The sequence below is a fragment of the Xyrauchen texanus genome, chromosome 5 (genome assembly GCF_025860055.1).
Source record: "Xyrauchen texanus isolate HMW12.3.18 chromosome 5, RBS_HiC_50CHRs, whole genome shotgun sequence".
Taxonomy (NCBI): domain Eukaryota; kingdom Metazoa; phylum Chordata; class Actinopteri; order Cypriniformes; family Catostomidae; genus Xyrauchen; species Xyrauchen texanus.
Genome location: NC_068280.1, coordinates 12,110,323 through 12,179,173, shown reverse-complemented (window position 1 = coordinate 12,179,173; position 68,851 = coordinate 12,110,323). Strand labels below are relative to the sequence as shown.

The following is a 68,851-nucleotide window of genomic DNA, read 5'->3' as shown; positions in this document are numbered from 1 at the left end:
CAAAGACAGTCAGGATGGGAGTTTGAGGACCCAATTGCTTAACAGGTGAGTCAGGGTAGGGCTGGACCATTTTTACTCTCTTTTTTTTGTTACTTTAGATATAGGTTTAGGTCACTCCCTTGGCCCCAGGGCACACAAAAGCACTGCAGACTGCAGCTATAATGTAGGGAACTCCATGGTTGTCCATGTAGTTTTGCTAATCAGTGTTAGTGAAAGGTCACCTGGCAGATTGCAAATTATAACTAGCCTCAGCAAGTTAGGGAGTAGTTTCATTGTTCGGTCAGTAGCAGGCCAAAATACACATAATTAGCAGGCCAAAATTCACATAAACACAGCATTAAATTAATCCATAAGACTGGTTAAATCCATGTCTTAAGAAGTGATATAAGTGTGGGTGAAAAACAGATCAATATTTAGGTCAGTTTTTGCTATAAATTATCTTCCCTGTCCAGTAGGTGGTGATATGAACAAAGAATGCAAATCTCCAAAGACAAAAGAAGAAGAATGTGAAAGCGTAGACTGACAGTAAAAAGGACTTATATATTTATCTGTTTCTCACCAACACCTATTATATCACTTCTGAAAATATAAATTTAACCACTGGAGTTGTATGGATACCGTCTTTGCCGCTTTTGTCTTTTTGGAGCTTAATAATGTTGGTACCCAATCACTTGCATTGTAAGGTCCTACAGAGCTGAGAAATTCTTATAAAAATCTTAATTTGTGTTCAGCAGAAGAAAGAAAGTCATACACATCTGGGATGGCATAAGGTTGAGTAAATGATTAGAGAACATACATTTTTGGGGGAACTATCCCTTTAACTAGGATCTTGCGTTGTAGTAAGTTTCCTTTTGGTTGGAATGTATTATTACATTTTGCATTTTTGAAACGCTTCATAATCTGAAACAACCAAATTTCTCTAATAATCACCAGCACATCCTATGTGTGAAACCTATAATTGGCTACATCAAATCAGATGGACAAACCAAAATTCCAATATAATTTCTAATAATGGCAAACATTTACACTGATACTGCCAATTGCTCACATTATTTATACTATGTGCATTTCCGTTTTGGGTCCCCAAGTGGTCAGAGGCCTGTTTAGAGGTCTAGTTTGGTCTGTTGTTTATTTTCTGTACCTGTTCATAGGGGCACCCACTGGAAACAAGGAAACTGATCAAATAGACAAAGGGACCTGCGGAAGCCTTCATCTAGCATTATTCATCATGCCCTCATATTAAATGCACAAGGAAAACATACAAGGAAGACCTCAATCAACATGGTGGGATCAACAGCCAGCAAAGCCCACCACAGAATTATAGATAAAATATTTTTGTTGGTGACTTATCCCTCACAAGCAGTCCAAACATGATATCTGGATGCTAGCTCATCCTTTACCCCTTTAGAGTGGTAGGTAACAGTTTTGGCTTCTGAATTCCAGCTCTTAAGTACACTAAGATGAACTCAAATTATACAGAACTCATGGCTCCATCTAGTGTCTACCACAGGAAATTACAGTGGGATTTTTCACAATCCTTTTACAGTTTTTAGCTGGTCAGTTCCTCCCAAGCTAAACTAATGTGAGCTAAACAAGGAATGCGTCGAGTGTGTCAGCTTCTTGTCATACATCAGAATGTCAGAAGTCTAAATTATAAAAAATGTATAACCGAGTTGTTTAGGCTGACGGCATGTTCTGATCATGCATAGACTTTTCGGTTGATAATATTAAATTATAATTGGTTGCCAAATGTGTGGAGCATTTCTCTTTAGACTATATATGTAAGGGAACTTTCCCAGTTTTAGTGTGTCTTGCTTTTATACTTAGAAAAAAACGGTATATAATACAACCATTATATAATATTTGTATTTTAGTATAGCATTGTTTTCCCTCATTGTTTTGCATGCACACACAAATACATTCTAGTGTCAACCTGTATATATATAAAAAAGCGCAAAGTTATTTAAAAGAAGTGCAAATGCTCAATGTGAATCCACAAGAGGGAGCAAGATGGTCACACGGTTTAATTAGCGACTCAACCAGAGGCGGCAGCAGACGATTTTGCCGGGGCTTCAGCCCCGAATGTTTTGAGTGTAGCCCCGAATGTATTTTGAAAAGTTGACTGACAAATATGAAACCGGACAAAAGCCTATGTAAACCTCCGAAATCATAAGTTGCTTTATTTCATTGTGATTTGGCTTTGCACATACTGCATACAGCCTGTAAAAATAGACATAGGCATAATCTAGCCTATAGAATAAGTTCCTTTGCTGTCGGTAGCCTATGGGCGACTCCGTTTCTTCCTCTCTGTTGAATATGCAGCAGGTAGGGGAGGAGCTTGCACAGTCGTTGACATCAACTAACGTTACTTAGTGGCGAGTTAACAGCAGTTAGCAGGAAAGACAGCAAAAATTAAGCAAATGAGGCTTTGGGGATTTTTCCAAAAGAAGTCAGTGGGTAAGAATTCATATTTGTTTTTGTCCTTAAAGTCTGAAGATCATCATCTAGCTGGCTTTCACCCACAGTAGGCTAAACTTCAAGAGGTCCACTACCGACTGTCATCACATGTTGTAGCCTCCAGCCTCTTTGACCTGATTGACTTAACTTGTTAGCTCCTTGTTAGCGCATTTGCCTCTCACACCGGAGACTGCGGTTTGAAACCCGTTCGGAGTGTACTTTTCTTGTTTATCAGGTGTTGTTTTCGCTAAGGATAACCAATAAGCATTAGCATAAAATGTATGTGTGACTTGTTTTGTGATATTAGTTTGTAGTAAATATACATTTTGATTTGATTAAATGGTTTTGTAGAGGGTAGCAAAGATGAGCAACAGACTGAGGAGCAGCAGCAGCAGCTGTGCCAGAATCAGGCATGGAAACTGGTAACAATTAATCAGTCACTTTACTTTAGAGAAAGTTAAAAGTGAAACATTGTTTATCCCAATGATCCTAATGAAAGGATTTTGACAGATGAATTATTCTCATAGAGATGATGAGAATTATATACAGTTCGATGCCATGGTGTGTCAATGAACTTTGACTAAAGTTATTCATGTATTGCTTTAACTTAGGATCTTATACATCATTTTTACTATTTATGTCAAAAAATAAAAATTATTTATATTCAATATTTTTTTACCTCACTTTACTCACTATAATATAACTCTTTTGTGATGACTTTATTGTAATGTACATGAAAATTCAAGAATCATGATAGATATTAGGGCAATCCCACTGATCTGATCTTCTTCAATGGTATTGGTCTACACTTTGACATATGTAGCACTTGATGAATTAGTTGTTTGAAGCTGATTTGCAATAAGTTATGTGCTGTATCTGTTCTTTTGCATACAGATGATTCGGGGAGGAGAGAGGATGAGTTAGTCGAGGATAGTACTAGAGTAGAAGATTTAGGAACTGTAGAAACAGGCCCAGCCAGAGCAAAACTCAAAGAATACCCTCTCACCAGCTTTGGACTGCAGAGAAGTGGTTGCTAGTGTGAAAATAAAATTGTCTGGGTTAAGCCCCGGATGTCCTTCAATGTTGGAAACTCCTCTGGACTCAACTAAGAGACAGATGTAGGTCTAGAATACTAAGGGGATTACATATTTTACCTTATGAGAACTCCCAAGAATGAAATCTATCAGACACCTGAAGTGCTGTAAGTGATGTTCCAAACACAATTTCAAAATAGCCTCTTTAAAGCACACATGAAACAGAATTTACAGTGTGAGAACAATAAAACAGCAAAGGACCTTGTGAAGATGCTGGAGGAATCAGGTAGACAAGTATCTATATCCACAGTAAAATGAGTCCTATATCAACATAACCTGAAAGGCTACTCAGCGAGGAAGAAGCCACTGCTACAAAATTGCCATAAAAAGACAGACAGTTTCTAGTGAACATGGGAACAAAGATCTTACTTTTTGTAGAAATATCCTCTGGTCTGATGAAACAAAAATGTAACTTTTTGGCCATAATGAGCATTGTTATGTTTGGAGGAAAAAGGGTGAGGCTTGCAAGCTGAAGAACACCACCCCAACCGTGAAGTATGGGGGTGGCAGCGTCATGTTGTGGGGGTGCTTTGCTGCAGGAGGGACCATTTCCCAAAATAGATGGCATCATGAAGAAGGAAAATTATGTGGATATATTGAAGCAACATCTTAAGACATCAGCCAGGAAGTTAAAGCTTGGTCACAAATGGGTCTTCCAAATGGACAATGACCCCAAACATACCTCCAAAGTTGTGGAAAAATGGCTTGAGGACAACAATGTCAAGGTATTGGAGTGGCCATTACAAACCCCGGACCTCAATCTGCAAGAACATTTTTGGGCAGAACTGAACAAGCATGTGCGAGCAAGGAGGCCTTCAAACCTGACTCAGGAATGGGCCAGAATTCCAGCAAATTATTGTGAGAAGCTTGTGGAAGGTTACCAAAAATGTTGACCCAAGTTAAACCATTTAAAAACAATGCAACCAAATACTAACAAAATGTATGTAAACTTCTGACTTCAACTGTGTATATATATATATATGAATGATAATACAATATAATATTAAAGAATTGTTAAAGAAAGACAATATTTAATGGAATAATAAGATAATTATCATTGCACTGTGAAAGCAAGGTCAAATGAAACAATGAGGACATGGTTTTGATTTATTTCATCTAGGCTAAACACAGGCACACACACACACACACACACACACATATATATATATATATATATATATATATGGTATGAAATATACAATTACAATTGAAAGAGACTAAAAATCAGAAATATAATAGGCTACATATATATTTTAGAAATTTAAATAATTCTAATCATGCATTAGCTTAATAACTTCTGTACTGTGGTTGATAAATGTTAGCATACATTTACTTGTGTTTAGCTTTTGATTCAACCGCATTCTACTGGAAGTTACAACGCTTCCGAAATTCAGTCATTCGCGTCAATTTAAACTGAAGATTGAGTTGTGAATAGCTACATGTCCTTGCAAACACACTTTGTCACTTCGTACGGAGAACCAAATGATTTTACGGACATTTTTAATTAGATTTTTTTGACTGAGTTGACAATTGTGGCTCGAGCGTGGAATAGAAGTGTCTACATATTTTTCTTTTACGATTTGACGCACTATCAAGGCTATATCGGAGGTTGTCTGTATGTAGGCCTATTTGTTATATTATAATTTATGTTATCCAAAGTAACGCTGGACAAGGAAATATATTGTTCTTGTTAGAGAGATAATTATTCTTTTTAATTATTTTATTAATAATAAATCAGACGACACACAGGTGGTTACTGAACTGACATGCTTTTATCCGGTCCCCTTTTCACGTGACTCCTTTTTATACTCAATTCAGGACCTTCACATTTGTCTAACAACAGTCAACAATGTAATCCCCAAACATTAGATCTAGAATTAAGAACTATTACTTAATTATATAATTTAGCATTTACTTTGAGGCCTTTAAATCAATAACTATTCTAGCACAATTTATATTCTTTGAATCTTGATGGCATTTTAACTTCTCTTCCAAATCTTGTGGTGGTAAATGTGTTGCTATGTCTTTCATGGGGAAACATTTTGATGTGTGTGCTTCACTACAACAGGTAGGATTAATTTATTCTTGTAGCTTTGCATTTGTGTTTGACTCAGTGTATAAGTCAGTTTGTTCATGTGTTGATGTAAACTCCTGGTTCTTTTGTCTTTAACAGATGCTTTCTGTTTCTTCTGTAAACCTTTCCATCAGGTGTGTGAAGAACATATGATCTTGGCAACTCATATGAGAACTGTTGCAGGATTCCAGATTTGTCCTTGCTGTATCCTCACTTTGTCCCCTGGTGATATGTCTGGCAATTGTTTGGTGTTTCTGTCATAATAACATTTCTGCTTTGACTGCCTGTTTTTGAGCTTTTCTTGAATTTGTCTACTTCCTTTTGGAGTCAACAATCACTTTGACTGCCTGTTTTTGAGCTTTTCTTGAATTTGTCCACTTCCTTTTGGAGTCAACAATGCAGTGGAAGAAACATTCTGAACAATTGTGGTGAAACAAATAAGTACCGACCTATACCCATGGTCTTCCTGGCAATGTGTGAGGTATTAGTGGTGGGGGTGATTATATATAATAAGTGATTATAATCACTTGTTTGTGTTGAGCATTTCAAATATTGATTTAACATAATACACCAAGAGGATCTGAGGAAATAATTGCATGCGTTATTTATTTACATCACATGTTGGAATCTTTTTGACACTCCTAGATCGACTATAATTACTGTCTATAATGGTGCCTTTGACTCTTCGTCAGTCATCTTTCTGATTATTAAGGTAAGAGGAGTTTTTAGTGAGTTATGCACTACTATTTTAATTTTGAGCATTAGAAGTATAGTGGTTTTTCTGATACAAGCATGAAAAACACAGCATTCTAAATCTTCACAGTATTTTTGAACAGTGTTTATCACCTAAAATGCAAGATACATAACCATTTTTAAAGGTGCTTAATGAGAGAGGAGTCTCTCTCTGCTCCTGATGTAGAGCCACTGGTGACAGCAGACTCACTACAGCGCCCAGACAACACTGAGAAAGGTACTGCTTGCTTTACGAAATTACGATGAAGGATGATACTGAAACTTTTCCTTTAAAATGGATTACTTAGAAATTAAAGTGCTGATTAAAGGGGCAGTTCACTCAAAAATGAAAATTCTCTCATCATTTACTCACCCTCATTTCATCCCAGATGTGTATAACTTTCTTTCTTCTGCTGAACCCAAACAAAAAATATCTCCGCTCTGTAGGTCCACACAATGCAAGTGAATGGTGGCCAACTGCGATATAATAGGTGTGGGTGAGAAACAGATAACTATTTACATCCTTTTTTACCAATTTCACATTCTTCTTTTGATTTTGCCAATTCTCATTCTTAGTGCATATTGCCATCTACTGGGCAAGGAGTTGAATTTATAGTAACATATTGCTTTTGAAGATATGGATTTAACCACTTCTATCTTATGGATTACTTTTATGCTGCTTTTGTGTCCTTTTTTGAGCTTAACATTTTTGGCCACCATTCACTTTCATTGTATGGACCTACAGAGCTGAGATAGTCTTCGAACAAGCTTATTTTGTGTTATGCAGAGGAAAGAAAGTCATACACATCTGGGATGGCATGAGGGTGAGTAAATGTTGAGAGAATTTAAATTGTTGGGTGAACTAACATCAATTTCTCATGTGTCTGTAGCCAGTTCTAAGAGCTGTGTTTTGTCCTGGTTCTTCCTATGGCACCTGATATGGCTGTCAGTCATGCAGCTGCGTCATTATTTCTTCACTGGAACTCTGAATCCAGTGCTCAACAGACTGGCCATCCAAGACCCAGCCATTGGTAAACACAGTAATACACAGGAACAATGTTAATGAGGTAATTTCAATAAAACAATATTAGACCAGATAGCATTTATGGTTTAAACATTCTCATATTTACACCAATGAAATTCAAGGGATTTCAAGGAATGATTATGTATAACTATCTAAGATTCGCTTTTTTACGTTTCAACTAGCAAAGGGAACTCACAAACTTTCTTTTACCTCTGTGATTTAGAGATAAACTCAGTTCCTAGTGAGCAATTTAATTTAATTATTTATTGATTATTTACACGTTATGAATGAAATACAATAAAAATATATTAGGAGTTCACTGTAGTTGGAATAAACATATTGATATTTAGAAAAACAAAACAAAAAAACAATTGGTTTACACATACAAATCAAGAAAGATATGTTATGGGGAGATTACATACTGTAAGTGTCAAAGACACAGGTCCTTACAAGGAATCTTGCAGGCAATTGTGTTCAATATTTCCAGACTCTTCCGGAGATTAGCTACATCTGGATTTGCATGAGGATGAATACTTAAATCCCTGCCTCCACAAGGAAACAGTCCTAACAACATCATAGTCCCATAAGTCAATGGTCTACTGTCCAAAACACATATAATACTGATAAATTATATCCATTGGATTGTCAGTCCACAATGACCATGCACATCTCAGACACAATTTTTGGTAGTGAAAGTCCAATCAGTGTGTTTAGACACTGATTGAGAAGTATTTATCAAGTAGGTTATAGCATGTATAAACAATTTTATTGAATTTTTTTACTTTTGGCTATGGTTTGCACCATTCAAACTCTGAACACATGTGTAAACATGGAAAATTATTTAACACCACAAAAGTTAAAGATTGGTTTTGTTTGATTTAATCTCTTTTCAGGACATCATATAGCTTGTAGTTTCAGAACAAAAAATTATAAATGATGTATAGAACACAGTTTCCCTCTTTGTCATGAAACCAAGTAAATATGTGAAATAAAGGTGTTTGGATGAAGAAACAGCATGGTAGTTATGTAACGTATTGTGCTACACTTCACATTAGGAGACAAACCGATTGTTCTTTTACTTTTTCGTATATTCTCAAAGTCAGCGAGACATCATTCGCACAAACTCTGTGAAGAGAAATTTGAAAAAATAGATTAAGCTTTTCATGTTTATAAATGACATATACAGAAGCAGAATTCTTTACACTTCATGTTAATGGAAATAATAGAGACTCAATCCAAAATGTAGATTTTATTTTATATGACTACTAAAAAAAATGATTGACTGTTTTTACACACATATAAAAAAGCAATTAATATGCAATAACTATTAGGGGTAGAATGTATATTTCCATCTTCTGTTAGCTTTACAAAAGTAGATTATGACTTTGACAGAACATACTCTTATAGCTTTTGTTATGTAGAGTGTGGATCTATTGCATGGTCCTGTGGGCAATACAATATATGTTTAAAAAGCTCTAGTAAGGGCATTTTATATATATATATATATATATATATATATATATATATATATATATATATATATATATATATATATATATATATATATATATATATATATATATATATATATATATATATATATATATATATATATATATATATATATATATATATATATATATATATATATATACTCACACAAAACAGATTACCCATCCATAAGCATCTGATTAATTTAAGGCTATAATAAAAACATTATCATAATTATTATCTTTTTATTATTATTATTACGTTTCCCCGAATGCAAAGTATTTATTAAAAAAACAAAACAGGCAAGCATTAAAGAAAATCATTTCAGATTATCAGTCTCACATTAAAAGCTTTCTCAGTTTTAGCTCAATATTGATTGCATTATGCTGAGAAACAAAAGATACAAAGCCCTACAAAGATATCTGTGGGAATCATATAACTGATTATTAACCCTAGAAAGCACCTCACCGTCTACTTTTGAACTATAATTTTTTTTACATGAAGTGGTCTTTTGATCCACCACTGAATATGTGGGTCGTATATGACCCATGTGTGTCCTATGGTATTCAATGCATTTAACACTGGTATTATTAAGTTTCCATTTATTATGTAATTAAATATATGCTAGCTACCATATTCATATTTATGTGTTGTATGCAGGTAAAGCAAGCTGATGCTTTTATCCAAAGTGCATGACATTACACCCAGTCATGGAGCAACCTGAGATTAGGACACACAATTGTAATGGCTCCTGGACCAAATCTTAGTGTGTTTGAACACCACTTCGAACAACATATATTGCTACATAGAGTAATATAGCAATGTAGGATCAAACAGCAATAGAGTATTTAAGGTTGTCTTTTTTCAAATTTATAACAATGTTTTTTGAAAAAAAATAAATAAATAGTTTATGTTTCCCCCTTGTTCACTGTACTTAAATGTATGTGTTTGTGTAGGTAGAATTGTAAAGACATTTTACCACCAAACATGGAAATTGCCCATATATGTGTAATATAGCCTTTTTTACACTGTCACCCAAAACTCAATGTGTGTGAAACTCTTCAGAATTAAATTAAAAATATGACAACCATTTAGAAATGTAAATTATTAATTTAATAGTAGTTTAATGAAGAATGAGCATCAAGATTTTACCTGGGGCTTTTTCAGGGTTAAGGTTGCATATGCGTTGTAGGGTTAAGTACTATGCAACTCTCCACAAACCTTCCTGTGTTCAATAAAGAGGGAAATTCTCACCTTCAAAGTCAACCTGCCCATCTCCATTGAGGTCAACATCCCTGAGTATCTCATCAATTTCTCTGTGGTTGAGCTGCTCTCCCATCAGCTTCTTCAAGGCTTCCCTCAGTTCAGCCAGACTGATCTGACCATCACCATTAGAGTCAAACTGAGAGAGAGAGAGAGAGAGAGAGAGAGAGAGAGAGAGAGAGAGAAGGAATTCAGTTAAAACATTTAAATAAAACATGTGACATGTGAATAAGTATTAAATAGGTATATCAATAAATAACAGGATCAATATATGTATATATTTATCAATCCAAATATGCCAATGCATCCATAAATTAAAGGACAAGCAACATTTTATTGTGCATGACACATTTATGGGACATAAATGATACAATAGATAATTTACAACTATAGATAAACATTTACTATAGGTCAGCCTGAGTGTACCTTTAAAGGAACAGTTCACCCAAAATTGAAGCTTACACTGATGCCATCCCAGATGTGTATGACTTTATTCTTCAGCAGAACACAAATTAAGATTTTTAGAAGAAGATAGGGCACTGTCAGGTCCTTCTGATGGAAATACACAGGTGCCAGCAGTTTGACGGTCCAAAAGTCATATTTAGGCAGCATAAAAGTAATCCACATGACTCCAGTCAATCAATTAATGTCTTCTAAAGCAAATACATACATTTGTGTGAAAAATACTTGGATAATTAATACTTTATTAACTTTTAAAAAGTGCTACCTTCCAGCAGCTGATGCGAGAGTTCGGCCGTTTCAAACCGCATCAGAGCCCAGTATGGAAGCGCCGTTAAAAAAAAAAGTTAAAAACGTTTACATAAACGTATCGATTCGCTTCGGAATATATTAATTGATTTTCTGGTGTTGCTTGAATGACTTTTATGCTGCATATATATGACTTTCAGACCGTCAAAGTGTTGGCACCCGTGTGCTTCCTTTACAAGGTCCTGGTAGAGCTCTATCTTCTAAAAATCTCCATTTGTGTTCTGCTGAAGAAAGACAGCCAAACACATCTGGGATGGCATCAGGTAAGTGAATAATGAGAGAATTTTCATTTTTGGGTGAATTATTCCTTTAAGACATAAAACACACAATAATGCCTGACTTAAAAAAAGTGTTTATTTATTATAAAGTGGTTAATGAGTTCTGTATACCATTATTGTTTTAGTAGCATGCAACACAAACCTCTCTAAAAGCATCTCTTAGTTCCTTAACTCCAATCATGTCTGCTGTTTCAGCCAGCATCTTTGGGCCCATCAGGTCTACAAAGTCTTCAAAGTCCACTCTACCTCCACCTAGCGGGCAAACATTATTGACTGACTATCACATCAATGTAGGAATTATCATGCATACACTTTGGATGTGTGGTTTATGTGCCTGTCCTGTTCAAATACAGGTCTCCAGTCTGCGACTAAACTTTTTAAGAGGTTGCACTGGTGTGACAAAGTTGCCAGACTCTCTGATTGTGCTCTGTCGTTTTTTGTTGCGCATGAGAAATATCAAATGGCAAACGTTTAAAAAGAGAAAAGAAACAGCTCTACCTGGATCAGTCAGCGCGGCTCAATTCTCAATGGTCAGATCAGCGCAGAGACATGCATTTTACTCGTGGACCAGCCTCGAGTGCCCAGCCGTGCAGACTATCGTAAACAGCGCTGTGAGATGCCTGGTCTTGTTCGTGGATTCGGCATTTATTATTTGCTCAAAACCTCTATGAAATCCCAGAATTTATGGATGATTAAACTAGATTAAAATCGTATTAAATGGCCCAAAAACATTCTAAACTGCACTGAAAAGGAATAAAGCATATGTAAACCTGTACCATGAACAGACAGAAATTTTAGCCAAGGCTTTTCAATACACACATCACAGATATGTAAGGTAGGCCTATAATTGACTACGGACCATTTAATAGTCTAAAAATAATGCACACCCGATATGGTAATGCGGTCGCGACACGCAGCGGAGTGACGTTAAACCTCTGGTGAACATTATTTTTAAACAATTTAATGGGCCGGAGTCAATTATTCCGCTTATACCACGGTTATCACACCTTAAGACATCGTTCAGGGTTTTATCTTCAAGACATTTTCTGTTTTTCATCCCTAAAATGCTCTTATGAGAGGAACTACTTTCTTTTACCACATATTCAGCATCTTGCTTTAATACAGTCCGAGCCTTCGTTGCTAATTCGAAAACGTCACTTCAGAACTAGCAAGGGAGGATTGGAGGCTTGCGCAGCTTTACTCGAAGACCTACTGGAGTAATAAGGATGTGTGTTTGTGCGTGTGTGTGAGTTTGTATTTGAGAGATTGAAAGAGCGAAAATGAGATATCTCGCTTCTGGGATTATCTTTGTTGTTGCAGCGCTCATCAGAATTAACATCGCTTCAAAATCGCCAAGGTACGTGTCGCAATATTCCCGTTGTAAACCTTAACTTTTTTCATCGCCACTGAGATGCAGGAGTGCGATGACATGAGGACTCTGTTTTTCTCTCACTAGTATGTTTGGGCCTTAAGTTTGTGTGTTACTCGTATAATGTCTGTGTGTCCACAGGATATGTGTGTGTGTGAGGGGGCACAAGGGTGTTTCTCACAGATAGTTCAGATAATATAGAAACTGCTGTAGTGATCAAGTGTATCTAGCTTTGATATACTTCAAGCCTTCGAATACTTCACATTAGAACTAGCAGCGGAGAGAGCATGTGTGTGTGTGAGCGTGTATGTGTGTGCATGCACGTACGCATGAATGTGTGTGAGCACGTGTGTGTGTGTGTGTTTGAGCGTGTGTGTGTATGAGAGAGTGTGAGCATGTGAGACAGGCCCGGCTCCAACTCTAAAATGTAAGGTGGGCCATCGGACTCGCTGGGTGAGCCAAACAGTTGGAGGAGTGGGTTCATGAGCCAAGTTCATGATTGGGTGGGCCAGGCCCACCCAGGCCCCACTGTGGAGCCAGGCCTGATGTGTGACGAGGGAACACCGAAATTGAAACAAATGCAGGATATTTTAGACATTTTGATGTTCTTAACCAATTTACTTTAATCAATGACTTTGTTTTAATTTGTTATTTTGTTGTGGTAGCCTGTAGGGTTCTTTGAAATAACTGAAATAATTTGGCAAAGTGATATGGAACCGTTATGAGAAGACTTGGAACTAATTTATAGCCGTGAGTTTACTTGAAAAATAATTGCACGCCTTAGAACACCTGCCTACCAATCAGAATCAAGCATTCAACAGACTCGTTGTTTAATAAATAATATTTACCATAAACTTATATCAGTATAGTGGGGTAGTGAGAGAATACAGTTTAATTTCGGGATGTGTTTTCTTGTGAAAAATTGCATAATTTGTTTTATGGTTACTGTCCATTTTATCGTTTTACTTTTACCTTTGGTAAAAAGTATTGTAGTATATGTTGGTGAAGCTATCATTATGAGGACTCTCCATAGACATAATGATTTTTATACTGTACAAACTATAGATTCTATCCCCTAACCCTCACAAAAAACATTGTGCATTTTTACATTTTCATTTACTTACAGTTTAGTATGTTTTTTAAGCGATTTAAATTATGGGGACACTAGAAATGTCCTCATAAAGCACATTTATAGCATAATACCCTTGTAATTACCAGTTTGTAACCTAAAAAATGTCCTCGTAACTTAAACCTGCCCACAAACACACACACACACACATACAAATTGGCGGCTCATGACTTTCTCTCCATTTCCCTGTCACATGGAGATCAATGAAATAACAATGAAGTACAGCATGAGTGTATTAACATAAAAAATTTCAATAGACTGAATTTTGATGTGATTCATAAAATACTGTGTATGTGTGTGTGATCATGTTCTTATACTATGGAGATAGAATTGTTGCATATTAACATACAAATGGAAAGAGATTCACAAATAGAAAGTTGGTTCACAAATAAAGTGAATGAATTCACAACTAAAAAGAATGAGATTTATAAATATATGTTAGGAGTTTCACAAAAACAAAGTGAATTCACAAATTAATAAAATGAGATTTGCAAATAAAAAAATTATTTACAAAAATAGTTTTTAACTCACAAACACAACTCAGTCCAGCATTCATTTGTGAATCATGCGCATTTATTTGCTGATCGCTTTCTGTGCATTTGCGGATCGCTACATGCATTTGTCAATTCTGAAACAAATCTAGCGCCAAAACGTGCACACAAATCTAAAAGGGAGGTGGAGTCCACCCATCGTCTACTCAAGCTAATCAGAAAACAGCCACATTACTCAGACCAATCGGAGCATGTTCTATCTTCAACCAATCACGCTTCATTTTACCAGAGTCACAGCGCTCTCATGAGCATGGAATCAAGCACTTACAAATAATCCAAGGCTGCAAACTTTTAAAGAGGAATACTGTGATTTAAGGTTTGTATAATTTTCTCTTGGTTATATTCGTGTAGTGCCCATTTGTAGAGTGTCCTGATCATTAGCTTTATAGCTAACATGGCTGACATGGCTAAAGTTCCTTGACTGAAACGTGTCATCAAAACATTTACTCTTTATGTTACATGACAGATCCAAACAGACACTATAAAAGATCAGTTGTACAGAGAGTGTATTTATAAAACATGAATCATATTAGATGATCTTAGGAGCACAGACCATAAATTAATATCCTATATTACACAGTGTACAAGATCTGCTATGCCAATAATTTGGTTTCACATTATGTTAATATTTAAAATAATTATGCTAACCCTGTAAAAGGATGTGTGTTTCACTTATTTACTCAGGAATGGTAAACGTATGGGATGTGAAATACAGGAGCACAACAATAATTATAATAATTATAATAAAAGAGTTGCAAGGATACTGGAGAATTGGTGCTCTCTGCTACACATCACAAAAAGATGAACAGTTGTGGGACTTTTGTGCTACTGGTGGTAAGACATCACAAAGCTCCATGGCCTTTCTATACATTAATGGACTAGTTTTTAATGTGTAACTGTAATTTTTTCCAATCATTTGTGCAGAATGCTCTTACCCTGACTAGGAGTATCCGTCCCACACAACGGATACAATACCATGCTGTGGCAATGAGGATGCTCATGCACAACGAACTCGAGCAAAATGGAAGCACTCAAATTTATTGTCTGTTGTAGTTACATTCATGACAACATGTAATTTGTAACCAAAAAAATAAATACAAATCATACATTTTAGCCAACAGACTTGCTTTAGAGTATTACAAAGAGTGTGGCAGAGAGAAAATGTGACCTGTCACTTTAAGGATCCGCCACAATCCCAAACCTGAGAGTACAAAATGGCTGCTCATTTGAGTGCACCAGGTGTGTGAGACAGAAGTGTGAGACAACATGTGAAATAAGTGTGGGGTGAACAGAGTTAGTGCTAGTGCTTGCCCAGTGTACGTGTGAAATCAGGAATGCCACTGGAGTGAGAAAAGAACAAAGAGGACTGCAAAAAGGTACTAACTAGTGCTTAACATTGTTTTCCTGGATACAAAGAATGGACCAAACCATCTAACCATTGACTCAATGTTTAAAACGGAGAAGTATGAGTAGCAGAGGATTGCTGACTGGGTGAAGTGCTCTGCAGCAGAGTTAAGTTGGATAGAAATGTCTGAGGTGCCAGGTGCAGGGGCGAAAATTTCATCAAAATGTTGGGGGGACAATAAACATAACAATTCTCAAGAGGGGACACCAAGGTTTTTTTTGTTCACATCATTTGTTCACGTGACTTTCGAATTGTAAAAAGAAATGGCTGTGTGCAAAACCATGCCGTGGTCAATAAACGAGGTGCAGACGTTCCTCTCGTTAGTGACAAACGAACAAGTCTTTCAGGAAGTGTCTCAGCCGTTGGCCGCACAGCTGAGACACAGCTACCACCTGACCTACCAACAGTGTAGGGAAAAGTAAAAAAAAATTTCAAGTGACTACAGAACACTCAAGGAAAAGTGGAAGTGGTTTGACCAAATGGATGCTATCTAGACCAATGATCAATGGGAGGGAGAGTGCCCTGGACTCAGCCACGGCTGGAGTCCACGATGGAGGATGGTACGTTAACTCTATATTCTGCTTGAAAGCTTCACTTTATTTAGTTGAACATCTTCTGGAAAACTTACGTCTGAAACAACCAGGCCAATTTAACGGTTACACTTATGTAAAATCACCATGCAACAACTGCTTTATGCAGCACAATGAGCTAGTAGCTAACCGCTAGTGGTCGTGTTATTGTTTAATATTTTGTGTCGAATTTAAGATGATGTCATGGCAGTAGAGGCGGTGCAACTATTATGATCAGCCTATAATCCCACCCACGAGTAGAGTTGAGATGAACAATGCCATAAGTTTGCTGACATACTCCATACCCTCGTTTGTGACTCCCTCTGTGTTCTTGAAGCCTCAAACCACACCAAGGTAGATGTGAACTTCAGTGTTTAAATCCATATCTTCAGCAGTGATGTTATAAATGTGGGTGAGAAATGGATCAATGTTTAAAATATATATACTGCCACCTACTGGGCAGGGAGGAGAATTTATTGTAAAAAGGATTTAAATATTGATCTGTTTCACACTCACACCTATCATATCACTTTTGAAGATATGGATTTAACCATAACCATAAGAGTCATATGGATTAATTTTATATTGCCTTTATATGCTTTTTGGACCTTCAAAGTAACCATTCATTTGGACCAACAGAGTGGAGATTTTCTTCTAAAAAAAATTGTGTTCAGCAGAAGAAAGAAAACCATACACTTCTGGGATGGCATAAAGGTGAGTAAATTATGAGAGAATTAAATTTTTTGGGCGAACTATCACTTTAATTTCAATGATATGATAAGGGTGTAACTCACAAATCTGCTGACTGAGTTCAATCAGCTCCATCTCTGTGGGCATGTAGCCCATCGTCCTCATACACTCGCCTAGATCCTTACAGCTAATGAAGCCATCCTTATCTTTGTCAAACTCTTTGAAGGCTTCTTTCAGCTCTGAAAGCAGAGAAAGAGAGAGAGTATTAAAGAGTGTGTGAACGAGAGTTTGTTGCTGTCTGTCAGCAAAGTGCAGCGAGAGGATACTGAAGGATAAGGGTACAGTAACCACTTTCAGGTATTCAAGGGACTTGGATAAGATTATACATAGACAGGGGCTTCTAAAAGCATCTGGATGTTTTAGCCACACTTCAAAATGTGAAAACGTAATTGCATTAGATAACAACATTTCTTAACAATGACATACATACGTTTTAAGTGTCCAATTACTATTTGGGGCACTGTATAGAGACATTTATAGAGAGAGGTAATAGGAAAAATCCATGAGAATGGAGGGAAAGGGCTAACAGACTCCATATGGGAATCATTGTTTTGGTTTATGGGTTGATTCATCACTGAAAACATTTAGTGTAAAGATATAAAGCATATCAGTGATGTTGGACATCTCTGTACCTTCAATTTCCTCTGGCCGTAGATCTCGGTCCTGTTGTGAGTACAGATTTTAAAGAGACAGTCAAATTATTAGGATGAACATATGCAGACTACCACAAATGCAAAAACACACATACCTTATGCGAAAATACATGATATTAGGCATGGAACATACAGATAGAGTCATGCAAAAACGTTTGCAAATACCATGCTGTTACAAATAAACAAATAAAACACAAAAATCAACCTTTTAACTTAACTTTAACATGTTCTATATGAATAAAAAGGGATAGTTCAATCAAAAAGGAAAATTCTCCAATCATTTACTCACTGTCACGAACACAGAGAGCGCCACCCTCTCCAGTCATCGGAGATCTGATTCACCGGAGTATTGATCGCTAGAACTACATTTCCCATAAACCCGCATACCTAGGTCTGATTACTCTACAGCTGTTCCCTGTTTCCCACGCTCTATTTATAGCCGCTCAGTTCATTCATTCATTGCGAAGTCTTGTTTGCTCCGGCTATGTTACCAAGCAAGTTACCCTCTGTTTACCATTCCAGCTATTCTGTGTACCGTTCCAGCCTGTTGTTTAGACCTTGCTAGTTTGCCGCCTGCCTTGTTTATCTCTTGCCTGTTCCGTTCTACCATTGTTTGCTGCCTGCCCAGACCTCTGCCTGTTCTAGTTACTCTTCTGCCTGCCTACTATATTCTCTGTTTGCCTGCCTTTGACCCTGCCTGTACAACTTGTGTTCTGTTGATAATAAATCACCGCAGATGGATCCCAACTTGCTTCATTACACTCACCCTTATGCCATCCCAGATGTTAATGATTTTATTTATTCTGCTGAACATTTTTAGAATAATATTTCAGAACTGTAGATCCATACAATGCTAGTAAATGATGACCAAAACTTTGAAGTTGCAAAAAGCATGAAGGCAACATAAAAGTAATCTGAACTCCAGTGGATCTTCAGAAATGAAATAAGTGTGGGTGAGAAACGGATCAATATTCAAGTCCTTTCTGTACTATAAATCTCCACTTTCACTTCCACATTCTTTAGTTTTTGGTGATTAGCGTTGTCAATGCATATCACCACCCACTGGGAAGGGAGGAGAATTTATAGTAATAAAGGACTTAAATATTGATCTGTTTCTCACCCACAACTATTACATTGCTTCTGAAGACATGGATTTACTGGAGTCTGCCCTTTATGTGCTTTTTTAGCTTGAAAGTTTTGGTCACCATTAACTTGCATTGTATGGACCAGCAGAAGAAAGTCACACACATCTGGGATGGCATAAGGGTGTCAATGATGAGAGAATTTTTCATTTGTGTGTCAAATATCAATTTAAGACATTAAGACTCTACAGATCTTTTATTGTGATATTTGTTAAACCTGCTGTAAGCAATTTCTGAACTGCAAATATAATTGGATGGTTTCAAAAAAGTTCCCCAACACTGTCCACTTTTTCCATGGTACTGAGATGTTTTCACTTCAGAAAAACTATTATGATTTAACTATATTTATGGGTGTGTATATATGCAGTATATTGTGTCCATGACTGCATATTCTAAACATAAACTATGCAAACAAGAGTGTAATCAGCTCTGCATTTTGATCTGTGCTGTTTGAACTCGCAAGCTCAAATGGTACGTTTACATCACAGTACATTGTAACAGTGAGACCTCACGCAGAGACCTGTCAGTGTCGCCTGGGGCAACAATATGTATGTACACTGTTGCATTAACTTGCAGGGCAGAAGAACACACCAGACTCTGATTACTGGTCATCATGGGTGAAAACAAACGGAGTGCCCTTGAAAGATGTGTTTTGTATCACACACACACACTATTAATGTGTGTATCTTTTCCCTTTTCTGAGTATTATTAATCTGAGCCACAGAGTGACTCAGGACTGTCCTGCTTGGTAATTATACCAGAAAGCATTTGTACTCTGCATGTGGATCCAGTGATACTTTGAGTGCACAAAATCAGGCATTTATATAAAAGCCCTATTGGGATAAACCAACTTTTGCTGTGTAACCTAAACTGGTGGGTCTCAGGTCTGTTCTGATAGGGCCACAGACAATAGGGGAAACAATGCTAAATGCAAATAATAAAATGCAACTAGCCATTTAGGATCACAAAATACATAGGGTTATGAACTTTGGTGCAAATCTAGATTAGACAAATTCCAACATGGACAGTCTGAACTGCTCTCATCATCAAACACCTAGAGGAAACTATGCAAGGTAAAAACAATATGACCCAGACGATGTTAAATACGGGATCACTTGCAACAAGGATCAACATGTCAACCTCAATGTGTTTTGTGTGATGAATTGGCTATATGAGCATGAAAACAAATTGAAAAGACATTTAGAAACCAAATGCTTAAAACTTAAAGACAATCCTGTTGAGTTTCTCAAAGGAAAGCAATGGAATTTTCACAAACATTTTCCTACTAAGCCTTTGCCAAATTGGCAGTTTTGCATTATTGTTGGGGCTATGCAGTTCATAGTAATATTAATGAATATCTATGCTTTATTTTAAGGACATTTTTGTTCCCTTTGTATGCAAAACAATTATTGTACTTCTGCCACTTGATATCAACCCTTACAAAAATCTGGAGTTCTGGCAAACTAGCCGCAAACTTGCCACAAATGTGCCACACATTATTTTCAAATGAGATTGTGGTTCAACGTAAATGTTTGCCAACAGTTTGCAGCTCTTCACCAGTAGTGGTAAACCTGCAGAAAACCTTTGGCAACAATTGACAATTTTGCAAATTTACATATATAAATAATCAGTCAGGAATTTGTGGCAATTTTGCAGCAAATTTGCCATGAACTCTTGATTTCTTACAAGCCCTATACCCCATCTCCCGAATTACTGACAAACGGCATCCCAATCAGACATTTTGCCATTAATTAAAATGTGCTTACCTTTCACCGTGGCGCTGCTAAAAAACGTGTTGTGCTCGGAATCTCTTTGACATGAGTGCTGGTTCCATGAAAACCAGATAGTAATTGTGTTCACAAACAATGGTGAGCGCAATTTGGAAGTTGGATTTTTGCTCTAAAAGTACATTTTTACTCCTGACAGTTGGGTTTAGGATTGGGTTAAGGATTAGGGTTAATAAAATTTTCTTTCTTGTTGAATTGTGTCATTTACAACTAAAAGTGGAACTATCTTTTGCTGTCACTTTTCACCAAAACACTTCCAGCTTTGGCCACTGGGGGCAGTGGAATACATTTGGGTATGCACAGATTGATTTCTGCAGCAGAACTTTCAACCTACTGTTGTCGAATTCACAGTGTGATCAGTCTGCTGTATCTTTAAGTTATCTAATGACAGGATAGCAAAACATGGATTTGCATGCGGTCATACATTTTTGTTCATGGAAATTCAGTCATTAAAGCATCATTATACGAGAAAACAACTTCTCTGAACCAACACTGACACATTACTGTGGCAGCGGGGGCGTGGTCAAGTGCCCGTCAGGGAGAGGAAAGCGGTAAGGGCGCTTACACCTGAGCTAAATTATGCCTAACACCTGTCTCTAATTCCAGTGAGCACGAGGAGAGCGGCATAAAAGCAGACACAGAGCCTCCAGTCGGAGAGAGACGACAAGCCAACTCAGTGCGCTTGTATTATATTGTGTGTATTGTGTTATAAAAACAAAGGGAATTAAAAGCTTACCTTGTACTGAAGACCTGCTTCCTGTCCTCCTTCCTGTGAGAAGCCTTACACTGGTGCCGAAACCCGGGACTTTAAAGGAAGCATGGAAAGTGGTCGCCCCATAGAGTCCTCCCAGCTGGCAGAAGTCCTCCAGTCCCTCGCGACGCTGCATCAAGGCCATCAGCAATCCCTGCTTGAGCTCCGGCAGGACCAGGATCGCCGGTTTTTTTAAATCATGCGGGCTCAGGCAGAGGACCGGCTCGCCATCCGGAGCCTCCTCAGCCAGGAGGAGGCATCGCCCACAACCGCGACCCCGGACACCCGCGCTACGCTGCCCCCCCATGCTACAGAAGATGGGGACAGCAGATGATCCTGAGGCCTTCCTCGATTTGTTCGAGCGCTCAGCAGAAATCTGGGGCTGGCCCCGTGAACAGTGGGTAGCCCGCCTGATTCCCCTCCTGTCCGGGGAAGCTCAACTTGCGGCACAGCAGCTGCCGGCGTCGAACCTCCTGGCCTACACCGATCTGAAGCGGTCTATTCTGCAGCGGGTCGGTCGGAGCCCAGAAGAGAATCGCCAGCTCTCAGTGCCATCGCCCGGCGTCGCTGGAGGAAGCTGTTCGGCTGGCGGAGGACCACTTGGCTGCGATCCCGAGGGCGGACGAGCCCTCTTCTTCTTCGTCTCTCTCTCTCTTTCCCCTTCCCTTGTGTCTGCCCCTGCCCTCGCCCCCTCCCCTATGTTCTCTCCTTCTGTTTTCTCCCCAGGGCCCGTTTCTGCCCCGAGGGGGACTTCCCTCTAGAGCAGTCGCGGGACGAAACCCTTAAACATGCTCTTGACCAACTGAGAGTAATTGATGGTCAACAGCTTCGGCCGGGCATCGCCATTTCATACCCGTATTTTGCCGTGATTAAAGATCGTCTATATAGAGTGACGCAGGACGCTCAAACAAAAGAGGAAGTGACACAACTGTTGATTCCACGGAGCCGCCGGGAAATGATTTTCCAGGCGGCTCACTATAATCCTATGGCCGGTCACCTAGGGGAACGAAAAACACTTCTCCGTCTAATAGCCCGTTTCTATTGGCCAGGCATTGGCGGTGACGTCCGCAGGTGGTGTGCGGCATGCCGTGAATGTCAGCTGGTAAACCCACCGGCCACCCCAAAAGCGCCATTGCGCCCTCTAACATTGATCGGGGTCCCCTTCGAAAGAATTGGGATGGACCTCGTCGGGCCATTAGAACGGACGGGACGCGGACATTGCTTCGTGTTAGTCATAGTGGATTACGCGACGCGATATCCGGAAGCAGTGCCTCTGAGCAACATCTCCGCACGTAGTGTTGCAGGGGCACTCTTCAAGATAATCTCCCGGGTGGGGATTCCAAAAGAAATCCTCACTGATCAAGGCACGACTTTTATGTCACGAACACTCCACGAACTTTACGAGCTCTTGGGCATTAAGTCGATTTGCACTAGCGTGTACCATCTGCAGACGGATGGCTTAGTGGAACGATTTAATAAGACGCTCAAGAACATGATTCGTAAATTCGTACACGATGACGCTAGAAATTGGGATAAGTGGCTGGACCCCCTGTTGTTTGCAGTACGAGAGGTCCCACAAGCCTCCACAGGGTTCTTCCCGTTTGAGCTGCTGTACGGGCGACGCCCACACGGGGTCCTCAACGCCATCCGCGAAGCTTGGGAGGAGGGACCTTCTAATAGCAAAAATGAAATTCAGTACGTTCTTGATCTTAGAGCAAAACTCCACACACTGGGGCAATTAACACAGGAGAATTTACTCCAGGCTCAAGAACGCCAACGCCGGCTCTATGACAGGGGTGCTCGGCTACGGGAATTTGCACCGGGAGATAAGGTACTTGTATTACTCCCAACATCGAGCTCTAAATTACTCGCCAAGTGGCAAGGACCCTTTGAGGTCACACGACGAGTGGGGGATCTCGATTATGAAGTTAAACGTACCGATAGAGTACGTTTCGATGGTACCGAATATACCATCTCAACCACCTGAAATTGTGGAGAGAAGAGGCGGCCTCTGTGACGTTGGCCACACTAGTTCCGGAGAGGGCGGAGCTCGGACCGGAGGTAAACAAAGCTCGCAATCTCAACACCCCAGTTACTTGTGGAGATCACCTCTCACCGCGTCAACTCACAGAGGTTTCCGATCTACAAATGGAATTTGCAGATGTGTTTTCCCCTCTACCGGGCCGTACAAACATCATACAGCACCACATCGAGACCGAACCGGGCATGGTGGTACGTAGCCACCCCTATCGCTTACCCGAACATAAAAAGAGAATAGTTCAGGAGGAATTAGATGCGATGCTTGATATGGGCGTAATAGAGGAATCCCACAGTGATTGGTCCAGCCCGGTTGTTCTTGTTCCGAAGAGCGACGGGTCTGTTCGATTCTGTGTGGATTACAGAAAAGTCAACGCGGTGTCTAAATTTGACGCGTACCCAATGCCCCGTGTTGATGAACTGCTCGATCGGTTAGGTACTGCTCGATTTTATTCGACCTTGGATTTAACAAAGGGTTATTGGCAGATCCCCTTGACACCAATGTCCCGTGAGAAAACAGCCTTCACGACGCCGTTTGGATTACACCAATTTGTGACGCTTCCTTTCAGTTTGTTTGGGGCTCCGGCCACGTTTCAGCGACTCATGGATCGGATCCTCAGACCGCATACTGCTTACGCCACTGCCTATTTAGATGATATTATCATTTATAGCAATGATTGGCAGCGGCACATGCAACATCTGAGGGCCGTCCTGAGATCGCTGCGGCGGGCGGGGCTCACAGCAAACCCTAAGAAGTGTGCGATTGGGCGTGCGGAGGTACGGTATCTGGGGTTCCACTTGGGTCATGGCCAGGTGCGTCCCCAAATTGATAAGACCGCGGCGATTGCGACTTGCCCTAGACCTAAGACCAAAAAGGGGGTGAGGCAGTTCCTGGGGCTGGCTGGCTATTATAGAAGGTTTGTGCCTAATTATTCGGACGTCACCAGCCCGCTGACTGACCTCACTAAAAAGGGGGCTCCAGATCCGGTTCAATGGTCGGAGCAGTGTCAACAGGCGTTTATGTAGATTAAAGCCGCACTTTGTGGGGGGCCGCTTCTTCATGCACCTGACTTCTCTCTCTCTTTTATTTTGCAGACGGACGCTTCAGACAGAGGACTGGGGGCCGTACTCTCGCAGGTGGTTGAGGGGGAGGAGCGCCCAGTGCTGTACATTAGCCGGAAGCTCTCTTTGAGGGAGACTAAGTACAGCACCGTGGAGAAGGAGTGTTTGGCCATCAAGTGGGCGGTCCTCACCCTCCGGTATTACCTGCTGGGGCAGGCCTTCACCCTCTGCTCGGATCACGCCCCGCTCCAGTGGCTCCACCGCATGAAAGATACTAACGCCCGGATCACCTGTTGGTACCTGACTCTCCAGCCCTTTAAATTCAAGGTGGTCCACAGACCGGGGGTGCAGATGGCTGTCGCTGACTTTCTCTCCAGAAATGGGGGGGAGTGGTAGACAGGCCGGATGGTGCCCCGGCCTGAGTTGGGCAGTGGGGGTATGTGGCAGCGGGGGCGTGGTCAAGCACCCGTCCGGGAGAGGAAAGCGGTAAGGGCGCTTACACCTGAGCTAAATTATGCCTAACACCTGTCTCTAATTCCAGTGAGCACGAGGAGAGCGGCATAAAAGCAGACACAGAGCCTCCAGTCGGAGAGAGACGACAAGCCAACTCAGTGCGCTTGTATTATATTGTGTGTATTGTGTTATAAAAACAAAGGGAATTAAAAGCTTACCTTGTACTGAAGACCTGCTTCCTGTCCTCCTTCCTGTGAGAAGCCTTACAATTACATAAATAAGATAATAAAAATGGAAGGGTTTAGATTTTGATCTGATTGACTGAGCCTGTGTTTTGGCAGTGGCCAACCTGAACATATTCACAAAGCTGGAGAGTATTTAGGCTGATTACTGCCATGAATTGGCAAGCATGATGCAAGCAGCAGGAAAAGGTCACTACGGTGAACAGATTACAAGAGTCTGCTTGCCAGGCAACAAATGGAGTCGAATGGAGTTCACTTATGTTTTTAGTGAAGAACATCTATTTTAGTAAGAATCACCATTCAAAGACACATGGTGCGCTGATGTGACATGCAATACTCTAACTAAAACAATTTAAACTACATTTTGCTAGTTTGTTAATTATTATACATGCAGATTTTAGGACCTTGCATTAAACAAGAGATTACATGGAATATTTGTCATTTAAAAAATGTATTTCTTACACCACAGGGCCTTTAGAAACAAACTAGTGAAAGCGAAACGGTGATTCAAATGTCGAAAACTTAAATGAAAATATGTACTTACTCTTTCATTGTAAATTTTTTACCTAAAATGTGAAAAAAAAACCAAGGTATGGACATGTTATGCGTAAGCTACCCATATATAGTATTACATAGTTCAACACACACACACACACACAAAACATTTGCATCTTTACCATCCTGTACTATTACTATGTGCATATTATGATTTACCAGTCATAATGAATAATAGCAAATGAAAATAATTCGCCTGAAAAAAGACACAATTGTCAGACAAAGTCAACAGAGAAAAGAAGAACAACTTTCAGAGAGATCAAATGAAAATATAATTTATTGTGGCAGGATTCTCAATATGATAAAAGGGAGAGTAATTCCCTATCCATGAAAATGGATTCTGGAATAATGACAAAGCTGATACTGATGTGAAACATTAAGCTACAAAACATGCAGTTTTTCCTCCTTGTATGTATGTCTACCATTGGAATCCCGCACAAATCAAAATGTCACCTTTCATCTTTGAAATGAAATGCCTTACCGAACTCTTCCCTACACAATGACTGTCAGTTTCCAGTCCCACAAGGACTATGAGTTTTAACAAGATCCTTTCATGAATAATAAAAACACCCAATAGATCTATAGGATATTAAACTTAAAGTGGTCTCAGGCACTATTGCACTGCTTCATGGAGCCATATTTTCAAATCATCAATCCACACTTTAGAATCTAAATTACAATCTTAAAAACCCTACTTTGCTATTTCTTCATTCAGACCCATACTCCTCTCAGGTATTATTTTAATATAATGGCTATATTATAGATATAAAGATTCCCACCTTTGTTGCACACCTACAGAAATTGCGTTTGGGTTGCATTCCATGTTAGTGTCTATGTGAGAGTGTAACTACGTATGGATTGACTAATAGTGATATAGTAATGAACAATATATGTATGCACTTAATATTTAAGAAGGTTGTGCTTTGCAATTATTAATATTTTTTTTTTAAAGATTAAAAGATTATTCATCTTTAAATGTGCAAGTGTTCATTGTAAGTAGATGCCGGTTCATTATGCATGAACTAACGTTAACATATACAGCTTTTAATTAAAACATTTATTGGTATAGATTGAAATTCATGTTAACCAAGATTAATAAGTGATGAATAAGTGCTGTTCATTGTAAGTTCATGTAAACTAATGTAGTTAACTAATGTTAACAAATACAAACTTATTGTAAAGTGTTACACAATTGTGTTTAATATGGAATTATGAAAACTTTGAAAACGTTAATGTACTTTACCTTAAAGATGCTCCATAAATGAACATCTATATGTAATCTGAACCACATTTGTTTGTTTTCCACTACTCTGCAAAAATGCAATAGACCTAACTTTGACTTTCAAAAAGTATTGTACTACACACGGTATAATTTATGATGGAAACTCACTTTGGATGGGGATTAGTGGACAATGACTCGGTATCCTCCAGTACCATGACAGTGTGGTAGGTATTAGGTCATTATGGAGTTGAAGGAAAAGAATGAGTGGCTTGACTCAACACAGATAAATAAAACATGGATGCAGGGGCATAGCAGTCATGTTAAAAGTGGGGGGACACAGCTGTCAGTAGGTGGCTCATATAGACCCAACACTTGCAGTGCAAAATTTGGCTAAATTAGCTGCAAAAAAGAGGGTATCTTGTGGAGCACTTGCTTCTGACATGACAATAAAATACAGAGCTGGTCCTGAATTCATATTGAGCTTCAATAACATCCATACATATTCATGTATATGTTTACATATTCACTGCAGTAAAAAGTGTTCTAAGAACAGCAGATCTATCTTTTTTCCTACAGCTTATAGACAGAACACCAACAACAGGAGCTTATATTAAAAATAGCTTTAAATATATAACAGATCTAGTAATCTGCTTAAATTGGCAAAAAGAACTGATCAAACTATTACCACACAAACATAATGTAAAAAGCGTAACTTAATGAAGACTCTGATGAAGGCGCTGATATAAACTCCACTTACAATGTGCGCTTAAAGAAGGATTGTCCTTTTGTTTTATTTATTTTTTTGCAGTGCATTTCACATAATGCTGCCAATCAAGAACAATATGCTGATAAATAACTCATTTGTGTGTTCCTCATCTATAGATTAATAATTTAGATCAACATCAATGGTGATAAAATTGTAGAAATGAACAGAACCACGCTGATTAAACAATCTGACTGATGGCCTATTACGTAAGGGTTGTTTTGGCTCATGAAACCCCCCCTGTGATTGGCTGGATGGTCGCTCAATCAAGCCAAAAGTAACAAAATGCAAAGAATAATGTTTACAAATCCACCATTTGGACTTGGTATGGGTTTAGCTTGGAAAAGTGCAGGGGACAAATATCACCTTTTAAAGAGTGCAGGGGACATGTCCCCCATGGCTGCTACGCCCTTGAATGGATGGATGAATGAATGGATGAATAAGAGACACAGTGATGACAAGATTCACTGATCGAGATGTATTTATTTGAAGGGGGAATTTGTGTACATACAAGTTGAGACTGAGCGAAGCTCTGTCGGAGAAAGATGCAGGCGGGACCCACGATGTTGTGCAGCATGGTACAGTTCTGAACCAGAGCACATATCGGCTCCTCAAACTGTCGATCGACCCCCAACTCTTCATCATCTTCATCCTCATATGCCGTACCTCCACTGCCCACTAACAAGGTGGCAGCCAATGGCACTCCACTGCCCTCAAGGGTCGGTAGCCCCTTTGCAAGGAACCATTTCATTATGGACTAAACAAACTCCAGACTGACAAGTAAAGTCTGATTCTCAAATGTGCTACATTTAAGCAAAATGGATCTCCATGGTTGAATGTCTTCACAAATCATCAGAAATATCAGGACGTCTGTTATAAATTATATTTGTTGGGTTTGATCAAATACTCCAGATGAAATAGTCTCACTGGACATACTTTACATGTAACTGAAGCTTTTATGTTTAAAATAAGGTCTTCATGCAAATCAAGGTAATTATTGTCCATTAAACATCAATACAATTTTTACAGTGTAACGAGCTTAAATTAAATAACAAACTTTATTTTGATGTTTTAAAAGGACAGACATCAAAAATGAAAATTCTACATTCTTTGTAATTTTCAGAAATGTAACTTTCAAAATCAGTTTCACTCATACATACAGTCTACAGCTTCTCAAAAAAGTAATATTGGACTATATAATCTACAAATATTTATAAAAAAATGGTAACATTACCTTCTTCATACTGCTTCTTTTAGATTGCTTCACTCCCATCATTTGTATTTCTCTCCTATTTGCTCCAACTCTCTCTGGTCTTCTCTGTCCCTCCCCCCTGCCAGTATATCTCACTTATGGTCCCTGTGCTCAAATATTATATAAATTTTAGGATCCCGTCATCAGCACAGTCACATATCCAAAGGGAGGGTGGATCTGCTTAAACAAGAGGTGACTTAGTGTGTTAATACCTCTAAAAACAGTCAAATGCACAGGATTGGCAGCAGAGAGACCTGTTTCTTCACTCAGCATTATTTCAAGTTTTTTTTCTGAACAAACTAATCCTGAAGCTATCATCTTACATCTGTGCCCATTTTCTCTCTCTCTCTGCACCCATTCCTCCTTTCCACATTCTATTTTCCATCCTCATTTTGCCTTGTGGTGGCAGCAGGTGTCTAATCACACATCTTGTTGAACTGGACTGCAAGCAAATGCTCTGACACGGTACAAAATGAAAAAAGGAGGTAGGCAGGAGTGGGATAGGCCTTAATAATTTTTAACATTTCAGATTACATGGAGAGTGAAAGGCAGCTGGCAGGGCTGATAACAGACTGTAGGATTGTAGAAAAATGGAGAGCAGGTAGCGATCCAACAGATGATCTTTAGAAGGCAGATGAGCCCCAGAGGTTAGAGGGGCAAAAGAGGATGAATAGATGAGGCTAAATCAGCACATATTGTACTGATTGTTAGCGTAGACAGGACAGAAAACATATGGAGAATATAATGGTACACAATACGAATCACTGTGAAGACTGTGAATTTTGCAACAGGAGGTCGAAAGTTCTGCTGCTGAAATCTTACCGAATTCTTACCCCCAGTGGCTGAAATGGGAAGTATTTTTGAGATAAAACGTCCACAGGGTGGTGCCAAAAGTGAGTTGTATTGATGAAATGATGAAATTGTCAACAGGAATGCATTTCTTTTCACCATACACCCAAACCCCAACAGTAAAAGTGGAGTCCTGTTTCATGATATACGTACACTGACGTACAAATGAAATCTTGGTTTATTAAAATAAAGTTACATTAGGATTGCCACGAGACCAATCAGTCACCATGTATAACAAATGGTTGATGTGCTCCGACCCAAATCCCTACCGTCTGGAGAGTAAAAGTTTTATTTTAGAGTGAAAATGCAACCTCTGTATTGCGCTGACCATTGTTTATGTAAACGCAATTAATTCCTGGTTCAAATGGGACAAGAACCCATGATTCAGAGATTTTTATTATGCAATATGCTATCAGTTGCACCACTAGCATGGGGTCGAATTCAGGGCACATGAAAAATCGGAAGCAGCATGTGATCCCATGCTGGTAACATAGCAGCAATTCTAAAGAGAATAGGGGAGACCGGGCCAAGTCATCACACTTTTCACTCTAGTGAATGTTTGTAAATGTAAAATATTTTTTATGTAAAAAATTGTTTTGGTAGTCTTGGCTACAAAAGCTATTAAACATTCACACTGTAATTGCACAGGAAAAAAGACAGAAGTTGGCCTTTTGGGACAACATGCCTCAATAACAGGGAATGTTATCAAACTTTATGGGTAAGTTGTCATAACGGCGACCTGCCATAAATTGCCTATTATAGGCAGGTATTGTAGTTAGGCTAACAGTTAAGCAAGACTATTCATGAAACAGGAAACATTTTAATGGTAATATACAACAATATTAAAATCATTGTTTTAACCAAGAGAAAGTGTCATTAATAAATGTATAAAATGACAACATACTCTGTAAAACATGTGAAGTGTTACCAACATCATGCATTATATATACTGTATGTATATACAATGCTAGACATTAACGCTTGTCCGCGACAAGTGGAATTTTGAACAGGCAAGTTAAAGAGAATTTTACTTGCACGACCGGACAAGTAGCCTAATTAAAGTAGCCTAACAAATGTTAGCTCATTAGTGCAGGATTGCGGGATTGAGCACAATTTTTATCATTCCAGCATGTTTCATTTTCAAAATGCAGGGAATTCCCTCTGTCGCGGCTCCCTCTCACTTTCGGTCCTGGTGCAGTTTAGCAGCTTGTGAGTGTGAGCAGTGGGGAACACATATTTACTGAACTTTATAAATGGGTATAAACCTGTTAATTGAACATGCAAATTAGGGTTGGGCGATGTCCCCTAAATTGGCAGTTGACGATGTTGACAGTAAAACATCGCGATGGACGATGATATCGTCGGTGGGGTGGGGCGGGGATTATATAATTTCATATAATTTTCAAAAATTATATGAAAAATTATAATTTCGTTATTTTACTAACCCAACTAATGACTCGTCGGCGCTTTATCAGTAGGTTGCACGACACGTGAAGCATTTTTTTTTTTAGCTTTCACTTAAGAAGAGTTATGCACTTTTTATTTTAATATATCTCTTTACATAAATATTATTTTCCACTTAAAAACTATAATTTCATTATTTTACTCACTGATGAGCAAAAGGTCGAGGCAGAAATGACCATGTACCTGCAGGAAATGGCCATTGATGGGGAAGAGGACCCGCTGACTTGGTGTAAAACGAACGACAAAAGGTTTCCGTTCATGGCAAGATTAGCACGGAAATATCTGTGCATATGTGCTACCAGTACTCCATCAGAGCGGGTCTTCAGCACAGCGGGTAGTGTAGTTACTCCAATCCGCAGCTTATTAAAACCAGATAAAGTGAATATGTTGGTATTTCTGGCCAGAAACATGGAAATTTAAACATGGTCTATGGTGAAAGATATTAGACTTCTTTACGCATTTTTCGCAATCCGTTGCGGAGATATTCGATTTTGCATATTATTTTTTAAACGTTCATTTGTGTAGTTCATATGACCACTTTACAATATTTCAATAACATAATTTATTTTGTAGCCTGTGCTGAAGTTAATTGTGCTGCTAATTATAAGTGAAATGTTAATGCCGAGTTTCGGTCTGAGTGTTGTTCCCGTTTTCTTGTTTTATTTGTTGTTCTTCTATGTTTTATAAATGTGTGTTATTCATATTCACCTTGTTTCTTTCATTTGATTTGACATTATGGATTTATGGCCAAGGAAATTTTTCTTTAAAAGTATTAACCAGACAAAAGTTATTTGACGTTCGCTGGTCTGGGTTTATCTTAAACTGCCGCTTCAGTGTATACAAGAGCTATGTGACAATGAGCAAGATTTTCTGAGACACTACAACTACTAATAATTAATTAATAAAGGCTATTTTCTTGTAGCCTACAACATAAAATATTTTAATCTAAATGTACAGTGTAAGACATGTAAAAAAAGACAAGAAGCTAACAATGTGAAGATCAATATTTGTGTAGCCTGCCTGACACGGTATTTTCACAGACTAACACGTCACGTCTCTGGCATATACTACAGTATTTAAAATAGCATATATGCATTAGTTATATTCTCAATTTAATTTACAGAGCAATCCCTGCAAAGTTTTTAGGTTAACTATAGAAGAGACTAGGATTAGTGAGTCACACTAGCAAGACTCGCAAAAGGGGGCGTGGCATCACGACGGTGGCTCTACATCGTGATGTTGGTCAGACATCACGATGGACGATGATATCGTCCATCGGCACAACCCTAATGCAAATAGTGTTGTACCGCGTCGCAAGCGATGTGATAAAACTATAATCAGCAAAGTCTTAATCGTAAGCGTGAAATGTTGGAGAGATCTAATTTTGTCTCATCATATCGTGGCACTCCCTCATAATACAGTAAGAAAGGCAGAAATTGCAAAAACGCTTTGTGTAATGATACCATCTGTAGAGTGAAGAGAAACACTTAAAACAGACTTATGGACCCATCACATCTCTCATCTTTCTAGCGCTCCATCTAATGTACAGTTGAAGACAAAAGTTTACATTCACTTAGGTTGAAATCAGTAAAACTAATTTTTTAACCACTCCACAGATTTAATATTAGCAAACCATAGTTTTGGCAAGTCATTTAGGACATTCATTTTGTGCATGACATGAGTCATTTTTCCAACAATTGTTTAGACAGTTTGTTTCACTTTTAATTGACTATATCACAATTCCAGTGGGTCAGAAGTTTATATACACTAAGTTACTGTGAGAATTGTCAGAAATTGGTGTCAAGGCTTCTGATAGGAGGTGTACTGAATTGGAGGTGTACCAGTGGGTGTATTTTAAGGCCTAGCTTCAAACTCTGTGCCTCTTTGCTTGACCTCATGGGAAAATCTAAAGAAATCAGCCAAAACCTCAGAAAAAAAATTGTGGGCCTGAAGGTACTAGGTTCATCTTTACAAACAATAAGTAAGTATAAACACCATGGGACCATGCAGCCATGAAACCGCTCAGGAACGAGGCACATTCTGGCTCCTAGAGATAAATGTAGTTTGGTGTGAACAGTGCATATCAATCCTGGAAACAACAGCAAAGGACCTTGTGAAGATTCTGGTAGAAAAAGGTAGACAAGTATCTATATCCACAGTAAAACGATTCCTATATCAACATTACATGAAAGGCTGCTCAGCAAGGAAGAAAACACTGGTCCAAAACTGCCATAAAAAGCAAGACTACAGTTTGCAAGTGCACATAGGGACAAAGATCTTACTTTTTGGAGAAATGTTGTCTGGTCTAATGAAACAAAACTGAACGGTTTCCCATAATAAACATTGTGTTTGGAGGAAAAAGGGTGAGGCTTACAAGCCGAAGAACACCATCCCAACTGTGAAGTATCGGGGTGGCAGAATCATGTTGTGGGGGTGCTTTGCTGCAGGACTGGTGCACATCACAAAATAGATGGCTTCATGAGGAAGGACAATTGTGTGGATATATTGAAGCAACATCTCAAGACCTTAGTCAGAAAGTTAAAGCTCAGTTGCAAATGGGTCTTCCAAATGGGCAATAAACCAATCATGCCTCCAAAGTTGTGTCAAAATGGTTTAAGGACAACAAAGTCAAGGTATTGTAGTGGCCATCACAAAGCCCTTACCACAATCTAATAGAAAATTTGTGGGCAGAACTGAAATGGCCTGTGCGAGCAAGGAGGCCTACAACCCTGACTCCGTTACACCAGTTCTGTCTGGAGGAATGGGCCAAAATTCCAGCAACTTATTGTGAGAAGCTTGTGGAAGGCTACACAAAACATTTGACGTAAGTTAAACAATTTAAGGGCAATGCTACTGTGGCAGCGGGGGCATGGTCAAGTGTTCGTCGGGAGAGAGGAAGCAGTATGGGTGCATACACTTGAGCCAAATTATGACAAACACCTGTCTCTTATTGTAGTGAGACTGGGGAGAGCGGCATAAAAGGACCACATCAGTGTCAGATCGAGAGAGAGAGACTAGGTCGAGAGCCTTACTGTGAAGCTGATATGTTTTTGTGAAACTGATATGTTTAAGTGACTGTGTAGCTGATGAGTTATTGTTAAGCTGTAAACCAGAGAAGAGGTTCATTAAAAGTTCTCTACCTGTGTTTTGAAGAAACCAGCTCCCAGTGTCCAACTTCGTTACAGCTACCAAATACTAACAAAGTGTATGTAAACTTCTGACCCTCTGGGAATGTGATGAAAGAAATAAAAGCTGCAATAAATCATACTGTACTATTATTCTGACATTTCACCTTAAAATAAAGTAGTGGTCCTAACTGACCTAAGACAGGGACAGTTTTCTACAATTAAATGTCAGGAAATGTGAAAAATTAGTTTAAATATATCTGTGTATGTAATAGGGCTGGGACAACGCGTCGATGTCATCGATGACATTGACGCAAAAAATACGTCGACGCAAAATATGCGCGTCGATTCGTCGGACCCAAAACAAAGATGGCGGCGCCGGCAACTAGTAGCAACACGAGTGGCTCCTCAGACTATCAGAAGTGCAAGGCGGCATGCACTCGTTCCTCTAAAGTATGGGAATTCTTTAATTTAAAAGGAAACAATTCCGTGATATGTCGTCTTTGCAAAATGGAGATGGCCTTCCATTCTAGCACCACGGCAATGCACCAGCACCTGAAGAAGCGCCACCCGGTTGCAGCTGCAGATGACAGAGCACCGTAAGTTTTTTTTCAACTCCCCACTTTGCACTCGATGTTGGAGTAGGCTATAATACGTTGTCGACACCTAAACTTTTCGCTTATAGCTATTAATAATGTGCTTATAGCTATGAATGTCGTGAAAAATACATAGAGGACACTGACAACGCGCTGACAGACAGGACCAAGCAGGTAAAATTTAATAAAGTCTCAACTTTCAAATTTGGTCATTCAAAGAAAATTAAACCATAAATAGGCCTACTATTTTGTGGCTCTTTAATGTGTCGTCACAGATTGCCTCAGTTAAAGCTGCTCGTGAACCAATCATCTTTTCCTTGGTTAATTTATAGCATCAAATAGGCTAAACATGAATGTAGCCTACATCAGAAGGACTGTTGTTTTAACAACGCGGAAAGATGTCAGTACAGTAGCCTACAATCCATTATTCAAATTCAAATCCACCGACATTAATCTTCTCTCTCCTGACTACTTTGTCGGACAAAAATGGCGTATTATGATTGATTGATCAGATCGCCAGTCAATCAAACTCCTGGCAAATGTTTTTTTTTAACATTTTATACACCCCCACCCCCGATGAAACCGGTATTACTGGTGTTGTCACAAGTCGATTAATCGAATCGAAATCGAATCGGACTGAAAAAATGAATCGTTAGATTAATCGATGCATCGAAAAAATAATCGCCAGATTAATCGTTTAAAAAATAATCGTTTATCCCAGCCCTAGTATGTAAACATCTGACTTCAACTTGTATGTATCCAAGGTATTTTCTCTGCCATTTGAATCAGTCAGTTTTATAACAATATACATTATAATATGAATACTATAACATTAATAATTTATACACAATTAAAACATAGTATCTATCTTAAGTATGCATATCTGTTTTGAATATACAACTTAGCTGATTTAGCAACAAGGTTCACTCTTGAGTCTCTTGACTCCTTGGACTGCAAACATTACAATTATATTCTCAAAGAGATGATTTACCCGAAAATGTGGTATCACTTAACAAAAAGGTTTCATTTCTTAATGTTAGTTAACTACATCAGTTAACATGAACTAACAATAAACACCACTTTTATATAATTTATTAATCTTGTTTAATGTTAATTCCTATATCCAGAATATAAATAAATTGTCATACATTAAAATAAAAAGTTGGATATGTTAACATTAGTTCTCTATGAACTAATTAACAACTTTTTTTACTAAAAATATTGTTCACCGTCATTTCATGATAGCTAATGAATTATCGAATTGAACCTTATTGTAAAGTGTTACCAAAATTGTATTCAATAAAAAATATATTTCTCTCTTTAATGAAAGAGCTGAAGCAGCAGCTGCAAGCAATCACACCCTGATTAGAGATGCAGCCGAGATCTGAGCTGTGTGTGCATGCGTGCTAAGACTGAAGAAAGTACTAAATTGCTTGACTATAATTTTGGAACACTTATATAGAAAATTATAGGGAGGAGGATGCCATTTTTTGTTTATAGACCACCTTTTTCTCCTGTTTTTGGCTAGTTAGGGAGTGAGGGTAGATTTTGGTTTATTGTTTAACTTTATTTGATCAAAGGTTAGGCAGTTCCTCTCATAACTAGCTAGTATACCTTTTTTTTGTTTGTTGTTTTGGCCAGGTCCTTTGGGCCCACCACCCATTGGAGAAACCGCAGGAGTCGGGTGCGCTGCCATATGGGCGGCAGTGAAGGCCGTGGGCCTCGATGGACCGGGCAGCAAAGGCTTGCTCTGGGGACGTGGAATGTCACCTCACTGGGGGGGGAAGGAGCCGGAGCTAGTGAGGGAGGTGGAGCGTTACCAGTTGGATCTGGTGGGGCTTACATCGACGCACAGTTTTGGCTCTGGATCCGTACTCCTGGATAGGGGATGGACTCTATTCTTCTCTGGAGTTTCCCAGGGTGTGGGGATACTCACGAGTCCCCGGCTGAGCGCCACTACGTTGGAGTTTACCCGGTGGACGAGAGGGTCGCCTCCCTACGCCTACGGGTTGTGGGGGGGAAAACTCTGACTGTTGTCTGTGCATATGCACCGAACAGCAGTTCAGAGTATTCAGCCTTCTTGGAGACCCTGAATGGAGTCCTGAATAGGGCCCCAGTAGGGGACTCCATAGTGATGCTGGGTGACTTCAACGCACACGTGGGAAATGACAGGGACACCTGGAAAGGCGTGATTGGGAGGAACGGCCTCCCTGATCTGAACTCAAGTGGATGTTTGTTATTAGACTTCTGTGCTAGTCATGGATTATCTATAGCAAACACCATGTTCGAACATAAGGATGCTCATAAGTGTACGTGGTACCAGAGCACCCTAGGCCGAAGGTTGAAGCAGTGGGTGTGGGAAAAGTTTGGAGAAGCCATGGAGAAGGACTTTCGGTCCGCACCAAAGTGCTTCTGGAAAACCGCCCGCCACCTTAGGAGGGGGAAACGGGGAACCATCCAAGCTGTATACAGCAAAGATGGGACGCTGTTGACCTCAACCGAGGAGGTTATTGGGCGGTGGAAGGAACACTTTGAAGAACTCCTAAATCCCAACATGCCCTCTATGGTAGAGGCAGAGCCGGAGGCTGATTGGGGGATCAGATTCTATTTCCCTGGGGGAGGTCACTGAGGTAGTCAAACAACTCCGCAGTGGCAAAGCCCCGGGGATTGATGAGATCCGACCAGAAATGCTGAAATCTTTGGATGTGGAGGGGGTGTCATGGATGACACGCCTCTTCAACATTGCGTGGAAATCTAGGACAGTGCCTAAGGAGTGGCAGAACAGGGTGGTGGTTCCCCTCTTCAAAAAGGGGGATCAGAGAGTGTGTGCCAACTACAGGGGTATCACACTTCTCTGCCTCCCTGGTAAAGTTTACTCCAAGGTGCTGGAGAGGAGAGTACGGCCGAATGTCGAACCTCGGATTGAAGAGGAACAATGCGGTTTTCGTCCTGGCCGTGGAACAACGGACCAGATCTTTACTCTCGCAAGGATCCTGGAGGGGGCCTGGGAGTATGCCATCCGGTCTACATGTGTTTTGTGGATCTGGAGAAGGCGTATGACCGGGTCCCCCGGGAGAGACTGTGGGAGGTGCTGCGGGAGTACGGGGTGGGGGGGTCCCTTCTTAGGGCGATCCAATCCCTGTACGTCCAAAGCGAGAGCTGTGTCCGGGTCCAAGGCTGCGCTTTGTCACCAATCCTGTTTGTGATATTCATGGACAGGATATCGAGGCATAGTCGGGGTGGGGAAGGTGTGCGGTTCGGTGGGCTGGGGATCTCATCGCTCCTTTTTGCAGATGATGTTGTCTTCATGTCATCATCGGTCCGTGACCTTCAGCTCTCACTGGATCGCTTGGCAGTCAAGTGTGAAGCAGCTGGGATGAGGATTAGCACCTCTAAATGAGGCCATGGTTCTCAGCAGGAAACCGATGGAGTGCGTACTCCAGGTAGGGAATGAGGTTTTGCCCCAAGTGAAGGAGTTCAAGTACCTCAGGGTCTTGTTCACGAGTGAGGGGACAATGGAGCGGGAGGTTGAACGGAGAATCGGGGCAGCGGGGGCGGTATTGCACTCGCTCTATCGCACCGTTGTCATGAAAAGAGAGCTGAGCCGAAAGGCAAAGCTCTCGATCTACCGGTCAATTTTTGTTCCTACCCTCACCTATGGTCATGAAGGTTGGGTCATGACCGAAAGAACTAGGTCGCGAGTACAAGCGGCCGAAATGGGCTTCCTCAGAAGGGTGGCGGGCTTCTCCCTTAGAGATAGGGTGAGGAGCTCAGTCATCTGTGAGGAGCTCGGAGTAGAGCCGCTGCTCCTTTGCGTTGAAATGAGTCAGTTGAGGTGGTTTGGGCATCTGGTAAGGATGCCCCCTGGCCGTCTCCCTAGGGAGGTGTTTCAGGCACGTCCAGCTGGGAGGAGGCCTCGGGGAAGACCCAGGACTAGGTGGAGAGATTACATCTCCACAGTGGCCTGGGAACGCCTCTGGGTCCCCCAGTCAGAGCTGGTTAATGTGGCTCGGGATAGGGAAGTTTGGGGCCCCCTGCTGGAGCAGCTGCCCCCGCGACCCGACTTCGGATAAGCGGTTGAAGATGGATGGATGGTTTTGGCCAGGTCCCTTCTTGAAGCCATCTTCGATTAGTATTTTATCCATTAAATAAAAATATCTTTGTTTTTAGAATTGGAATGATGAGCAATCATTAGGAGACAAAGCCTCATGAATGATGTTCATGTTCTTTTGTTACCCTTTTCCTCAAACCCTAGACAAAAGGGGAACTGGACGTACACACACACACACACACATATATATATATATATATATATATATATATATATATATATATATATATATATATACAAATTGCAGTCAAAAAGTTAAAGCATTCATTTGGAATAATTAATTTATCATTAACTACTTCAGTGTTTGACAACATTGCTTTGTGTTTTGTGGTAACATGCTCACATCCCCAAAAATATGATTACATTTCAGGCCAGTGATCTTGTTCTAAGATCTATAAAACAAAAACAATGTTTTACCTATTTAAAAAAAACCTTCACCAAAGCAAACAAACTTCACAGTGTATCCTATTAATAAACATCTAAACGCAAACACTGATGAATATGAATGGATGTTTGTCTATGAGGTTAGCTAGAATTGGACATGTTAGGGTGAGAGCAAAACATTTTATTATGCCATTCACCTTTCCTACCCAGCAGTATAATTAGCTTTTGGTCCAGATAAAGGTATTACCGTTTTCAATCCCTCCCCAAGTAATACTTTTCATTACTTATTTTCTTGATTTCTGTCAAAGCTGAGTAGTGTATGTGTGAAATCTGTCAAATATCACTGTGATAAGAAGTGGTACTCAAGTTTCCAGTAATGCATTATTTTATGAATAAATTATAGAGTTTACTGTGTACTGTTTATATCTTAACTGTTGCCAATTTTATAAACACTGCTGTTATAGTATTTGTTGTAAACAATTATTTGTTATTTGCTGATTATTCAGAGCTCATCTCATTCTTAATATGTCGTTTTTGCTCGTCATTGTTATGTGTTGCTTGCACTGAATATGTGAGCTATGAAATACTTAAGAGCAACAAGGAGTTTCAAAATGTAAGTAACTGATAAATCTCAGCATTATTAAAAAAAACTGTTAATTGACATTGCACTTATATGCAGGCCCTCCCAGGCATTTTCAGGGCCCTAGGCGCCCGCGCTATATCGCCTACAGAACAGACTGCCACTGGGCAAATATTCAGGTGAGGGTCAGCAATCTAATAAAAGTACATTTTCATCAGAAAGTTGGACTATATTCCCAGGACAAGAGTATTTATAATAAATGTCAGGGCGGGGCAAGTCTTTGAACATATTACAATATTAGTTGACCAAATTTTTTTTGATATTTTTATATATGGCTTTTAACATTTGTTTTTTTTTCTTTACAGTTAAAATGTTTTGCAGTTTAACTGTGACAACTTACCCCATATATTGTGACTATTTTCCCCGAAATTAGGCATTAGTTGTGACATGAAAGATGATCAATGTACATCTTCTTAGGTCATTAAAATTACACTCTATGTTTAGAAAAAAACATTTTATTTGGTTTTATATTTTATATTTTACATCAAACAGAATAGACTAGAGATATATATTTTGCTTTCTTCACCTTTGACAGTCAAGTCTTCAAAAACGGCACTATGCACATCTAACCACGAGGGGGCACCAAACAAGCTTTGCTTCCACTGCGATAGATGATAAGTTGCCAGCACACAAAACTGCGCTATGTTCACACGCACACTACACACTTTAACCTAAAAGAAATTCAAAGGGCAAGTAATCTAAAAAATCCCTAAACATTTCTTCACTTCTGATATTTTACAGTGTTGCAAAAGTTATTTCTCAAATTTGTTCTTGTTGCAATGCATGTGACTTATTATTTTTACCTAGAAGTCTGCCAGAGCTTTCCCAACTCTTCTGAGGAATAAGATAAACCATCAAAATGTCAGTAATGAGATTTATTGTCGCCTCTCTTTTTTGTAAGCAAAGTATAAAAAAATTAGGACTAGTCTACCTATTTTATTTATTTGCAATTTCTGAAGATCATTTTTGTTTCTATGAGATTTCAACCAAGAGTAATGGACGCAAGAATGATCATCCAAGTACAGTTGTGCAGGAAAGACCGGGAGGTGTTGTAACATTAGGTGAGTGAGACCTATGGTGTTCCCATAATTTTAAGCAATTAGAAAGTATAACTTTCCTATCATACATTAACACCAGCCACCACCCTGCTAAGATAACAGTACGTTGTTAATCTATTTGCACGAAAACAATTTTGAGGCGAGAAAGAAAAATTTTCAATTCTGTGTTATAATGTGATTTGTGATCAAAATGTGTGTCCATTTTTATTTGCTGTTTCCTTTGTTCACCATTTTGAATTAAAATGTTTCAATGTAATGGGGTGGGATAGTAGATGGCATAACAATTACATTTTTTTAATTACATATAAAATGAATAACACTCACTTAATTCATTACATACAGCTACTCTCTTTACTATATACCCCGTCCCTCACTCACATATATGTGTGTGTGTCATCGGTCCTACTCGACCCGCCCCGAGCGGTATTCAAACTGTTCATCCCCGACATGGGAGTTGGATATTCTAGCAATGCGGCAGTAAAAGCCATAGCCTCAAGCCTTGGTCAAAGGTGGGTCTCTTAAGGCCAGGAGATTACCACAAACACAATACACACTCCACCACTATCAGGTACCAGCTGGCTACTGTTACATTTGCACCCACCAAGCCACACACAGAGCAGAAATCTTTTTTATCGCAGCACAACCTACAACCAGGTGGTCATTTGGTCACCAGTCAAGATCTTTAACTACTAGGCAACTATTCAGAAATGTATTAATACATACAATTCACATGATCCAGCTGAGACTAGTACTTGCTTAAATAGATTAACACACACAAGAAGAATTATCCAACCTTTGCTAATAGACCAGTTGAGCAACGTGTTTTGTTCAGTGATTACAATCAAGAATCATCCAAGCAGACTAAACAGATACCAACAATGAATACAAATACAGAGCAAGACGAAAAACCCCCCACAAAACAGCCTGTAACGTGTTGATACACGTGGACACACCTTTCCAAGAGGCCACAAACGGAGCCATCACTTTGAAAACAGTTTAAGAACTACAAAAATGCAGCATTCACTTGAAGGTGTTGTGTGTAAATTTTTTTATATACACTCACCTAAAGAATTATTAGGAACACCATACTAATACTGTGTTTGACCCCCTTTCGCCTTCAGAACTGCCTTAATTCTACGTGGCATTGATTCAACAAGGTGCTGAAAGCATTCTTTAGAAATGTTGGCCCATATTGATAGGATAGCACCTTGCAGTTGATGGAGATTTGTGGGATGCACATCCAGGGCACGAAGCTCCCGTTCCACCACATCCCAAAGATGCTCTATTGGGTTGAGATCTGGTGACTGTGGGGGCCATTTTAGTACAGTGAACTCATTGTCATGTTCAAGAAACCAATTTGAAATGATTCGAGATTTGTGACATGGTGCATTATCCTGCTGGAAATAGCCATCAGAGGATGGGTACATGGTGGCCATAAAGGGATGGACATGGTCAGAAACAATGCTCAGGTAGGCCGTGGCATTTAAACGATGCCCAATTGGCACTAAGGGGCCTAAAGTGTGCCAAGAAAACATCCCCCACACCATTACACCACCACCACCAGCCTGCACAGTGGTAACAAGGCATGATGGATCCATGTTCTCATTCTGTTTATGCCAAATTCTGACTCTACCATCTGAATGACTCAACAGAAATCGAGACTCATAAGACCAGGCAACATTTTTCCAGTCTTCAACTGTCCAATTTTGGTGAGCTCTTGCAAATTGTAGCCTCTTTTTCCTATTTGTAGTGGAGATGAGTGGTACCCGGTGGGGTCTTCTGCTGTTGTAGCCCATCCGCCTCAAGGTTGTGCGTGTTGCAGCAAAGCATTTGTGAAGCCACATACCTCGGTTGTAACGAGTGGTTATTTCAGGCAAAGTTGCTCTTCTATCAGCTTGAATCAGTTGGCCCATTCTCCTCTGACCTCTAGCATCAACAAGGCATTTTCGCCCACAGGACTGCCACATACTGGATGTTTTTCCCTTTTCACACCATTCTTTGTAAACCCTAGAAATGGTTGTGCGTGAAAATCCCAGTAACTGAGCAGATTGTGAAATACTCAGACCAGCCCGTCTGGCACCAACAACCATGCCACGCTCAAAATTGCTTAAATCACCTTTCTTTCCCATTCTGACATTCAGTTTGGAGTTCAGGAGATTGTCTTGACCAGGACCACACCCCTAAATGCATTGAAGCAACTGCCATGTGATTGGTTGATTAGATAATTGCATTAATGAGAAATTGAACAGGTGTTCCTAATAATCCTCTAGGTGAGTGTGTATATATATATATAATTGATTATACATATGAAAGTTGATGTCAAAGTGTAATTATCTAGCAAAGTGGATTTAAAGGTTAAGTTGTCAAAAGCTATCATGAGTATTTTTAAGTGCTCAGGGAATGTCAACTGGAAGCAGAGCGCAGAGATTTTAAAACAAGAGTTCATTCAACTACACAAGATCCTATACATTCATGCAGTGGACGTACTGATGTGCCTCTGTGCTCATGAAAAACCATAGAGACAACTTAAAGTCATTCAAAATATCTCTGTAAGACAACTCTGACCATCTTCTCATGTCATTCACCCATTGTTTTATAGTAAAGGTGAGTTTTACAACACATTTAATCACATTGAAGCCTCTTAAAATCAGGGCTGGACTGGTAATCTGGCATACCGGGCATTTTCCCGGTGGGCCAACGCACTTTAGGGCCGATCAGGGGCGGAATGGCCATTGGGAGAACCGAGCGGCCGGTGGTTCGGCCACGATAAGCAAAAATGAGCCGCCGTGTTATGCAGAACGGACCACAAAAAGGCGCCGCGATACGCAGAAAGACAGCGAACACCGCCCATCTTTAGATACCAATGTCTTTGTAGAAATTAATTGAATGTAGATCTGCAAAAGGAAGACATATCAAAAAGTAAGAAATTCTGAAATTCTTATATTCTTTTTTAAATTGTATTACTTTAAATTAGAATGCACATTTTTCTCCACCTTAACCCTGAACTATAAATGTCATTTCTCACTATCATTATTATCATTCAATATAAAACTGGCATAAGCATGGTGCAGAGAAACTCCTAGTTGGGTTATCCATGGAGATCTAGTCTTTGATTGGTGGATGGAACTATTATTTTGTTAGACAGCCAGACATCTGACCTACAGATGGTAAAATGTAGAGCGTCTCGTTTTTGTTGATACAAATATAGTGTCTGTACTTCGGTAACTGTGTTTGTGTGCGATAGAGGAGATTTGGCTTGTCTGCTGTATAGTGGTGGGCTGTCAATGGATTAAGGCCAAAACCCAAGAGAAGAGAGAAATCATCAGGGAAAATAGAGAGAGAAAAAAATTTAACCAAAGGCTAACTGATTGTGTAGTTGCAAGATCACATGCATCAAAATATAGTACATCCATCACATTAATGGGAAAATGTTAATGGAGTGACAGTGGCACTGTAATCTCAGCATTATATTTTCCACTGATCATAGACAATTGCAAAAATGGTACATACAATGTATTGTACAATGTACATATGTGCAGTTTTGAACTTAATAGCATCGTTCTGTCATAATTAAAGTAATATTTCGGGTTCAATACAAATTAAGCTCAGTCAACAGCATTTGTGGCATAATGTTGATTACCACAAAAAATAATTTTGACTTGCTCCTCCTTTTAAAAAAGCAGGTTACAGTGAGGCACTTACAGTGGAAGTGAATGGGGCCAATCTGTAAACTTAAAAATACTCACTAAGTATAGCCACAAGGCATAAACAATATGCTGGTTAACATGATTTTAGTGTGATAAAATCACTTACTAACGTTTTCTGTTTAAAGTTATAGCCAATTTTACAACTTCCTTGTCATGACGATGTAAATTCAACAAACCCTAAAACTCTAAATCGACTGTAAAAATGCTGATTACATCTTTACAGCATGTTTTAACATATTTCATATTTCTGCCTTTAAACCCTCCAAAAATTGGCCAATTCAATTCCATTTCAAGTGCCTCACTGTAACTACATTTTTGCTTCTTTTTTTTTTTAAAGAAAAAATGAGAAAAGAAAAGGAGGGATGCGTTTTAATTATGTTTGTGGTAATCAACATTATGCCACAAATGCTGTCGATTGAGCTTACCCTCATGTTTTTCCAAACCCATATGACATTCTTTACACTGTGGAACACAAAAAGAGATTATGGCAGAATTATCTCTTTAACATACTTTCGATTTAGTGCCTATTTGTGACATGGATGTTGCCATAATAACAAAGCTATTTCCTACATCTAGATGAATAGTTATAGTGTCTGCTGTGTTATTAAATGTGTTAAGCCTAGAGTTCTTCTGAGTGAATCCGTTTTTAACAGGATCTGATCTCTTCATTTGTTAATCTTACCCATATAATCTGTCCTCAATCAATCCCTTTCATCCCTCACTCTCTCCTCCCAGCCCTTCACTTTTCCTTTTTTCCTTCCTCTCAGTGTTGTTGTCATTCTTTGCTCTTTCCATCTGTTGCTTTGACAGAATGATGTGACCCAAGATTCAATCCCTAAACAGTAGATGAGTTACCGTTGCTGAGACTGGTGCTGTTGTGTATTTCTAACCATTTTCAGTGCAAAATCATATTTGTTTTAAAAACATTCTGGCAAACAAATACATCATATTTTGTTTAATTGGGATACAATTTGTTGTATTATCTGCTAACAGTAATAGGTAGCCTACATAACAATACAAATTAATACATCATCCGATGTATGTATTCATCCTGCATACTTTGGGTTCTATTCTAACCTTCTGCTTTTAAAGGAAAGCAATCATGAACAAAGCTAACCTACTTTTAAGTAAACTTGCATAAATACATACTGTAAATAAAATAATTAGGGAATGGAAGTAAGCTACTGTACAGTGGGGTAAAAGTATATAGTGGTAAATGGGTGACCACAGCAAATATTATTTTTGCATTACATTTGCTCCAACAGCAAAAGAAAAAAAATCTACTATTAAGTTTCAACAACTTTCTAAAAGAGAGAGAAAAAATGATAGAGATGGATTACGACAGTCAGAAATGGCAAAGATGCCAAATTTACTGTCACTCTAGCAGTATACTAAAAATCATGTGATATCATAGCAGTATATTGTTACATTTTAGTAGATGAGATAAATGACAGTACTAGGTTTGGACACTTGACTAAGATTGGAGTCTTTAAACGTAGGCATTTCTATAGAGAGATGCAGAGAATAAAAGACAGAAGGTGAATGAGTACAACATTGAATACACAGCTTACCATATGAATATAGGCATCATTCATGTCTAAGCACTTAAGAGCTGCGAGGGACTGAGAATGTCAGTGTCAGATAGACGTTATAGAGGTCAAGGGTAGAATCACAACTCTGTGAACAAGAAGACTTTACAGACTACTACAGACTTAGAGGAGGGGTTTGAAAAGTAAGTGAAAAGTGAGATAAATAGATATAATGGAAAGCTACATGGCATGAATACCAGTCATTATGTTTGGTAACACAAGTTCAAATCCATTCATTTTATGAAATGCGAACCATTCATGTTGTTATTGTTTTTTTAAAGCCATATAATTAAGTTTCATATAGAGTATGTTGGGTACAGTAAGGGAAAGTTCAATATAATGAGTAAAGCTGAGTCGCAGGTCGATAAGGACAGGGCATTTTATTCTGAAAATAAACTATAGTTCACGGAAATGAACATGAACAGCATATAATTAATTCAAACAATAATATCAATAATTTTATTATGTTAAGTTTTTACCTACGCAGTAATATCAGTAAATTTACAGTTAGAGACACTCTTTCAGAAACATACATAAACATATTTTGGGAAATCCAGGCGTGTTGCTAGACTCTGGGGAATGAGCTCTAGTACATTTCTGCTGTGCACATATTATCATGTTCACTAGAGTTACTATGTCATCTATGTTCACACGAGTTAATATGACATGGCCACAAGAAAACTTGTGAACTGAAACCCGTTCTTTCCTGGGCTTCATAGTGTTTAGATCCAGATCAAGCAATTTCCGATTTGTGCGTGAATCCGTCTTTTGAGTTTTTGTTTTTTTTAACAATGAATTGATCAGATGGGTTAGCAAAACAGTTCTCCAATCGGAGGGAACCTTTTGCAACAATGGACAATTTGCCACAAGTTTGCCACAAAGCTTATTTGCATGTGAAAATGATTAGTGGCGAATTTGCAATTAACTCAAATTTTTTTAAAGGTGAGCTCACTCACATGCTGAATCATTTGAAGCAGTTTCTTACTTAGTAAAACAGTAACGTGATACATTAGAATGCTGGATGGGGGGACCTGGGTAGCTCAGCGAGTATTGACGATGACTACCACCCCTGGAGTTGCGAGTTCAAACCCAGGGTGTGTGGAGTAACTCCAGCCAGGTCTCCTAAGCAGCCAAATTGGCCCGGTTTCTAGGGAGGGTACAGTCACATGGGGTAACCTCCTCGTGGTCATGATTAATGGCTCTCGCTCTCAATGGGGTGCATGGTAAGTTGTGCGTGGATCGTGAAGAGTAGCATGAGCCTCTGTACTGAAGGTAAAGATATTTTCCAACCAAAAGAGTATGAAAACACTAACAATACATGAAATCAATTACAATACCCAAAGTACCATTGCTTTACCATGTGTATTGGAGTGCCATGGAAATACCATGGTAAAGTGATGGTACCATTGTACCAGTTTTGACCATGGTATACACAAAGTTCCATGGAATTACCATCTGATACCATCACTTAACCATTGTACTGCCACAGTGTGACCTGTTTTCTGTACTGGATCTCTATATTTACTGACCTTTTCAAGGATTATTAACATGACAAAGGCAGAATTAGAAAATTGGCAATTTTGTACATGCATAAACAACAGTAGAAATGTGATTTACCAGCCAAACACATGGAGCAATCACTAGGCCAAATATTGTATTAGTACTATATATTGGCCAAATTAGCCAGATAAATTTACACTAAAGGTAGACATACTGTACTGTATATATTGGGTTTACCGATTAATCAGTGACAATAGTTGCTTTTTGGAACTATCGATTAATTGCAAAAATCTAAGACAATTTATTTTTTTATTATTATTTTAATTCCTCAGTGTTCTTCTTAAACAACTTCAAGGAGTTCGCATTAAAAATAATTATCCTTGTGCAGCAATGACAGCCTTGCAGATCCTTGTCATTCTAGCTGTCAGTTTGTCCAGATACTCAGGTAACATTTCACCCCACACTTCCTGTAGCACTTGCCATAGATGTGGCTGTCTTGTTGGGCACTTCTCACGCACCTTACAGTCTAGCTGATCCCACAAAAGCTCAATTAGTTTAAAATACATAACACTATTTTCCAATTATCTGTTGTCCAATGTCTGTTTCTTTGCCCACTCTAACCTTTTCTTTTTGTTTTTCTGTTTCAAACGTGGCTTTTTCTTTGCAATTCTTCCCACAAGGCCTGCACCCATGAGTCTTCTCTTTACTGTTGTAAATGAAACTGGTGTTGAGCAGGTAGAATTCAATGAAGCTGTCAGCTGACATGTGAGGCATCTATTTCTCAAACTATAGACTCTGATGTACATATCCCTTGTTTAGTTGTACATTTGGCCTTCCACATCTCTTTCTGTCCTTGTTAGAGCCAGTTGTCCTTTGTCTTTGAAGACTGTAGTGTACACCTTTGTATGAAATCTTCAGTTGTTTGGCAATTTCACGGATTGTATAGCCTTCATTCCTCAAAACAATGATTGACAGATGAGTTTTTAGAGAAAGTTGTTTCTTTTTTCTTTTGCCATTTTGACCTAACATAGACCTTAAAACATGCCAGTCTATTGCATACTGTGGCAACTCAAAAACAAACACAAAGACAATTTTAAACTTCATTTAATGAACCAAATAGCTTTCAACTGCGCTTGACATAATGGCAAATTAGCAATTTAGCATGATTACTCAAGGATAAGGTGTTGGAATGGTGGCTGCTTGAAATGGGGCCTGTCTAGATTTGATCAAAATGACTTTTTTACATCAGCAATGTCCTGACTATACTTTGTGATCAGTTGAATGCTACTTTGGTGAATTAAAGTAACAACGTCCTTCTGAAACAGAAAAATCAGTACATTATTCAAAAATGTGGCTGCCAGTGTGTGTGTGTGTGTGTGTGTGTGTGTGTGTGTGTGTGTGTGTGTGTGTGTGTGTGTGTGTGTGTGTGTGTGTATATATTGGTGAATTTAGCTATAAAAAGCTTGATTTGGTAAATACCACTTAAATATACAGTAGAGCACTGCATCGGAGCCAAGTCTCTGTCATTTCAAAATAAGAGTCCAGAAACAAGAATGTATATTTCAAGCTTGTTTATAGTTAAGAATACCAAGTTATGTACCAAATCTTGTACTGCATCTGGGATTTTGTTCATTTTGGACTCTTTTAGCTACTATGTCTGTGCCCATCAAAGTAAGGAAAGACTAAGAAATGTTTTAACATTCTATAAATCTATTTTACAACTACCTGCAAATTTAACAGTTATCTGACTTCTCCACCACCTTTGTTATCAGTATCGGCAAAATTTCATATCGATCGACTTTTAATTTGCACCAAAATAGCATAGAGTTTGATAGGATGCGCAGCCTTTCTTGTCAACAACAAACAATACGAGTATCATTTTCTCCCTACTGTTAAAAGTTGTTTATTTTGCAATCCTGATTATTATTATACTGTATATGGGAATAGTTGCATTTTATTATTTGCTTTTAAGCGCAAAGTATACTATTTTTACTTTGGTTTTGAGCTCCATGTCTGCATACAGTCGAATACCAGCCTGTCAAAGTACTGTATATACTTAAGTAGCTGTGAACCACTTGCTTGCAGTACAACATACTAGGGCAACTTTCATTTCCTGCCTATTTCAGAATTGTGTAATAAGTTTACTCATTGACATCTTAAATGCAAATTTATGCACATTGTAAAAGCATGTTGTTGTTTTCTAGTTTGTGTATTTGCATGGGTGTTTATAAGGGCTAGGTATACAGTATATAAAGAAACATATTAGCAAATACCCTTTCACTCAAATGCTCTTACTCCTCTCTAATATGAGAGACATCTTCCACTGAATCATAAATAATCCACGTTCCTTCAGCAAGCCAAAAAAAAGGGTAAATTAAAAGTGACCATGAGTGAAGATACAACAACTCTCATAATTTTGCAGTTAACACAGATCACCTCTGCACAACCCAACAACTGTGTATGAATGAATAACAAAACACAGTTCTTACCTGACCAAAGACAGATGCCACCATGGGTCTGAGTTTCCTGCGCTCCATCTCGCATCTGAAGGGTTCCTCCTCAGGGTCAGTCGGCGAGTTCAGGCTGAGGGCCTTGGTTTTGGGTGGGCGTTTGAAGCTCCCACCTGAGGAGGTGCTCCATCTTCTCAGCTTCTCTATCTTCTTCCTAAAGGATCCCTAAATTTAGAGTAAGAAGCAAAACAGCTATCAGAACCTCAGATACATCTGATGTGTCTGTCTGTAAAGTCTATAAAACCTTCAAACTTTTAAATAAAGGCTTTGCTAAACAAGGCTTTGTCAAGCCAACATTTAAAATGTGTCTTAAAAAACTTTCAATTAAAAAACTGTTAAAATTAATTAATGCAGTTGATTTTCTTTGAATTTCAATTACATTTCTACTTCCTTAAATTAACGTTTGAGTTGAAATTTTGTGTGATGTTTGCTACCTCAATTCAAACTCAGTATTTGAACTAGATTTTAAAAGGCATTCTTAATTCAGATCTGAATGGCGCACAACCCCATATGGAAGTCCTTGTTCATTTACACATATTTTATGGCCAATCTGTCACATTGTACATTTCCAATTAATTTAGTTGTGCTCAACCACATATCAATATACTGCAGAAATACAGTAGTAGGAGTAGTATGGTAGTATGCCATTTCGATCTCTGCATATAAAACATATAAGCATGCATGCCAGTTCAAAGGTCACTTACCTTTTTGACAATCTTGTCTTGGGGGATCTCAATAGTTTCCATGCTGCCTGCTTCCATTGACATTTTCCTCTGACATGGGCATAAAATAATCCCACTCTCTGTTTAGATTCTGTAGCAGTAAATTGCATTGAGGATTTCAATCTCCTGAACATCACTCACTTCTCTCTCTCTCTCTCTCTCTCTCTCTCTCTCTCGCTCTCACTCTCACTCTCAAACTCTCATTCATATGTAGGTTCTCCATCTCCTCCCCCTCAGCTAGGTGCATTAGGTGAAATTAATATGGCAGATATTTTTAACTTTACTCTGACTTACCTTTAACAGTGAATTCGTAAGCAAGAATACAATAAAACAGGCAGCTCCTCTTTATGCTATTCATTGCTTTTGCTTGTGTGGTTGTTGTTGCTATTTTTGTGTAAGGAAAATTGTTTCATCGTTCATTCTTTCTCCTGTTTTACATCTGATTTAATCCTTTATCCTGTCTCAAAATCCTCTTACACATTCATATTCTTGTCTGTAATTTTTCATCCTCTATTCCCACCAACACAATTTATTTACATTTACACACACATTTATGCTTCACTGACAAATATAATAATGCAGACATTAACTGAAAAAAATAAATAAATCAAGATTAAGGTTAAATGGTATTCTAAATTTATGTTTGGGAGGAGCATGTTCATCTAATCTGTCAGTCATACTCAAAAAGAAAGATATACAATTAATTTTTTGAGTCACTGTTTGACTCAGTAATTGGAATCTTTTAGAAATTGGAATTGGAAGATTTTTTTATTTTATTTTATTTTTTTACATTTGACATTTGTGAATATAGACCCAATAAGATAATGTCATTGTTTTTTTGGTGTGGTATTTCTAGCTATATTATCCATTTTGATGTTCATGATAATAACACCATGTGTCACAAGACAATTTTACATTTTAAATACACTGCTAATATTGCTTAAAAACTGTGAATAAATCATATTGTTTTAGACAAAATCTGTAGTTTTTGCTGCAGCCAACCCTTATGCAAAGAAAATATATTTCCTTATATATTAAGGCTCAATATATTAAATCATTTTCAGTATATTCATAATTATATAGAATAATACATTGTGTTAATATATTACAATATACTGAGTAATACATAAGGAATTGCCACTTTTCATATATTGTGACAATATATTAATAATATAATACACTTCATAATATATAAATGTGCACGTGATGAAAAATAGTAGTGTGATATAGTCACATTTATATGGGAATATGTATGAGCAATATGTACAAAATTCTGAGGAAATATATTCTGTAATATATATCCATATATGTGAATATTTATGTAATTATATATTTGTAAATATATACACATATTGAGTATAAACATATCTGAACATATATGCACTATATTTTAACATATATATGGGAACATGCATGTGATATATATGTGCACAATTCTGAGAAAAATATATACTGAAATATAAATCCATATATGTAATAAATATATATTTATATATACATAGATAAATGTGTGTGTGTGTGTGTGTGTGTGTGTGTGTGTGTATATATATATACATATACACTATATACAGAATATTGAAAAATATATGCACTAAATTCCCATATATGAAAATATATTATTTAATATATCACATTATATTTTCCAATATATTCACACATATATTTTTGTACCGTAAGGGAAATGCTGATCATCTACAAGAAAAATTATTATCATGTGTACTACCCAAACAACCTTCTAGATCCATCTACAGAAGTCTGTGTTGAATTAGGGACCAGGTGTCATGACAAGCAGCAGTTTAAATAAGTGGAGTTAAGACTCACTTTCCATAGCAAAGCTTTTGATCAGAGGTGTTAAGAGGTAAAGAAATTACATATGGCCCACACGTAAACAATAATGTTATGTAAGACCAAAAGAAGAAAATCCACTGAGGCAACTGGCCTCCATGATCTGCATTGTACACTTAGTTCTGATCTCAAGGACCTTCTGTCACACCCACATAGATGCTAGTGTCACATTCAATTGATAATCTGATAAGACCAATGAAATAATTAAGTATTTCTAGTGCAGCTTAAATTAATAGGAGCCATTGTAGAGCACAGAAATTAATATGGCTGAGTATTAGAGGACACAGAAAAGTGGGTATGTTCACATAGTTTAAACTAAGCTAGAAATTAAGAGGAAATTAACAAACTGAGGGGTTTTTTTCCACTAAATGGTTAGATAGATAGATACTGTAGATAGACAGCCAGACAGACAGACAGATTAGCTTGGGTCCTTGTCCTCATGTCCACATTAAAGCACTCGGAAAGGCATCTACAAGCTGCTAGTGACGCATGGAGTTTAATACCACTATATGCATCTGTTTTTGTACAATAACAGTTATAAAGCTTACTCAAATGTCACTTGAAACATTCAGAGCTAAAAACATGAACTATTCTGTCTTTTCATTCCATGTTCTGCCCGTTTACCAGTTCCTACCAGTTTTTTTCTACTGCTACTTATGAAAACTGGATCACTCATTGGGTACACATGTACAGTGTACATTTCTGTACAGTTCAAGTCTGATACCACATTAAATATCTTGGCTTTCGTTTATTTAACTTGGAAATAACAACGTTTTAGGGTTTTACAATTTTGAAACAAAGAAAATTTTGTGAGCTCCAGTTGTGCTATCATTTACAATACAAGCGTGCAGTAAACTTTGTTATAAGATATAAAAATGGTAAAGCAAAGTCTTACTGTTATGTCATATAGATTTTATTTTAATATTTTACAGTATTTTAGAGTTAAAAAGCAATAAAGAGAATACAATCGTTGTGGTCTTTTTTTTTAACACATGCTGTATTGATCTGAACCTCTAGATATTCACTTTTCCATGCAGACACTCTTTGGCTAAAGTCTATGTGTATGCCTGTGTGTACATTGTTGTGAAACTGCAAATACTGGTGAGAATACAAATGTTGTTTTAGTAATGTTGTCTGTGTGTATGTGTGGTCTGGGTTAGGTTAATCTAAGCAGTGATGTTGTATATAGTATGTATGTGTGGTAAGGTTTAATCTGAGCAATGTGAAAGAGGTGAGATAGGAATACGGGCCATGTTGCTTTGTCTGTGATTGTGGGATTTTTGTTTTTAGTCCCATTTTTTTTTACTAGAAGAACATTCTCTTTAATATTCACAAAATCACAACAACCTCAGAGGTAATCCAGCATGACTATGGCTTAAATCAAACCCAGTGGGCGAAAAAGGAAGAGAGAGTAAGACAAAAAGACAAATAAAGTCTTATAGGACCATTCTATGATTTTGACCACTAGTTGGTGAACAATAGTCCTCTCAAAAACATCAGTCATGAACAGTCAGAGGTGTACTCGAGAGTGAAAGAATATTTTATTTCACATCAGAGATATATGTTGTATATACACTGTAAAAAAACATTTGGATTTCCTTAGATGCCACACTGCCGAAAACCTCTGAAGAACCCTCAGGCACCATTTAAAATATTCTCAATCATGTTTATGTTCAATGTTTATTTCAAGTGCATCAAAACATTTCCCTAATGATAAGGTTACTGAAGGAAACATTGATGGAGTTCTTGCCAAAATAAAGACTAAGTTTCACAGGGAACTTGAGGTTCTCCAAGGAGAGGAATCCAAATCTTTTAAATCTTTCAGTAAATGTCACATTTTATCTTCACACTCTCCCTCTTTTGCGGGGCACCTTTTAAAGCTGAAGAGGTTGCTGGAACCCTGGGAGTCGCATTGGATGCGAGGGATGCTGGGGGTGGTGGGAGTGCTGACTGAATTTGGGGACAATGGGCCTTTTCTCCTAATCCTCCCTGTAGCCAACACTAATGGTCCAGCTTCCTCCACCAACCCCTCGAACACTGCCTCTAGACTCTGCCGGATCCGTGTGCAGAAGTGCGGACAGCTGAAGGTGTATATTATCGGGTTGAGAACAGGGTTCAGGAATGCAAATGTTGTTGCCACTGGCAAGTACACCTCGACTAGCATCACGATCTGTGGCATGTACTGAGCTGCCACCTCGAGCAGGCAGAAGACATGGTAGGGCACCCAACAGAGAATAAAAGTTGCTATCACAGAGACAACCATCTTTGTAAAACCTTGCGAGAGTCGAGCTGCATTTTCTCCAGCTGATGTAGAAGAAGTGGAGAGGCTGCGGAAAAATTTGGATGCACTCTTTTTAGCATTGGTCACTCCTGGCCGCCTACTCTTCAGCCTTTTTCTTCGAGCTTGCAGCTTTAGAGCAAAGGAAGCATAACTGACGGCAATGACCACCAGTGGCACAACAAAAGTCAACAACACCTTGGACACTGCAGTCGCTGCCTGCCGCACCTTGCAATCTTTATGCAGTGTGCTTGGAGAGGAATAGAGTGCAAAATTATGGTAGCAGAGTTTACGGCCATCCTCTTTAACCACAACAGAACGGAACATGAAATACGGAAATGCATTAACTGCAGCCCACAACCATCCCAGGGCACAGATCTTCCATGCTGCAGACACAGTGCGCCGGTTCTGAGTCCACACCGGCTTGGTCACTAACAAGCATCGGTCCAGCGATATCACAGCCAACAGGAAGGCAGAAACAAACATGTTGAGGAAAAAGATGGAGGCCTGGGCAGCGCACAGCGGGGCTCCCAGCTCCCAGCTGTGACCCATCAGTAGGTAATAAGTGAAAAGTGGAAGGGTTAGAGTGGTAAGGAAATCTGACAGCGCCAAATTTAGAACCCACACTGCTGCAACTGTCTTTCGACGAAGACGGCAGCCGAGCACCCACAGCACCAGGCTGTTTTCCAGGATCCCCAAACAGGACACCACCCCATGCACGCTGACCACCGCCAGATTCACACGAGTGTCGTTGTTCAGTGTGTGAGAGACCATTGTCTGCAGAAGGGGACAGTGGAGCTCTGAGGGGGATGATGGACTGAGGGAAGAATTAGGAGGGAACGACGAAGTCATTTCTGTGACAAAAAAGAGAGAGAAATTGATTAATAAACTTTTTTTGCAATGTTCTAAAATGAAGCACACGCAATTCACTGATTAGATAATCACATGGATGATTGTTGGTGCCAGATGGGCTGGTTTTAGTATTTCTGTAACTGCTGATCTCCTTGGATTTTCACATACAACAGTCGCTAGCGTTTACTCAGAATGGTGCCAAAAACAAGAAACCTCCATTGAGTGGCATTTCATGCGGATGAAATTGCCATGTTAATGAGAGAGGTCAACAAAGAATGGCAAGACAGTTTCAAGCTGACAGAAAGGCTACAGTAACTCTGATATCCACTCTGTACAATTGTATTGAGCAGAATAGCATCTCAAAATGCACAACTTGTCAAACCTTGAGGCGGATGGTCTACAACAGCAGAAGACCATGACAGGTGCCACTTCTGTCAGCCAAGAACAGAAAGCTGAGGCTGCAGTGGGCACAGGCTCACCAAAACTGAACAGTTAAAGACTGGAAAAACATAGCCTGGTCTGATGAATATAAATTTCTGCTGAGGTACACAGATGGTAGGCCCACAGCAGCCTCAGCTGTATGAAAGATTACATTTTTATATACTTTTAAATACACATTTATATACATTGCAACATGATCATGTGGGAAGTCGGAATGTTGCTTCCAAATGTTCCAGCACCCTGACATCGACCCATTATGCTGACAAGCAGCATCTCTCATCAGACATTTTTGCATCGGTTCAAATTTATTTACCATCTCCTGTGGTGTGACCAGACGTACATTCTGTCAGCAATGTGGGAGCCCTGTGTTCTCGTCCTGTGTTCAAACTAGGCAGTTATTTACCCTTTTATAAGCTCCGCCCCCTCTTGGTTACGGTTGCTCACTCTTATATGCTCTGCGGAACTCCCCATAGGAACAAATGGGAGATTGCTGTGAACGACATGGTTGTTGACTAAATAATCTCATAAACAGACTGGATTATATTTATATGTGGGCTGGTACATCGTAATACATATGTATCTGAAGTTTTTTGTTAGAGAAATTGTTATATTACACAGTAATTTGATTCAAAACTGTGGAGACTGTGAATCAGAATCAAGGCAAATGATTATTACAGTCTATTGAAAAGAGAAAAACGTCATTTAATGGCGATTAGACATCTAATAACATTAGCGTAAGTAAACCAAGCTGTTTATAACATCTCATAACACACTATGATGCTGTGCACTCTTTATTTACTATAGCTTTTACTATGACTTGAATCAATATATAAATAAATTAACGTTCAGTTATTAGCTTTAATTTGAAGATGTTATATGTTTATTTGGGAATGAGGGCTGACAGAGTTTAATCCATAACAAGCTCTTCTCCAGATTTATTTAAAGATTTTAATTTAATAAAAAAAATGTAAAGAAAGGAAAACACTGCGTGTATCCTCTCTGGGTAACTCGTGTTACTATTACAAATTACCCAGCAACAACGTTTACATTTTTGCTTTATTATTATTTTTTATAAAATCCTGCTTAAATTTTCTCAAACACACATTACTCCCATAGGCTCTCATTGTAAAAAGGCAAACACTTGTTAGAGTAATGACGGCAGGGCAACAGTTGCTAAGACAGGATATGTCAGAAGCGGGAATTAGCGAAGGGTCAATTGTAATTTCCCCACTAAGAATATATTTCAACTCTACTGATGGTAAGGTTTAGGAATAGGATTTAAGTTTGATTGTAGAGTTAATAAAATGCATTCCTCTTCATATCATGTGTATGTATTTTTTACAGCTAAAAACAACTCTCTTTGCATGCCCCTTTTGGGATATTCGAGGCAGTGTTACGAATATCGGTAAGCACAGACTGAGTTTAGCTTAAGAAAAGTCAACCTTCTGTTTTTGAATTCAGTGTGAGATCAGTCTGTCCATTTTTAAATATACAACTGTCATTTCAAATATGTTTCTTGTTTACACATGTTTTTTTTTCTTGTTGTTTCCATCTTTTTTTCTTTTTTTTTTTGGTGTTGTGGGTGCAAATCAAAAGAGCCCATGGTTTGGGTTATGCACCAAAATATTATATTTTATAAACATATAAAACCTTTAGTATGAGCAATAATAGCAGTGCTTACCATAGCAAGCACTACTAATAATGAGAGAGAGAGAGAAGCAACAAGCAAACAGGAACCAGGATGTTATTGATAATCATATGATGTTTGGAGTTAAGCAAACTCTATTAACTGCATTTACAGTCATAAACTCTTTTATAAAGACACATAAAGTCTGTCTGTGAGGTTCATACTGTTGCTATGTTGGCTTAGTTCAGTCTTGTGTGAAGCACACCACAACATATTCATCCTAGACCTCTACCATAACATCATCTAAGGTATGTTGAAATTTGGTTTTAGTCATGTGTTTTGCCAAAGCAGCATTTGCAATTGTTGTGTCAAAATGCATAAAAAACATGCATATGTTGTTTACACATGAATTTTGTCATAATATATATTGAGTTTACAATGTGAATTATTATAATAGTTTGTGATATAACTTTACAGATCTTTATTGTAAAGGGTTTAAACAATGTTTTCCATGCTTGTTCAATGAACCATAAACAATTAATGAACATGCACCTGTGGGATGATCATTATGACACTAACAGCTTACAAATGGTAGGCAATTAATGTCACAGTTATAAAAACGTAGGACACTAAAGAGACCTTTCTACTGACTCTGAAAAACAACAAAAGAAACATGCCCACGGTCCCTGCTCATCTTTGTGAATGTGCCTTAGGCATGCTGCATGGAGGCATGAGGACTGCAGATGTGGCCAGGGCAATAAATTGCAATGTCCGTACTGCGAGACAGCTAAGACAGCACTTCAGGGAGACAGGAAGGACAGGTGATCATCCTCAAAGTAGCAGACCACATTTAACAATACCTGCACAGGATCGATACATCCAAATATCCCACCTACGGGACAGGTACAGGATGGCAACTACAACTGCCTGAGTTACACCAGGAATGCACAATCCCTCCATCAGTGCTCAGACTGTCCCCAATAGGTTGAGAGAGACTGGACTGAGGGCTTGTAGGCAAGGCAGGTCCTTACCAGACATCACCGGCAACAATGTCGCCAATGGGCACAAACCCACCTTTGCTGGACCAGACAGAACTGGCAAAAAGTGCTCTTCACTGACGAGTTGTGGTTTTGTCTAACTGGTGATGGTCGGGCGTTTCTATTGTTGCTGTTTAGTACTGAGATTGAAATAAATTGGTATCACAGTGTGTTGAACAGGAAAATGACTAGGCATGTATCACACACTTGCATCACAATTGGCCTTTAGTGGAAATGATGACTAAAGATGAGTACAAATCATCCCGCCAGCATAATCTTACATCCATTTAACTTTTGTCTTTTCACCATTTGTCTTTTATGGGATATCATTTTGATGCCTGTATATTTTACGGTTCATTATTCTTTTTATTTTTAAATGGTATAAATTTGATACATTAACATTCTGGAACTATAAAAATCTGCTTTTCACTTTATAATATCTTGTTAATCACTGTAGTAATTGCAAAAAGGCACATGATGACAAAGTTCACCAATAGTGGCCCTTCCAGGAGCAAAGACCATGTAGGCACAGTGTCACTCGCACAAACACAAAACACCATCAGGGTAACACATGTGAAATTAAAATAATGCAATAAACATGAACTAAACTACATAAAATATAGCACAGAACCCCAAAGTACATAAACAATATAAACAAATATAATGAAATTTAAAGGGTCATGCAGGGAATACTAATTATACCAGATTATAGTTTTTTACCGTAATTTTTAATTTACCGTAAAAAATACATGCACTTTCAAACATAATATAACTTTTTACCTTTAATTACATGGTAAAATAATACTATTTACATCTAACAAACATACATTTTCCAACATTTTATAATTATATGTATTTTTTTGTAAAATTTATAATAATTTTTACTGAATATTTTAGGTAACTACCCATTAACCAACTAACGTTTATTTACTGTAACCTGGGGTATACATAGTACACAATACTACAGATATATTTCACAATAATGGCAAGACATTATATTCATTACATAGTGAATACTTTGACCTGGTTGTTTAAGAAATGAGAAGGTACACTCTGAAACAGTTAGGATTAAAATAACTGCCAGCTGAAACATATTAATCACTCACATAATGAGCAATCATAGGCTCTTAAGTATCTGTTTATTTAAATCCAATCGTGATTTAAAAAAAAAAATTGGGCCAGGCAGTGTAGGATCTAGAAGCAAAATATTTTATCAAAATAGCACTTGGTTATGACAGATACATACTTTTTAATATTATATTACCACTTTTTGCTCCTTTGTATATTTCAAAACTATGTAAAAAAAAAAAAGCCTAAATGAAAGCCTTACTTACAAACTCTAACCATTTTATATATAGGTTTTAATTTATTTTTCTAAATAAAATGAAAATTCAGTAACATCTCTGAAGTAGCATATTATACAATTATATTATATAAAAACATGTCTGCATGGTTCCATTACAACATCACATGCAAGAGCTAATTTTAAAATGCCTTTATAATGCTTTTGATATTTCAAAAGAGTCAAGACTTTTTTTTTTTTGTTGTATCTAAAAGGACTGTAACATTTTCAGGTTTTTCAGGTTTAAATTTGTCATACTGCCAGAATTTAAAAGTAGCATTTAAATTAGCACCTTAGTAAACCTTGACAGACTTGGAACATACCTTTCATAAAGTCTGTTTACTGTGATACCTTCTTCGCAGAGCATCTTCTCCGGTTGCTCTGTTGGACTCTCACTTACTTCCTTTTGTGAACATTGCTTCGTCTCTTCCTTGTCCCCTTGTCTGTCTTTCAGGTGTTTTTCATCATTCCTGTTTCTCATACGTCATTTAGTACTGTACTTTTCTTTTCTGGAGGCGGGGCATGACTGAGAGAGAGACAGCTAAAAAGAGTAGAAAAGAGTAGGCGTGAATGTGCTCTTTGTTTATCTTTGCTATTCATAATTACTGTATTTTTCCCTCGCATACATGACAGCTGTGCACAATCCACAGTCCAATTGTATTGCATAGTGTGACTCCAAAAAAGCAAATGCATGGATGAAAATGTGCTGACAATATAATAACCAGAGGTAATTTACAACTTCTTAGTGTGTTAGAATCTCAGTAACTGTGCAATGTTATGAAGAAGCAACATGACAGCTGCTGTAACTTGCTGGCACTCTTGCTCTCTTTGATTTGTAGAGAGACAAGCAAAAGGAATTTAGAGTCTCTATTTTATGTAATTTTTTATGTCAATTTGACACACACACACACACACACACACACACACACACACACACACACATGTTGTGTTTCCATGTTTTATGGGGACTTTCCATAGACATAATGGTTTTTATACTGTACAAACTTTATATTCTATCCCCTAAACCTAACCCTACCCCTAAACCTAACCCTCACAGAAAACTTTCTGCATTTTTACATTTTCAAAAAACATAATTTAGTATGATTTATAAGCTGTGTTCCTCATGAGGACTGACAAAATGTCCCCACAAGGTCAAAAATTTCGGGTTTTACTATCCTTATGGGGACATTTGGTCCCCACAAAGTGATAAATACACGCACACACACACACACACACACACACACACACACACACACACACAGGATTTGAATGTAACTGTATTCTAAATACCAATTATTTAAATTGTAACTGTAGTGGAATACAGTTACTTATATTTTGTATTTTAAATACGTAATCCCATTACATGTATTCCGTTACTCCCCAACACTGAACACAGGATCATCAACATCACAGAGGAAACACACTTTTACCTGGACAAGTGGGAAAAGGGCTTGTTATATTGTGGAATGTGACGCATTTCTTGAAAGCTGCATTAATCTAGATAATTATTACCCTTGGCAAAAAGGTTGGAAACAATTTAAGATTTAATTTGTAAGAAACTATGTACAGAATTCGTATGTCTGAATTATTCCCAGAGGTCCATTTGGCAACCGTGTTAGAATGAGACACATCTGTAAGCAAACACTTTATGTAAGTCAATATGTAAGTAGAGGAACTGTTATTTTTATGTTTTTCTTTGAGGTCATGCACATAACAACTAACTGAATAAGTATATAAAATGCAAATACAATCAGTTCAGAAAGTGGGAAACCTGCAACAAATCCAATTGAACGGAAGTGACACAGGCCTCCTACTGAAAAATCTACCTATTTGGTTACCTGACTGTTCAAAAGAATTGACAATTTCTCTCCAACTCTTCTCTTTCTCCACTCGGTTGTGTTAAAGTTCAGAGGAAACATCAAATCTGGAGCTCTTGCCAATGTTCCACTCATTTTTCCTCCATTTCTTCAGTCCAATGAGACTTTCTTGATACCGCAGCCATACTAGTTGATGTTCTGTTGAAGGTACATCAGGACTCCTCCCACTGAATCGTCCCGTGACCCGTTTCTTTCTCTCTCATTGGCTGTAGGTCAGCGCTGCAGTTGTATTCAGTCAAAACACATTTCACATTATGCGATTTGGAATCGCAGGCAGGTCCAAATATTTAACATTCTAGCTCTGATTTGCCTATGATTTTGGGCTTTTGTCAGCAATCTTAACAAAACTGTCGGCGAGTGATAATCAGGCCTAAAATAGTGTAGTTGTAAACTCGGCATAAGTTTAACCAGTCCAGGCCTTAGCAATGCATTGGCCATGTGCTTGGTGATGTTTCTCACACCATAGTTTTGAACTGTATGTATACATAGAGTTGGTCAGTTCATTCTTTGTTCTTTACTTAGGATTCTCAGCTAAACTGTTGCTAATGCTGACTGGAGAGAAAGGTCCAGAGGTTCTGGAGTTGCAGGAAGTTGCTCTCATGGATGTGTCAAGGCCCAGAGTGTCTAATGGAACCACAGAGAAAATGGGTAATGGATATTTCCTATTGTGAAAGAAGTACCAGAGGGAGAGTTTGTGGTGTGTACTCTAGCCTTTTCCAGAGGCAGAGCACCACACAGATGTCTCAGTCCAAGTCAACATTAAGGTACAAACTGCACCCTTTTTTGGCACATATACCTTTTTATTTTTAAATGTGCCTGTTTCTTGAAGAATCTCATGGAACTGGTCAAGAAATGACCAGGTCAATTTTCATCAAAAGTAAAACAAAATTAAGAAATCATATTTTGCATAAAGAATCAGTGTTGGGTGTAATGCATTACTAAGTAACTAATTACTGTAATTAAATTACTTTTTTAATAGAAGTTATTAAAAGTTATTAAAAGTTAATAAAATATAAGTTAATAAAATATAAAATAAATATTAGAAGTTAATAAAAGTTATTACTCTTAATTTTTTCAGTTATTTAATTACAGTTAATTCTGATGTAATTGTGTTAAATAATTAATAGACTATAGAACAATTCTATATAAAACAATAGTGAATACAATTTTTTATTTCTAATGTTAAAATGTATGCTTTCTAATTTAATGCAGCCCCCTTAATTTCTTTGGCCAGTTTGTGAATAATTTTATATGATTTATTTGACAGAATTAAAACAACAATTTCATGTCTCTCCTTATATTTTTCACCTGGACGAGGTTGATAAGGGTTTTAGAAAGTAATTAGTAATAAGTAAAGCAATAATTTTTCAGACAGAGTAATTATTACAGTAATCTAATTACACTGTAGAAGATGTAATTAGTAGTCAGTAATTCATAACTTTTTTAGAGTAAATTACCCAACACTGTAAAAAAATGTAGTCTTAGAATTGTATTTTCAGGACTGTAATGCATCTGCTATTGGCTTACACATCATTTTTTAATAATGATTCTCATTACTGTTATACGGTCTTTTTTTCTGTACTACAGTAAAAACACTGGTTTTCATTTTTTCAAATTAAAAACAGTAAAAATTATTATTAAAGGCAGCAAAACAACATGCCACCATGATGCATAATTGCAATAAAATGTACATATTTTTATTATTGTGCTAAGTAATGAGAATGAAGTGGAAAAGTGTGCTTATTTGTAGTGAAAGAAATGTCACAATAAGGCATGTGACAGTATGTGTTTGTTATGAATCAGACGAGGGCAGACGAGGAGTGAGGATCTAAGTGCAGTTCTTTAATGAAGGAACAAAAGGGTGAACAGGGTAGCTCAAAATAACTGACCAACACAGGGAACAAACAAAACATTCACGAGGGGAAAACAAAGTATAAACATGAAAAACATACACGGAGGGCACGGGCAGGAACACAATCAAGGACAACCATAACATTCACATTAGACGACTGACAACGAATGAACAAACAACAGGGCTTAAATACAGAAGGATGATGATGAATTACACACAGGTGAGAACAATGACACTGGCAGTGATGAGGGCAGGGGATTATGGGAAGTGTAGTTCGGGACAGGTGACAGGGAAGAAACACAGAGCAGACAACGGAGAATCATGACAATGGTAATACGGTTTATCACGTAATTAAAATGCACTATATAGTTATTGTGGACACTTAAAAATACTGTAAATAATTCTAGAGATCCTTTTAGTCTAATTGTTTAGATCAGGGGTTCTTTTTTCTCTCCCCTTTTTCTCCCCAATTTGGAATGCCCAATTCTCAATGCTCTCTTAAGTCCTCATGGTGGCGTAGTGACTCTCCTCAATCCGGGTGGCAGAGGACACATGTGGATACATAGTGCGGCATCCACGCACAACTCACCATGCACCCCACCGAGAGCGAACCACATTATAGCGACCACGAGGAGGTTACCCCATGTGACTGTACCCTCCCTAGCAACTGGCCAATTTGGTTGCTTAGGGGACCTGGCTGGATTCACTCCGCACGCCCTGGATTCAAACTCGTGACTCCAGGGGTGGTAGTCAGCGTCCTTACTCACTGATGTTCCCAGGCCCCTTAGATCAGTGTTTTCCTGGGACCCACACTTACAAAACCATGCAATATGCTATATTTGCTTTATATCCTTAAATGTATTCACTTTTTTACAACTTATACAATTGTGATACATACAGACTCTTACAGAAATCATTATTATTCTTTTACAGACTCTACCAATAATTGAATTAAACATTTAAACATGTACAAATAAATCTATTTTCTTGAATTGATAAAATCAATTGCATGGAGTAAAATCTCAAGGTTAGACATTATTTTCTTAATGCAAAATATAATACATTTTTTGATCTTTTGAATTTTGGGGTAAAATGTAACCTGGACATCTCTTCTTCAGCCTTCTATTCCTTTCACAGGTAATCTAAATGTTGTAGTCATTTAGTCAATTTATGAACGACAGACCAATTCATAATGCCATTTCATACAATTAAATGTCCTATTGTCTTTTCTTTTATCAATTTTACACAGGCAATGGTAGGCAGCTCCATGCAGCCAGGACAAGAATTTCAACAAAATTTTACTGTAACAACCAATGGAACTGGTGGTGTCTACACAATTCATGCAAGGAACGACAAAAGCATCCCTATGAACTATCCATCAACGTAAATGACCTGTTAAACTGTCAAATATTTTACACCACTTTTCTTATCAAGAACAAAACATTTTAGTGCCACACTTGTGTTTCTGTGTCAACACAGGCTCACCCTTGTAAGTGGAGAAAGTGTTCAAGGGACAATGTCTCTAACTGCTCCTGCTAACACTGTCTAAAATCAAATGATTCAAACAGATTGAAGCATTCTGCTATTGTGAAGTTTAACTATCTGAGGAAAAAAAAAAAATTGTCCTTAGATAAAGATATAAAAAGGGGAGCGTATTTATGTTTGGAATGCTAATTTTTAACATAGAGTTATAGAGTCACGTAGAGTGACATCTAAGCCAGTAGTTCAGGGCTCAGGCTAAGAGACCCACGGTGGTACGTCCCTCAGAAGAAAGGTCACTGAAAATGCTAAATTTATATAAATAGACAAACTGTGTTGGAATGTGTGACAGCATTGTTATCGTTCCCTGGGCCCCTAATCAGAGGCCCTAATGAAAAAATTATTATTTTCTATAATACTATCATATATGACATACAATTAGGTATTTTAGCCTATCAGCACTCAGCTTCCTTACATGTATGACACTTTTGCTTGTAAGGAAGCCAAGAGCAGATATTCTAAAATATGTGCATATGAGTCTTTGTGTTGTTTTGTCATGTATAATGACCATGGTTTGAGATTATTTTAAATAAAAGCCTCCCTTAAATGTTCTGCATGAGAAAAAAAGAGTAGTGACACTTTGATAAAGTACAAGTGCCATTTGTTAGTTATCAGCTATCTCTTATATAAAATTAATATAAAGTTAGTAATATAAAGTTAATATAATAATTAGGGCTGTCGATTTAACACGTTAATTCCGTGCGATTAATTTGATAAAAAATAACGTGTTAAAAAATTTTACGCAATTAATCGCAATGCCCCCGGACTGTAATAAGGAAGATTCCTGAGATATGTAAGCTTTTAGTACCACCTGTAGCGACTGGGGGAATCAATGAAGGAATCATTAACTCGGCAGGTTCCGAACAAACAAGAACTTACTGTTGAAACTCCCCTAATTACTGAAATAGCGCCAACTAGTCTCCACAAGCACAATAAATGTATTGACAAAGAGACAATGAACCATTGACAGAGAACCGCATGTGACATCCGCATGCTCACCACGTGCTTATCGTGTGGACCGGAAGGGGGAAACTTTTGAACGTAAAAATGTGTGTCTTTCTTATAAAGCCTAAAAGGGCTTAGTTTTAATGAAATATGTTGTAATCCCTGTGTGCTATGTATTTTGGTGTAGATCAAAATTAGTAGAATTGTTTAGTAGTGTAGGAGAACTCATTATATCTAATAAGAGGCTTTATATTTAATAGCCTGAGTGTAAGAATGTTAAACCCACTTTTAAAGGTACCAAATATACCTTTCTTGGTATCAAATTAAACCTTACGATTTGTCCGAGCTGAATTCGAATATAAGATCTCTGTAGAATGATATTACGCAATGTTTTACTATCTTTTGAGTCATTCAGCCCAAAATCTCTTACTGTCATAAACATGCAAATGAGCCTTGACAAAGGAATCATTCTCCTGTCCCAATGGAAGGAGAATTTTACGACCTCCAAAGGAATGTTCAGAGAAGTGCTGACCCTCACTTCATTCTCTTACTGAGAAAGAGAAATGAACCCTGTTAATCCTATATATATATTCTATATATCCATGTGATAAATATTGACATGTATCTAATGTGCCATCTCACATTTTCCCTTAAATGTGCTTGATCTATGTTTTCTTGCAAACTAATGGGTTAATGTTTCAGACTTTGCATACTATGGTTAACCAAAATCATATGTGTGGCATATTTGGTCTCTATAACTTGGTATTTTGAAGATTGAAATGACTGTGTACATGATATGTCGATAACAACAACATATTAGTATTACAAGTATATTTCCTATTTTCTTTCTTGCACATGCAATGGGCAATTTTACAACAAAGAGCAATAAACCAAATTCCCGCCTAGAACTCAAACCCTTCTTATTGGTCGAGCCAATGAGAGGTGGGACATGTTTCTAAGGGTATAAAATTGCTGCGCCCACTCTCTCTTCGTCCTCTTAGCCCTCTCTTATTCGCTTATCTCTTATCTTCGCTCTCTTAGCCTCTCTTGCTTCCTGCCTCTCTTGCCCTCTGAGCCTTGTGCTCTCTCACTCTCTCGCTGAATGATGCCAAACTAGAAGGCCCCAAGGACTCCCAAGCGTGTGCCAGGCTACGGCCTTGACTTTCCATTCACCAAAGATTCTCTGACTCCCACTGGTTCTCTCTCATCAAGACAACATCATCAAAGATCAACTGGAGCCTCAACAAATTGCATCAGGACAGTTTAATTCAAATGGGACATGCAAGTATCAAACTTAGTCTCTTTATTTGATACATTAAGTATCCTTAACCCCTTTCTAAAAAGGGCGTGTCAGAACTAATATGATGGTTTGCTCAGGCTGTTGATCTGCTGAACTTCAAACAATGCTATAACTTCTTGCCTTCCTGTATTCTGCTTCAGCCCTCTTTCCCTTGGTAAACTGTATGAATGTATGTATATGTATGTTAGAGTAGTTTAAATGTTTAGTCTAGTTAATAAAGTCTTGTTCATGTCACATGTAAAGTTGTCTGTGTCTCAAGCTCATATCTAAAGTCACTAATCATAGATTTTGACTACTTGCTCTTAATACTTAGTAAGAAAGACATTTCCCTTGCCCCGGAAATGTACATTTCTATTAATTAATTAATTAATAACCAAAATTTGGTTGGAGTATTTGGTTGTAATGTTAATGTAGCTACATCAAGTTAACCCGATTAACTGATCCAAATATTCATAATCGATTATAACAAGTTATGATTGATTATTAATATTTCTTAGAGCTGATTCGCTACCTAATGGTGGAAGAATGTAGAGCTGATTCGCTACACACCTGTTTACTCCAGAGGGCAGTAAGTGAAACTTCAGCTGTATGGGAAACACGCAGTTTATACAGTGAACAAAACAACCATCCAGCAGCAGCACAACACAAACATGCGTTACGTTCTTGCATTGAAAACACTTGATGGAGCGCAAATTCGAACTAAGGAATCTTAAGATGTGTTCTAAGTATTAGATATTTAACTTGACACAGTGACCTAAAAATGTATGTTTATGACGCAACGCACCCGA

The 68,851-nt window shown here is 38.3% G+C and overlaps 2 protein-coding genes across 3 annotated transcripts; both read right to left on the bottom strand.

Annotated features, from left to right (window-relative positions):
* Positions 1-8,373: 8,373 nt before the first annotated feature.
* Positions 8,374-51,208, bottom strand: cabp2a (calcium binding protein 2a). 2 transcript variants are annotated; one of them, XM_052126758.1, is made up of 7 exons: positions 51,111-51,208; positions 50,386-50,571; positions 17,587-17,617; positions 16,999-17,133; positions 11,324-11,433; positions 10,127-10,274; positions 8,374-8,506 (listed from the first exon to the last, which is right to left on the bottom strand). In XM_052126758.1, exons 1-7 carry the CDS (start codon positions 51,171-51,173, stop codon positions 8,481-8,483), a joined length of 699 nt encoding a protein of 232 aa, XP_051982718.1. In that variant the 5' UTR covers positions 51,174-51,208; the 3' UTR covers positions 8,374-8,480. The 2 variants fall into 2 exon arrangements, with proteins under 2 accessions (XP_051982718.1, XP_051982719.1); XM_052126759.1 differs by lacking the exons at positions 50,386-50,571; positions 51,111-51,208 and adding exons at positions 28,133-28,351; positions 28,856-28,897.
* Positions 51,209-54,030: 2,822 nt separating this feature from the next.
* LOC127643836 (prostaglandin D2 receptor 2) lies at positions 54,031-61,022 on the bottom strand. The gene is made up of 2 exons (XM_052126746.1): positions 60,874-61,022; positions 54,031-56,105 (listed from the first exon to the last, which is right to left on the bottom strand). The coding sequence occupies exons 1-2, from the start codon at positions 60,878-60,880 to the stop codon at positions 54,805-54,807; spliced, it is 1,308 nt and encodes a 435-aa protein (XP_051982706.1). The 5' UTR covers positions 60,881-61,022; the 3' UTR covers positions 54,031-54,804.
* Between the last annotated feature and the right edge of the window lie 7,829 nt (positions 61,023-68,851).

Bases quoted from the DNA above. Each gene is read 5' to 3' on its own strand.
- cabp2a (XM_052126759.1), bottom strand. From the start codon at position 28,897: ATGATGGGAGTGAAGCAATCTAAAAGAAGCAGTATGAAGAAG. The intron at 28,352-28,855 runs GTAATGTTACCA...TTCCTTGCAAAG, and splicing joins AAAGAAGCAGTATGAAGAAG to GGGCTACCGACCCTTGAGGG. The intron at 17,618-28,132 runs GTATGTACACAA...TACTCACAACAG, and splicing joins GCTTCGCTCAGTCTCAACTT to GACCGAGATCTACGGCCAGA.